Below are 67,760 nucleotides of genomic sequence, written 5' to 3'. Positions count from 1 at the left end.
AAAGTAATATGTATGCACGAAGGGCACTAACTCACCCACACAAACTAATCAGAATAATGCAAATAGCTTTAAAGGAAAAAACCTGTGGTTTCATAATTTCAGCCAATACTCGACCAGAATAAAGTTTTCTAGAAGAATTCAATGTTACTGAATAAACAGAAGATGGAAAGAGACCAATTCCATGAAATAGATGCATCAGAATATCAGTGTCTTTGTTTCATTTTGGAGTTTTGTTTCTATTACGGTGGTTATACACTGATTTCAGGCTCTTTTGCAGGCTTTCTCATTGCACAACATGCAATAGAAGCAGACTCAAGCTTGGAGATGCAGTCTGCATTCTGGACTGGTAAGAAAGTCTTGAAAACCCTGAAATGTCTGTCCATGCTGCACATTCCTTGGGGTTTAAAACAAGACTCAGCAATCTACAGATCTAAGATTAAAAAGCACTGAAAAGGATTTGTTGCTTTTCACTGTTTAAATCATTCTTTGCAGCCTTCAGTTTCCCAGATGCCTCCATAACCCAGAAGGATACTTCAAATCCATGTTAGCTCAAGTAGAATATATTCTCGCCTTTGCTTGCCTTCTCTGCTGTCTTTGATTTAAGGCTCACCCCCTCTTTGCAACCCTCTCCGCCCTACAGTGGAAAAACCCATGAAAGAGGAACTAAAGCAGTTAGGTATTTCCCTTCAGTGGGGATTCCCTTAGATATACCAGTCAGCTGGGCATGAGCTGACTGGAAAAGGGAGGTGGACTAGCTATGGCCTGACGATAGAGAGAGGTGGATTTGAGTGCTAAAGATCACTTGGCCCAATGTCTGAGGTTTCATATAACCTATGACTGGCAGAGAATGCGTCCTCTCTTCACAAGAAACTTGATGACAAAAGAATAAAAGCCCATTTAAAGAGGGATGAAATTAGCCACATCCAGTAAAGGGAGTTACTTAATCTTCTTCCCTTGGCTTCTGATACTTTGATAATATGAAGCATCTGGCTCACAGCTAATAAAGCTCCACATGCTAGAAATCATCTGCTTCGGCCCTGATTATCTCCTCATTCAAGCAGCTGAGAATCAAGTTGCAGAAGCAAGAAGTCCTGAATCTTGCTGAATCCTTCTCAGGTTAATGCCTGGATGGTTTTTAACTCCAGTATCTTAAGTCTGCTCTAGTTGGTGCTGACATCCATACTCACTCAGAGGATTGTGCAATGGCAAGAAATGGACTCACAGACAGCCTGAGCAGCTTGATGTTTCCTCTCTTTCCAAAACCACATTTGGCAAGGCTGCCCTCTGAATGGCTGCTGCAGAAACTTTTTGTCAGTAGGACTGTCCTTGGAGTAGCGATGAAAACGCTTTTGTTGGTAATGGCCCTACAGTACTTCAGTGTGACTTTTCTAGGCTATAAAAACACGGTGGAAAGGAGCAGCCACTGTGGTTAGAAGCCAAAGATTGTGTCTGGGATTGCAAGGTGATGTAGTTGTGCAGAGGAGCAGCAAATTCCAGAGCCATGTGTCATATCTACGGCTCAGGGATGAATTCCCACAGGATGAAGTTTCTTTCATCACTAGTGGATCTGTACTCAAGACATCTGCAAAGACTTCAGAGACAAATGTAACTCCTGGGCTAAAATCAAATAGTAAACAAACCTTTTCGGTAAATTTGCTTTCAACATTTGCCCTTCCTTGCCCTACACGTGTGTATCATGTGCACGCTGTATCCCGTGTCTGGATGTGCGTACTCGTGCTGTTATTTTCCTGCGGCCATGAGGCCTGCACAAGCCCTCAGCCCACACCCGAGGGTGAGGCGCTGGGGTCGCTCCTCCAGGTTCAAGCAGAGGCAGATGACAGAGCCGGCACCTTCCCTGGCGGGGCAGATGGGGGTCACCGCCAGCCCCCCGGCCCCAGCTGCCTCCTCCCCTGCTCCGAGGTGCCTCTCCGTCAGCAGAAAGGAGGCGAAGACAGTCCCGGACCCTCGCCTCGGGTTACCTGCCTCAGTCCCCGTGTACCAGCAGCAAGGGACAGGGCAGGCTCGCCCCCAGCCGCCCCGCTCCAGGAGCACCCGCGACGGCGCACCCGTCTCGCCCTGGGGCACAGGGCCACGGCGGGGAGGTGGAGGCACGGAGGCAGCCCTCGGCCCTGAGGAGAACGGGAGGGCGTGACAGGACGCGGCGAGCCGGAGACAGGCGGGCTCTGCGCGGCCCTTCCCCTCAGGCACCGCGGCCAGCGGCTGGCCCCGCCCGGCCCGCTCGCCTCACGCCCGCCCGGCCGCGCGCGGCTGCCCCGCACGGCGCCGTCTCTCCGGCACCATCGCGCCCCCTGGTGGCGCCGCACCGTGTGCGCAGCGCCGGCCGGGACCGGCTGGAACCGGCCGCAGGTGGCGGGGAGCGGGGGGCTTGCCGAGTGCAAATACGGCAGCCTCGTGTGCTGAAGCCTGGGAACAGTTCTGTGCGAAGCAAATAAGAAATGAAAAGTTTTTACCAGCTGCCAGTTGACGGGTTTAAATTCTGTTTGTTGTGTTGTTTTTTGTTTTTGTGTTTTCTTTCAGTTGTTTGTTTTAACTTTTGTTATTGTTAGGGCCCTCAGGGCTCGCATAACAACTTCCACTTTCAACCTGAAGTGCAGAAGCAGGGCTGGGCTGGGGCAGGAGGCAGCGCGGCTCTGCCAGGCCCGGCACGTCCCCCTGGGCTGCAGGGTCAGCGCCTTCAGCAGCTGCCACGTCTCCAACCCCGGAGGGTACGAGGGATCTAACCCCTAAATTTTATTACTTGTTAAGGCTGCCACATGTATATACAGCATTCAGTTACATAGGGGCCTAGGCAAGCAGTTGACTGACTCCTTTCTGCTGATCACCTGAGGAAGACACGCTGAGGAAACGCTGCAGCTTGGTCTCTTCCCCCTCCAGCTCTGTGTCCTGAGGGCATCTGCTTTCCTGTAATGCCTGTCTGTGAAAATGCCTGTTCTCTTCATAAAACTCCCCTGTTAGAGGAACAGAAGAAGTTACAAAGGTTCATGTCCTTTGGCCAGGCGGTTTCCTGTCCCGACCGGCAGCTTTTTGGGTTTACCACTGTTGCAAAGCAGTCACCAGCATTGTCCTGCTCTTTGTTCCAATTGCTTCGGCAGGGTTTTGCTTATCTGTGAACTGTGGCTCAGTGGCAGGAATCTATTGAGCTTTATCTCCTTCTCCTTAACATCATTAAAATACGCTTACGTGAAAAATAAAGTTAATAGTAGCTGGCTTAACAAAATGTTGGTTTTACTGGGTGAAAAGTGCCAAGAATATATTGTATGTGGAAGAATATATGTAAGTGGAACTGCTTTTGCTTCTAACATGGTAAAATAAAATATAATAATTTCATGAATTTAATAATAATGCCAACTATTTATGTTCGTTTATACCATGAGAAAACATTAAATGTGTTAGAGTTGAAATGGCCCAGATGAATAAATTGCCCTATTGGGTGAAGTGGAGCAGAGAACTGTTAGAAGTATGAAGAAAAGAGGAAAGGAGAATGTTTGAAGAAACAGAGCTGCAGATGTTATTACAGGAACTGCATTAAAGAGAAACTGCTTGGAGACAGTAAGTACTGTGCAGATCTCTTAACCTTTGGGGGATTTTTGTAAAATTCTCACGAGCAAGCTCTTTCATTAGATCATCATGTTGATAGCAAAAACTTTTTCATTTCTTTCATAAACCTGTGTCTATGTAAGTTTATTATATTAAATAAGCGTAATAATATGTGATATACATTTATAATAAATCATAATTATAAAATAACAATTGTGTAGCTGGATCAATATTATACATTGATACATTATTAAATGTAAATACAATTTATACATAGATAATAAATTACAATGTAGAATTACTAAGTAATAAGATATTTACTATTTAAATATTAGAAAATAGTGGAATTAAGGTTATCGGTGCAAGTTTTGTTTGAACCCCTTTACAAGTGCTTTTTGGTTTTACCTTTAGTGATTGTTTTTCTTGCAGGACCTTTGCTTCATTCGGAGGCCAGAGTGGTAGTAACACAAGTGTTCTAGGAGGAACCAGAGTTGTTAGGAAGTGGTATGGTTGTTTGTAGGGTGTAAGATATACGCAGATTCAGGTTTGGTAAAATAAGGGCTTGTGTAAGGGCATATCAGGTCTTTGTTGCTACAGGATGAGGAGAGCTGAGGAGCTTTGCAGAGAGAAGTTAGAAACTGTCCAGTGCTCCATGCTGTGAAAGAAAAAGATAGGATAACAGCTGGGATGGAAAGCAGGGAGTAGGTATTTATCCTGGACATACTTCTATCACCTCCAGCTGTGCTGGCTGTAGTTTATTTTGGAGCAGAATGCATAATAATATGATGGCAGATTTCCAATCCTCTTATAGAACAGACAACATTGTAGAAAAAGGACTTCAATCATTTTTGATATTAAAATGTTTTAAGAGGTGTGTTCCTGTGTGCAGCTGTATTTGCTTTGCTTTAACTATGCCATTGCAGAGAATGTTTCACCAGAAACTGTTGGTTTTTGTTTTATTTTTCACATTTTGTTGGCATAGATTTTTTTTAAAGTAATTAATTTCTAAATCTCAGCTGGGCAAAGGTGGTACAACCACTTGATTAATGAGTAGTGAAAACGTACAGAATTTCAAACTACCCTGAGGAAACAAACTGAGCAGCTGAATTAGAGTATGATTAATCAGTATGAAATGTTTTGAGATATGTGTAACCTAATTAATCGGTTTAAATGTGAGAGATGTACTAAAGAGACCTCGGTCAGTGGTGTCAATGACAAAGCTGAAATCAAAAGTGTTTTTAACTAATTGACAGTGCTTGTTGGGATTGTTATATGTTGTGACTGCTTGTCCCTATGTTTTGGTGAGGTTTTTTTTAGAATACAAATTGGAGGGAATGGTACCCTTATGAGGCCTGCAGGCCTAGGCCATTTATTGCACCTTTCTAAAAGTGTGAATATAAAGATACACGGATATGAGGAAGAAAGAATTTGCAGGATCGTATCTCCAAAGGTAGGACATGCAAGTTTCTGTCTGTATCTTCAGATGGCTTTGGTTATAATTTAGTTAGGATCTTATCAAATCTGTTCTAGTAGCCTACCTCTTATATTGTGTTTACGTCTATCAGTAAGTTTTAATTAAGAGAAGCAAACAATCATTTCAGAGAAAGTTTGCAATAAAAAGACAGTGTGATAGTGGTATTCAAATGTCAGTTGCAGGTCGATCGGTTTCCTCTCTAGAGCTCTACAAAAAACAGTTGCACAAGCAAAATTCCGTTTTCCAAATGTTTTCATTGAGACACACTAAGTGTAAATTATTGATATTTGTTCAGTTTGCAGGACTTTGTAAAGTCATTTTTATTAAAAAAAGATCATGAAGCTAGTTATTTGCACGATATATCCTTTTTAGAAAAGCCTTATAGTGATATATCCAAAAGCGAGTAACAGTGGCATATAAAAAATTAATTTAATGATAGAAGAAATGAAGTGTATTAGGGAAAAAAAATATTTTAATTAAAAAGTAAATCAGCTACCTCTCCAGTGCTTTCTAGTGAAAACATGGAGACTGACAGACACAGAGACCATGCATGGAACATTCTCAGCCTTTTTTAATTCTTTGTGAAATACAGAGATTAATGAGGAGAAGATACAACTGTGTCTGTCACATTTTGTGATAGCTAACCCATGTATGCAAAGCACTTAAAAATCCTGAAAACTTGGCAGTAACAAATCCCATCCTTTCAGGGAACTGGGGCTGTTTAGCCTGGAGAAAAGGAGGCTGTGGGGACACGTTACCACTGTCTGCAACTACCTGAAAGGAGGTTGTAGCAGGAGGGTGTTGGTCTCTTCTCCCAAGTAACAAGTGATAGAACAAGAGGAAATGGCCTCAAGTAGCACCAAGGGAGGTTTAGATTGGATATTAGGAAAAAATTCTTCACAGAAGGGGTTGTCAGGCATTGGAACAGGCTGCCCAGGGAAGTGGTAGAGTCACCATCCCTGGTGGTATTTAAAACACATGTAGATGTCGTGCTTAGGGACAGCGTTAAATGGCAAACTTGGCAGTGTTAAGTTTATGGTTGGACCTGATGATCTTAAAGGTTTCCAACCTAAATGATTCTATGAGTCTGTATAGACTTAACAGTCTGACTGTGTTAGCTTTCATTGTACATTTTTTGCTTTTATTAGCTTCAACCACGTTGTTCGTAATTTTTTACATTTAGTCAATTATATAAGGATTTTTTAAAAATAGCATTGGTAATACAAAATCTGGGTATTTAAAAATTTATTTAAGAACCTGCATGCTGCCATATTGTTAGAAAAAAGCTTTAGCATCACCAGAATTGGAATAGGTAAAATTACTAAGAGTGCCACCACTTGTCTTGTTGGACAGACACAGCTAATGTTGATTTTATCCCCCAGCTCAAGGCCTTATTTCTGTCTGGGAAATATGATTGCTTTCTTAATTGAATTCACTGAGTAGATTTATTTCATTCAAGCTTGTGTCATAAACTGGCTGAAGATCTAGTCCAATGTAAATTCTTATACATTGTCAGGGTATTCAGGAATTTGTGGTAAGAATTAATCTCTTCACTGTATATGTATTCTGTGTCTATCCACTCACTTGACTTTGGAGAGCATATTTCAAATGCAGTCTCTCCATTTATATTCCACATAAATATCCAAATTCCATCTAGTTACAGTAAGCAAATATAATGGCTATAAATGACCTTTCCCAGTTTCAGTCTAGGTATTCTTGGTTATGTAATTGGTAAGAATAATCAGAATCCAATATACATATCAGCCAGCTCTTGCAGTCACTACTACTCTGCAGGAGCAACCACTAAAACAATAATAAACTGTATTAACCTACCTCAATATAGCTAAAGATTTTCTATAACTACACAAAATAAAGATTTTTAGATTAATAATGTACAGGTGATCTTCAAAGAAAAAAAAAGTTAAAATATGCTGTATGTGCTTAATCACAGAGAGTCAGGGTTCACTTCCTCTAGATCAAATGAAAGAGATTTTTTGCAAGCTCTCATGCATGCAGACACGCTGTCTTCCTCATGAACATTCCTCAATTTGGTTTGAATTTTGCACATATCCAATGTCCAGAAGCCTTGGAGGAAAAATTATGATGATGATAATACCCAATTTAACTCTTCATTGCAAGCTTCCAAATAAGGTGGGTACTATAACTAAAGTGCTAATTAAGATAAGTCTGTTGGGGAAATAAATCTTTTTGTAGATGGTAACGTAATTCATTAATCTTGTTATTAACACTAAAATTAAGTGCTTTTCCTATGCATCAGCTTTATAGTCACCACCCCTGCTTCTAAGATATGTATGTGTGTAGTGGCTGGAGGCAGCTGGAGGCCACTTACAGAGAACATGACCTATTGGCATGTTTAGTAAAAACGTGTATTCCTCCAGATTTAACAGAACAGATCCAGCAGCAGCTCCAATCACCCGCTTTACTTCAGGTGCTTCATGGCAGGGGCCAGCGGAGGGCGCTGTTGATACTTTTCTGTACCAGGGCAGGTTGGGGCAGCCTGGGGTCCTGCGGTTCCCTTCCCAGCATGGCCTGTGCAAACCCAGCACAGCCTGGAAAAGTAGTTAATACGAATTAGTTAATACTGGTTGACAGTGAGCACCATGTCTTGTCTGAAGGACAGGGTGTGTTAGCTGCAGTGTGATGGGGAGAGGCGGGGGAGCAGGAAGGGAACAGCTTTCTTGGAGAAAGAGTCTGCAACAGAGTGCTGCAAAAAGCCATGTGGTAGGAGTCAGTTGTGTGTCTCACTTTCAATGTCTAATGCGGGGCAAGGGGTTCTTGTCAGTCACTGGGCCCAGTCTGTCATGCCAGGAGTTTGTCTGAGCTCTATTTTGAAACACCTCTGTGGAGCCCCACAACAGGGATTTACCTCCTTTAGCATAGGCTTTGGCTGCATAGGTCCATCCTTTGTGTTGAGCCTTTGCTTCCCTTGTGATATTTTAGCTTCTTGGCTGTTGTCAGGCAATCCTGATGCCAACTATGAATACACACACACACACACACACACACACACAAAACCTTTTAGAGGTTGTGAGGTATTGCAGTATTAGAAGTATCACATACTGTAGCCCATGTGTGTTGAGTAGCATACGCTTGGATCTTTACTGGTTGGCTTCACAGGTATGGGACCTCTGACAGGGAAAAAACTGCTGGAGCCCTCAGCTTCTGCTTCATTCTATCTGCAGTTTGCCAGATATCCTGAAGAGAAAGCCTGCAATGCCAAGAAGTCTTTAACACTCACTGAATAGAGTCGGAAGACCAAAATAAACTGTTAGACATAGGAAGCAGGAGTCAATCTCAACAAGAAATAACTTCTAAATACACAGTTTAATCCTCTTTGTGCCTCTCATGTGCTGCTCTATCTCTTTGATTGACACTAGCTTCACTCAGTTTTTGCTTTCTGGACCAGTAGCAGTGCCTTTCTTGTGCCTAGCGAGTCAGGCGTGCCTATTCCTTTCCTTTTCTTTTTCTAAGTGTCCTTTATTACTGAGTGGCAGCATTCCTCCTTTATTCAAACACAGCGGGCACTATTTAGAGAATTCACTCAGCTGAATATTACTGAAGATGAGAGAGGTCTTCTGTCAAATAAGAGATCCATTTTTTTTAATGCAATGTGCCCAGGCCAGCAGGATCAGGAGACCTTGAGTTTGATATGGCAAGGCTGGGAGTGTACACACGGTTAGGCAGTAGTCTACCTCTTGTTTCTTTCCTGCAGGATTGGATAGCCTAAGTTGTTCTCTTCTGGTTACCATTCCTGTGTGATCAGACCCCTTAAAGTGAATGGGACAATTCTGCACAAATCCTGGCAATGTCAGGGCTTCTATTTTTATCCTCTGACTTACAAGACTCAGGTTCTCTTTCCCACCATCATTCTCTCATCTGACTCCTTTTTGAAATCCAGTTTTTCCCCTCCCTGTTTTATTCCTTCTCAACTGAAAAAAAAAAAGACATCCTCAAAGCAAGTAGTGAGTTTACTGAGGCCATGGAAGTCCAGCAGTCTTCCTTCCTCAGTTCCAGATCTGGCTCTGCCACAGCCTGGAGCAGCTGAAAGCAGCTGCTTCAGATGCTGGGACAGTAACGAAGTTGTTACTCTGCTGAAGCAACACATGCAGCAAATGTTTATGTCTGGTATCAAGAAGGATAAAGCATGTTCGGTAAAGATGGGCTCTTTGGAGATGACAAAAATTTTGCCCTTAGGCAAGGCTGAGTAATTTGGGGGAGTTTCTGTTTATGTCAATCTGGAAAGCCTTAAAAAACTATAGAGCACTGTAGGGAATGTTCAGAAATCGTAGAAACTAGAAAAAGTTAGCAGAGTTAGTGGCAGTGAAATAATAAGGATAATGTACTTAGAAGTACTTCTGTACATATAATATGTATGTTCCTAAATAGGAAATTGAAGGTTGCAAATGCTTAGGCAGAAATATTCCCAAGATTTGGAGAACACTTATGTGCATGAAACATGCAGGACCTGCTGATGAATATGTGGAAATGAGCATTGGCAAACAAGAAAATTAAGTCTTGGTCATAGTTTGCCATGTAAAATGGATGTGGTGCTGTGGAAAATTTAAAGGTAAGGTGTTATTCAGGCAAGAATCATTCCAAGCACAGGTTCCTCTCTAATTCTCTTATCTTTGTGCTTTGCTGTCTTTGGATAGAGCGTTATTTGAAGAAATACTGCACAGTCAGGGGTGATTTGCTGCTGCCGTTGTGTTAAATCGGTCTGTTTATTTTACTTTACTCTGAAGCATACATCCTGTTTTCAAAGTGATGGCACAGTTTATGGAGATCAGAAACAGCTTGCAGATATTTAAGACCAACCTTTTAATTCTTCCAGAGTGGAAATTGTTGCAAGAGTTTTGTATCTTTCTCTGCTTACTGAATTATAATTTGTCAGTCATATGCCTCTCCCCCCAGTAAGGATCAATTTGGCAGCCTGTAACAGAATTCTTTGTTACATATTCACCTCAAAAAACCTGACTCTTAATTTTTCCCTGTGCTTTCTTTTTTTTGTTGTTAATTTGTTTCTGCTGTGTGGTAGCCCCCTGCATATTTGAAGTTTGTGAGCTTTCATGAGGCTTGTGAGCATTAAGGATAACTACACAGCTTCACAGTCTGGATCCCAAGAGAGACGGTTTTTACTTGAAAATGGCATTTGTCTTGGAAAGAAACATGATCTGCTCCATTTCACAAAGCTGCTTCTGGTTGTCAGGAAATCTCCACTGAGTTTCCTGTGTGTCTTCTGATATGCCAGGTAGACAAGCTGCATTTCTTTGGTGCCTTAATTTTTCTATTTGTGAAGCAGAATAATAGTAGATGTTTCTTAAATAACTAGGAAAGGTTTTGAGATTTGACAGACTAGTAATGAAAAGTGCTGTTGAGACTGTTATATTGTGATTTCTGTATGAAAATCTGCTTTATGCTTTAGCACTGTTGAAGGGAATAAGCTGCAGAAAATAATTACATTGCGGATGAGGCAAAGTCCTCTGCTGAGTACTTAAATAACTGAATTGTATTTACTAATATGGAAGAAGCAGAGGGCAGTATATTTCCCTCAAGAAGAACACAGTGCTCTCTTTTGTTCAATTGCTGTGTCTCATTCTTCAGAAGTTACATCCCTTCATCAGATGATAAAAATGTAAATATCAGTACATCCACAAAAATAAATCATTTTGTTAAAACTTAGTTCCAATGTAATACAAATTTTCCCCCATTGTTTGTTTTCAATGGTTGCATCTCCAAATATTTTTAGGCGATATAAGCTGTGTACACATGGTGAATAGGGCTCTTAAATGGCAATTGGATATTGTATTTAATGGCTCTAAAGATGAGTGGGATTGCTGGATTGAATAATTGTTTTAAGGGACAAACGCATTAAGTACATAACATGCATAAATTAGAATTATTATATTTCAAGAAAAAAATAGACAAAGAACAGATTTATATGGTCTTATTTTGGATAATACTTTTTCTTTCTTAAGTAATTTCCTCAAGTTTGGTGGCCTTACTTGTAAATAAGAATAACCCATGCTGGCAGAACCGTGCTTTGAAAGATCTGTGCAGCTGGAAAACATTCAAATGTTTTTCATCCAGGAAGTTCGACCAATCATAAAAGATTTGCAATTAAAGGAAAACAGACAGGAATTTCTCTGAGAAAGAACTCAAGGAATGGGAACTAGTCAATGAGCCATAAAGTGGGTCAGCCCTAAGATCTCAAAAGGTTAATAAAAAGCCTCTTCTGGAAAAGGACAAGGAAGGAAACTGGGAAGAACGTAACTGGCACAGAGGTAAAGGCCCTTGCAGGGAAAGATAAAGGAGGATGATGTTAATGGTGGGTTCAGTTGTCTCTCTCCCTTGAAAAACTTATAAATATGCCTCTGACTGCAGATACACAGATACATCTGTATAATTAAATGAGAGAAGGCCGGGGATCTCTTGCATGCACTGGAACCCGGGATATCCAAACCACTTCAGTGTTTGCTGATTTCCTGCCTGCTCTGAATGGCTCTTTCCAAGACAAAAAACAGGAGTGGTTTGGGGACAGTTTGCTCCAAAGACCAGCTCAAAAGGCCGCCACAAGCCAGGCCCAGACTTTACTCTTGGCCCTGTCTAATCATCCAAAGCCAGCACAAAGGCTTTGCAACTTCACATACCCGCACATACCCTCGTGTCACAGGCTGTGGCATGTAACATGTACCCTTAGTCTTGTGCTGTAACTAAACCACTGCTGCACTGCACAGCTGATCACTTTATTTCAGACACTGTGAACTGGGGGAGGTGGGGGAAGAAAAATAAGTTCATGTCCTAGTAGTAACCCACCCAATATGGATCGTGGGCTAAATGCTATGTAGTGTGGACACAGCCAGAGGGATCTAGGGGTCAGCGGTTTTAGGGGTTAGCAGTTTGGACACAATCCAGTCCTTGCTGCTTGGCCTTAGGGATCACACCCTGTCCCACCTTAATTGGGAGTGTAGACTACATAGAGAGTTTTTTCTCAGCCGCTTCTTGTAGAAAAAAAAAAAGAGTTCCTGCCTTTTTTGCTCCTACCCTGTTACTTCTCCAATGGATAAGTTATTGCATCAATCCTAGTGTTTGCAAATAATGCCTTTTTTTCCCAAGGGCAACATCATTGTTTCTGTGCAGAGTTGCTTTAGTGCAGCTCCTCATGTTTTATTGTTGCTCTGTGACAAAAACTGCAGTGTTGCATCCTAGGCTACAACACTGAACTGTGTTTGGGAAGAAATGAGTGGGCCACTGTTTATACTAGTCTGGAAATTCCAAGTGAAGTGAACAGCAGTATAAGTCCTTGGGTCAGGAAGAATAAATAGCTGTAATTCATGGAATTACTCCTGTTTTTTTGGATCTGGACTGTTTCAGGCCAGGGGAAAGTTCACAGTCTTTACAGTTTTTAAAAAGAGGACAGAAAAATCTTTCAGCATTATAGATGCATGATGTGTTACAGCCAACTATATGCATTATGTCCAAGTAATTTTAAACATAACTTATCTCCAAGTTTACAGTTTCAGATTAAAAATGTAGAGTAGATTCTTGAACTTATGCATGCCTAATCTAAGAATAAGTTATTCTATTTTTAGCACATCATAGCTATAATTTCAACTCAAGGTTTTTACTAGTGTTTTGTGTGGAATGGTCAGCAGAATTGTCACTCCAAATTTTGCCTTTTGAAAATGTTCTTAGAGTCTAAAGTAATGATTCAACCATCCTCAGGCAAAGTTTTAAGAAGAAACATTTTAGCCTTTGAGCATACACGTACACCTACCCCACTCAGCAAATAAGCTCACAAATAAATTTCAGTAACTTGTAGGAGACTTTGGTGTGTGCTGAGTGGATTCCTGAAAGCAGAAAGCTTTCGGTGGAGCTAACTTTGAACAGTTGACCAGGAGAGGTCAGGAAACACATGCTCTTTTCTGGATGAAGGAATTTTACTTCTTAATAGACCTTGTCCAACAAAGAAAGCGTTTACAAGCAACCTCATTAAAGAGAATATTAATACATAGTGTTCAGTCTGGCAAAGCGTGGAAGGCTTTCACCACTATGTCTACATGTAAAGATAAACCACAATCTAACTCCAAGACCATACAGTTAGTAAGAATAGATGTTATCTTTATTAAGTATTTATTCCATTATCCAGTCCTGTTGTAAAAAGCAGTAATTAAAATTGTTGGCCTTTGCTGCACCCCAGCATCATCTACCCTGAATGAAAATCAGTTTCTCTGACTTAATCACAGCTGCTCATGGTAACGATATATTCTCCTGGGTGAATTTCACTGGTTTAGGCAATGGATTCCACATCAGAAACTGTTTCAGAAATAAGTCTTTTTCCTTGTAAAAGATACCATCCAATCATGATGGTAGGAAAATGAGTTAAGTGTCTTTTCTAAATTGCCATGATTTTTTTTAGACTCACCTAAGAAACCATGTTCTCCTTTTCTAAATGGTTATTGTTGCAAGTTGTATTATTCCAGCAGGTAGACAATCTAGGCAGGGCCAGGCTCCATGAGGCTGGGAGCTCTGTGGGCACAAGGAGCAGAAATGAGATAGTAGCTTGACTGTCACAGGAAAGACTGTGCCAATGTTTCAGATTTTGTTAGCCCTTTTGATTGTTTGTAGAAGAGCTGAAGCTGAGCTTCTTTTGTGATCATTTGTTATTGAATTTCTAGCCACCACTAGCATCAGACCAGCGCTTGGCTTCTCTGTTCTTATTGATTGTAATCTAGAATCTTTCCTGCTGCAACTCAATGCAAAATGGTTTTTGTGTGTTCTATGTACAACTGAAATTCAGAGTCATTGCAGTCGAAGTCTAGATCCCAAGTAAAACAGAATACAAAATTTAGCAATGCTTTTGATCTGAGTGCACATTCAATCTGAAGTGATGATTTAACTTGAGATGCACTAAATACCATCTCATTACCAGACTGCAAGGAGATGTATTTTCACTGCATATATTATCTTTGTTCTGAAATCTGACACGGTAAGATATCAGTGGCTCAGAGTAGTTATTTCTTTAATCTTGGAGTAGATAAGAGGTAGAGGATACCTTTCCCATATCTTACTTCCTGTCCCATTTGAATTGCTTTTCCACATGGCATTCCCATTGTTTAAAAAACAATGTTCCTTCTTATTCTAATTGTTTTTTGCATATGTGAGAAACTGGTCATACGTTTTATCTTCCTGTCTCCTGTGTGTTTTTAAAAGTCTGAAGTCGCTTATTATAGTCTGTTCGGAGTCTGTTGTTGCACAAAGCTAAAACTTTTAGATAATAGCAAAACAGACCTGGAGTCTAGTAGGTGTAGTAGTTGTGCTGAATATTTAAATAGAAGACTAATTGTAGATTTTCTAGCCCTATTACAACTCTCTCTTACTATAGAGAAGTCCTAGTATTCTTACTGAATTAGAGACTTAATTCTTGAAAGACAACAAGCATTAGGATATAAAAAGGGTTTTTTGATAAAACATAAAAAAAGATAAAAAGCGTCATATTTTTTTCATGTGGCTACAGGATGGGAGGATTGTAAGGCTGCTTTTTTATCTAGCCAGTTTCCATTATGCTGATATTTTTCTGTTCCATTTTCCTTCTAATTTTTCCTGTATTATGAACTGGGATGAAGACAAGTGTTTGTGCTTCTGTACAAGCACAAATTCACCGCATATCTTCCTCTGTGATATTTTTTTCTGTACCTTCTTAATATATTTGTCATTTCTAATAATGAGACATAGAAATAGATGAAGGTAACCCTAGAAATGTAAAGAGTCCCTCCCAGCACCAGACCTAGGAAGAGTCTGAGAGATACTGCTTCTCCTGTGCTTCTTGCCCTGCTCCAGGCAGTTACCAATGTGTTACTGCTCTGTGCCATTTCATCGCAGCAGTACATCTCTTCTGTACTGACCAGGTCATTGGCCAAGTGTTGCCCAGCTGTTCTCCAGAACAGGATATGAGTTCCCAAGGAGCTTGTCCTTTTCTTGCCCTGTAAGATCTCTGCATGAGAGAAAAAGAAGGGATTCTGCAATCTTCTGTACCCTGCAGTAATGCAAAGGGTGAGATGAAGTATTGCACTTCATTTGCATGTCTCCTCAAGAACATCTAACAGCGCTTCAAAATTAGCCTCCTTCTACAGAAAGTTCTGCTGTAAAATATGCATTTTTTGAAGTTGTTCCTGGGTCTTGTGACCTCAAAAGTGATACAGGCTCATGTAGAGTTACAGAGGGAATCTTTTGATGTTCCGCTCTAATGAGCAATGAACATTAAGTTCCAAGACAAAGTAATTTAAATTTATGATGCGCACTCCATGATCTTCCTGCAAGCCTTGCCTCTGCTTGTGACCCTCTCATTCCCATGACCTTGTCTCTCTAAAAAATGCTTCTTCTCAGCAGACCTTAGTTCTGTTCTTTCCTGTCATTATCCCAAACACTCAGTTCTCTCCAGTTTATTACCACGTGGTTACTCTGTCCTACAATGATCCATCCACTAGAATGCTTTGTCATCTTTGGACAGCAGAAGATCATCATTAGGGGCCCTGGGCATTACTGTCTTTCCTCCAGTCATTCCAGCAAAGGGGATGCTAACTCCCTTCTCTCTGTTAGTGGAACCCAGGGAGAGCTTAAGAAGATCAGGAGAGTTACAGTGTCTGCAATCCCCTTTTCCAAATCTCCTCACATGTAGGCACTGGAAGTTTTCAAATATATGTGCCTGTATACCTGTGAGCTATTTTAGTGCCTTATGAACATAGAAACTCAGGTCAAAATCTGTTGGGCTGTCTCGTCCCATCATCAAATACAAAATTATTCCTTAATGTCTATTGTTTAGTATTTTGGACTACTCAAAGCTTGCTGTCATTCCGCTTTCACTATGCCTAATCTAGGATTTTTCTGAAAATAGACTCCATGGTAAGGAAGCCTTTCCTGATACTTGCTTTCATGGCTTTGTTTAGTTGTTTTGATCTCCTGGTTATCTGTATTCTTCGATCTCCCCCATATAATTCCTCTGTCTGTTTGGTAGCTCTCTTCAGATATTTGAAGACACTCCATATCTTTGACGGAATATGTTAATCAAATTTCCTCCCCATTATCATTTAGCCAAGTACACGTGTTAAGTTCTTTAACAGTTCCTTCTATGTCACTCCTAGTCTTCAGATCTTTTTTTATTGTTTCACTCTGAATTCTCTTCAGTGATTAATTTGCTTGTGAGATCAGAGATCTCACAGAAATCTCTGGAAAGGCAGTGTCATTATATCCCTTCAGACAATGTCACCTCCTTGTAACACAATAAAACCTGCTCATTGTACAGGATCTCAGTGGCTGCTCTAGGGATGCTGTTGCTTTGTAAACTGCTGTCATATCTGATTTATGATCCATTGAAAATATGATGTTCTTCTTGGCATTTACTAGCTGTGTTCTGGAAGATTTTTCCCAATGGTGTTTTAGCCTTTGATATTCCAGTTTGCATCTGAATACCTTTCTTCCTTTCTCATTAAAGTCTTTTGTGTTCTCTGTTCTGCTTGGTGTTAGCATTAATATCCCCCAATTAATTACATCATAGCTAAGCATGCTTTTCTATCCCCTTTTCAGATCATTATTGAAGATGCTAGGGATGACAACTGAAAATACTTTTTTTAGTCTTAGAACTAACAATTTTTCTCACAGTGGGAACTGCATACAAGGTAATCTTATCTTACTCAAGGTAAAAACAGACTAAATAATCACAATATACTGACTAATGGACAAAGAATTTACCATTACATGACTATTTAAACATGCACATGTAGGTAACTCCTTAGCCTTCAAATCAATTTCAGATTTAATGCTTCCCAGTTTCTGGCTTCCCAGTGGTCCTCATTCTCCAAATTCTGGATGTAATACTAGGAAATAATGCAGATCTGATAGGTAAAAGATACCCTCTCAGAGTTTTTTTCTTGTTATGCTTATGTGTTCCTCTCTTTGGGGTTGGCTTTCATACTGAAGGAAGCTGTGGCTGTGGAAAACTTCAAGCCTAGCAGAAATGACATTTTTATGTACTGAATGTGCATATGGGGTTGTAGAGGTGTTATGGGGTCTAATTTAGGCTTTCTCTTTGCTATGGAGCTGCATTGCACAAGCACATCTTGCCTTTAGGTTCTGCAGGTTTGGAAACCGGCTTATGCTGGACAGGGGATCTTGTAATGGGAGAATGATTTTGTGGTGAAAGCACTTGGTAGTATTGCAGTGTACACATTTAATGTGGGTAAGAAGTTACAATTTTCTTAACTGCTTGTAGTTTAAGTATCTGTTTGTCAAATGAAGATTCCTCAGCTGGGTATCTTGAGGTATCTTTGTGAAATTGATTGTGCTCACATATGGTGGTGATCCAGCCAAGAGACTGCTTTTGTAGCAATGGCTAGCCAGATATCCCAGAATCCACTCGTTACTGTCTTACAGGTGCTGAAAATACAGAGGGAAGTTGCAGGTGAAAATATAGCGAAAACTGACTTGTGTGGACAGAAGACTTGTCTTCCTCCCAGACACAGCACTGCTTGTCTCAGTGGCTGTGTTCACAGAAATACGCAAGTCAGTTGTAAATAGGTGCTAGTGATAATAATGGTGATTAGATATACAAATGTGTTTCTCTCTTTTAGGTAGTCATAGCTATAGCTCTGCCCTGGAGTGTCTTGTGCTCTTGCAATTCGCCAAATGCAAAATTACATTTTGTTACCAGAAAAATGATCATGTGTTTAAAGAAAAGTAAAAAAACGTGTAAAAAACATGTGGGTAGCGTTTCAGTTGCCTTTCCTCAGGTGATTTCCTGCTATAAACATGCTGTGTAAATACCACGGCATATACTTTACTAGACAAGATTTAATTCTTAGACACTGCTGTCTTCATTTGGAAGCTTTAGGAAAAATATATGGAATATACTATTCTTCAGTTGCCTCCGAGTGTTTCTTTGGAGCAGGACTAAGTTATAAAACAAGACATACAATGTATTTAGATATCTCATATTTATTTTCTGTGTATCTCCTATCATCAGTGAGTTTTCATTTACAGATTTCTTTTTTTTTTTAAACTTTTATTTTACAATCAAATGCAGCTCTGACATTGTTGTGAATTTATTGGACGCATTCCAGTGTATTTCATAATTTTCCCATGATAATAAGCTGGTGCCAATATATTTCAGAAGATGGCATAGGGATTCATAGTTTTGTCTCACGTTCATTTTGGTACTTCACCGATGGAAGACCCTGCAGCTGCTGGGAGAAGTGTGAATCCAGATTTCCTAAACTAACGCAGAATCCCCACTAGTCCTGGGAGATCCGTAGCTTTGAAAGCATCTGCCGGATGCCTGCAACCCCGCACCGATTTAGCTTCCCGAGTTCCTCACCCCACCAGCGACACGCTCCGGTCCTGAAAGCGATTGAGTCACTCCAGCCCCGCGCCCCAAGAGCGCTGCCGGGGGACCGTGCCCGGAGCTGCCGCCGCTTTGCTCTCGGAACCCCCTTCGCTCTGTCTCCCGCTCCGGGCTGTGTGAGCGGGCCCCGGGGGGTCCCGGCGGCGGGCGGAGCCGTGCCGGGGGCGCCGCGGGGGCGCAGCGGGTCCCGCCCGTCCCCCGGCCCCCAGCGCAGCCATTGGCCGCGCCCCCGCCCGGCCACCCCCGCTGCCCGCGCTTATAGCGGCGGGACGGGGCCGCGGTGCCGGGAGCTGTAGGGATGCGGGTCGGGCCGAGCTGCCCGCGCTGGGCGCTGCTGGCCCTGGCGCTGCCGCTGGCGCTGCCCGCCGAGCGGCTGGCGCTGCTGCCGCACGGCCAGGAGCGAGGGGATATCACGCTGGAGCCCGGGGACGATGCGCGCTCGGCGGCGCTGGAGCTGAGCACGGCGCTGCGCTTCTACGGCGCCGCCGTTCGCTCCCTCTACGTAAGTGTGGGGCCGGGAGGGCGCGGGGCCCCGCTCCGGCTGCCGGAGGATCCGAAAGGCTGTTGGAGATTCTACGCCGGGTTTGTCGCCTCTTGTTGTGGTGCTGCCTGGCTTTGGATTGTCGCGTGGTGATGCTTAGTTGGTTTCACGTTGGTTGTGTGAGCGCCGTGGTCAGAGGTCGGTCCAAAGAGCTTAATTGTTCCAGTTGTGTTCAGTCAGGTATCAAGCTGATTCTTTGCGATGCCCAGAGTCTGGAGAGGCAATGCAACAGGCAGCAGGAGGGTAAAGAGGATGTAATCGGTTATCCAGTGTGAACGCTATCTCCAGGCATTTTCTGTGCTCGCACATAGGGTGTATGTCCAGCGAAGAATCATCCTTGTTGTGCTCTATGTTTTGTGTGCTTTAGCATGCCCAAGTCACAAAACTGAAACTATGAGTATCTGACCAGCAGCCTGGGATGTCCAAGACGTGCATCTCTTAGCACTGAGAGTGCTGTTCTGCCCCTTAATGGCTCAGGCATTCTCAAGTGTTCATTGCTCAGGGTTCTCCTTGGGGAGGGGAAATATATATCCAGAGCGATTGCAGACTCCAAGCTGCAGGCAGACCTCTGCCGTGTGTGCATGCCTCGTAGCAGAATCTGCATCCCAGAGTTGTGTGTGCCTGTTTATGGCTAGTGAAGGACGTTTGGTATATGAAGGTGGGATTAAAACCAGATTGTCTGGAGCAGAGCTGTTCAAAAGTAGCCAGAAAAGAATGTCAAAAATGGCAGCATGCCTTCAGAACGCTGCAAGAGTACTGGCTGGTTTATCATTGCCTCTTTTCCCCTGAAACCTCATCTAGGCTGGCAGTTGAAGATGGCAACTAGTGTATTTAGAAAGGTCTTAGTATGGAAGGCTCAGTGTGTTTCATGCATTAATCTGTTAAAGTTAAACCCCACCTCCCTGTCCAGATAAACCAATGTGCTTTGGCAGCTTGGGTTTAAGATGCAACTTTGGGGACTATTCTGCATGGAGACACTTGGGAAACTAGATCTCCATGTGGCCACAGTCAAAATTTTATGTAGTTCCCATGTACTTGAGTCCATTTTGTGGGTATTCACTAAAGATTTAACATACTTGCTTTACACTGAATTATATTAGTGCTGCCACTTAAGTTGTGCTCTTTTTCATTGTCCACATTGCCCCTACCTAGATAAATCCTGAAATTACATCTGAAATCCAAAATTTTGAGGAATTCAAGTTACACCTGTGTAGAAAATTAATGTTGGTAACTGAGACTGTCAGTAAAGACAAATTAATTCACAAGTATTAAGTGGAGATCAGATTTCAGTTTGACCCTTAGTTCATCGTCTTGTCTTCCATACTCTAAGTTTGGTCAATGGTTAGCCAACCCAAGTAAAAAATACACTTTTTGAAGTACAGACGTATTCTTGAAAGACAGCAAGCTGTATCAATCAGTCACTGAGAAGCAAAGATAACAAGTAACTTGTCAGATAAGTGACAGAAAGGGGGCAGAGTCTTCAAAGAGCAGTAAATTGGTTAACAACACTAAGTTTCTTTAGTTTAATGATCTCGTTACTTGCCTGTATCATAAAACAGAATGGTTGTAGTTAGTTTTTGTCTGGAAGAACACCTGTATAGAGGCTATTCCAGAATAATTTTTAGATCTCTTGCATTGTGATTACTCAGTACTAAGGATAAATTATTTTAATATAGGAAAAATCTGATAATGAATGGTATTTCAGTATCCATTTGCTTAATATGCACAGGATTGTAATTTGCATTTAATCTGTCACAAGTATTGCAAAACAAAAGCATAGCACAACCTGTATGGGAGTAGGGAAAGGAGATGTATACTTATTAAGGAGAGGTATTGAGCAGCCTTAAATGCACCTTCACAATACATAGTTTTATTGTATATTGGTAGTGAGTACTTACTAAGCTCTGTGATGTTATTCAGTGAGCCGAATTTGCCAAAGTATTGCTAGTTGTTAGTAAATACTACCAAGCTGATACAAGTAATACGTGGTATTGGTAGAAATACATTATAATACTCAAAGGAATTCCTGGATCTGATTTTGAGTCATTGTGATGAAATACTTCTTTCTGTATGGTACATCAAAATAATGTAACAACCTTATCTTAATTTTTGAATGCTTGGTTTTTGCAAATTTTGCCTTCAATTACTTGAGAATTTACATGAGTTCTCTCTTTTTCCACCAGCTAAGAAGCTGAGTTGTTTTAGTTAGGTCTACACATGAATAAAAAAAGGCAAGGAGTTCTGAGGAGCGATTGTTTAGTATCACTTGTCATAAAATCCCTGGCAACAAAACTTACTTTCTTTTCATAGACAGAAGAGAGAACTTTTATTTACTATAAGTGGAAACAGACTTTCACGTACTGTAATCTTCAATATGGTGTTTTCCTGTGCAAGGTTTTTAACATTTAATCCCATCACTACCCCATACTGATCTATTTGTTTTAATAGCACACTTTTATTAAGGCTTTTTCAGTTTACACTAGGGCTCACTGATGTGGAAAAGCTAAATGATTAGGGATTATTTCCTTTTAGGGAAGAATCAGAGTCCTTTAAGGCAAACTTGGGTAAATTTGTTAATAGTTACTTTTATTAACTTCCTAAATTAATAGTTGGTCATGTTTATAGTAGAAAATTTTGCCGCTTTAAGTCAGCTGGCACTTCATTATACAAATAAATCAATTTTTTCTAAACTGTCTTACTCAGAAACACTCAAGTTTTCAAAATGCATAGTAACTAAACAAGGAAAAATACCTCATTTGTTTTAAGATTTATTTTTTGTTATACACACAGACACGCTTTTTCTTTCAACAGAAGTATTTTGTTACTTTATACTTCCTTCTCCCTTGTTTTTTTGGGTGGACCTATAATGGAGTGTATGTGATTCGTTATGTTACAAACCACGAATTATGTCAACTATGTGTGTAATCCAGAAGTTTAACATGCTAAAAATACATCTGTGTTGGTTCCTGTCAAGTTAAATAGTATTATACCCTAAAAGGAAAGATATACGATACAGCTGGTCTTTCTTTAGACAACGCCTACCTGAAGCCTTTCTTTCCTCCCCTTTCCCTTTTGACAGGAATGAGATTTTAATGAAACCTAGTACTTACCCTGAATTACTTCTCTTTATTTTGGGGTTCACACGTTAACCTATCCATGTGACCTTGAAAGGAACAAAATAAAGTTAATACATACTATGCCCCATCTTTGTCAGTAGAAATGTATTGTAAAATCTGAAAACTAACAACATTTTTTCAGTAATGATGAATGTTCTTTCTGTACACTAAAAATCTCTTCACTAAGTGAGTAGTTTGTGTATTTATTTTCATTTAATGGCTTGCAAATGTTTTCTGGATGGTAGAGTACTTGCAACCAAGCATTCCCTTAACATTTGAAACTGAACCATCTAATTTATAAACTACAAACAAATTAAAATGGAGTTGGGATTTTTGCATCTCCTTAATAACTTTACTTGTTGCGTTTTAATTTTTAGCAAAATAGGAAACAAATAGTCAGAAGCATGCCCTTAATTTGTGAAAAGGGGAAGGCCGAATTTTAGGTCATTTCTTCTGGTCTCTGCTTTGTTCTGTAGTATTAACTAGTCCTGATTGTGTTTTCTCTTAATGTTATTTTAATCTCTTCCATAAATGGGGGACCATGCAGCCACAAAGACTGCACACACCAAATCTGATGAAGAGCATGGAACTTGTTTAAAATACTTCAAACAGCAGTCATCTCTCACAAGAGGATTTAAAGTGGGAGTCGAGGTGCTTGTGTACAAAAAGTGTAAGCAAGGAGAAGGACGGGAAAAACTTTTAATTTACTCTAAATTTATCACTTTAAAGGTGAAACACATCTCCTTGCTAAAATGTCTTAATGTCCACCATTTTCTCTTCTTTCTTCCAGTGGTATAGTGTAACTGGTGACTTTTACTTTTTAGGGTAAGTTTTAGCTTTGCTTTACAGAGATATGAGGGATTTTCCAGTGTATAGATGTAATAGATGTTCTGGGAACCTTTCTGGACTAGAGCTCTGTTGCATGGCTGCCTGCCATTGCGGGGTCTAGGCTGCAGTAACCCATGCTATCTTTTCAGTTCTGTATTCCTAAAATTCGTAGCTCATCTTAGGATCTGTGGCCACTCTTAAGTCTCAACTTATTAGAGGAAAAAAGATGATCACAATATTCAGCTTCCTCTTCGCCTTTCTAATGTGACCTGCATTCCCATCATGCTTGTACCAGATTATATACTGCTTTATATCTTAGAGACATAGTTCATGCATGAAAAAAGCTTCCCATTTTTTACATGATGTTAACTTTTTAATTAGTTTTCAATGTAGCAACTAATGAAATGATACATCTGCAGACAGCACAGCATACTTAAAGCCATTTTAAAAGTAAATTCTGATATACCTCATGAACTATTTGCTAAGTTTAGCTAATGATTTGTGCTTACCATTATATACCAAGCCGATTGACCACTAACATGTGACAGGGGACATGTTCAGATTCCCTGGATAGCCAAAGGAAGGTTCAAGGTATAGGTGTGTGCTGTATATGAAGGGGTGATTTGTAGTAGGAGTTCCTGTAGTACACTTTTTCTGATTCGCCATATCTAGTGGTAATAATGGTGGTCCAGATTTTAAAGGGTGTTGCCAAGATGTATATAGCAAACATCCCTGACAGGCTTGCCCAGCCCACAGTTTCTCTGTGTCTTGAAGAATATATGTAGCATTGGCCTCCTTGTTTCCAAATATATGGGTAGAAAAGGGAAAGAAAAATTTGGAGATTATGAGAATGAATAGGCTGGGGGGCTTCATTCTGTAGGAAGTTACATAGAGTGAAAGACTGGGTAGGGTTTGGCTGTATGCCCCAATGCAAAAACTAGGGGCCATCAAATGATGCTGAGAGCCAGACTAAAAACAAACAAAAGTAGGAGAGACCTCAGGGTATGAGTCACAGATCTGTGGAATTCCTTTTTAAGGGATTTTGTGGACGCATAAAGTTTGTATGTGTTGAAGGGAAGACTTAACAAATACATGAAGGAGGTCCACTGAGGATGAAGAAACAGTCAAACCACGGGGAATCACTTGAGCTGAATGTGGTCAGTGAGGCTGGTCGGAGGAGTACGAGCATGTCCTTCTCTTGTTCTGGTTGAATCTGTAAGCTAGCAGGTATGGCCGGGGACCGGCCACAGGGCTGGATGGCCTTGCAGGGTCACAGTGGCCATTCTGACCCTATTCCAAGAATTCATAAAGATTGTGTAACATTGTGAACATCTTGACCGTGTGAAAAGATCCAGCAGGAATTAGTTGTTCTTGGACTCACAGGAATCCCCGTGGGCGAGATAAATATGTGGGAGACTGCAGTTTTAGTTTCATAGCTTGTGGAGCCAGTTTTGGGACCTCTGTCCCTTTCTGAGTCATCCACATGTATGGCAGCAGCTCCAGAGTGGGTGAGTGCCTGACTGCCTGTAGCCAGATGTGTCCTGTTATCACATAGTCAAACTCTTGGAAACACACTTGTGTGTGTCTGATTCCGTACAGTGCCATACACATCTGGAAGAAGATCTGGGACAAAAAGCTGTGTGTGAGTAGTTCATACACTGCCTCAAGGCCTGACACCTCTGGTCTTGCTTGCTGCTTCTGTGTGTGACAGCTCTGGTTTGCTAAGGGAGTTTGGCTGTCACTTTTGGATACACTGTAGCATCTACCTGTATGTATGTATTTATTTGTTTTATTTTCAGTCAGAGGTAGTTGGCTGTGAGTTGTCATCTTACAGACCAGTTAAATCTTGCTGAGCCGGTATGTATACATTTTCAGACTGAGTTTCACTTATATATGTTAATGCTTTATTTTTATTTTATTTTATTTTATTTTATTTTATTTTATTTTATTTATTTCCCAACAGAGCCAGTTTTCCATAGGACTGTGTCAGGGCACTCAACTGTAAGGGAATTTACAGGATGGCCTGTATCTGCTATAGAAATTCTGCCTCCTAGCCTCTATAGCCTATGGTATAGGAGCTGTGCCCACAGCTTCCTAGGAGGATGGGTGAAGTGAAGTGAAAATTAGAGCAGTCTTGGCCAAGCAAAGGGAAATCTGTACATCTTCCTAGAAGACTTTCACCCAAGCTATTACGACATTTAATCATGGAACAGTTTTTTGAGCATCTATGTGTAGATCAGTTCTTTGCTCAGAAGTTCTATCAGCTTCTAGGCAGTGCTGCAGTAGCAAGGAAAGCTCAACTGACCCACTTGCATCCTTGACCCCGTTAACGCATTTTCATGGGAGTGACATAGCCTGTTGTGTCATGACTTATGTGTGTGTGTGGAATGAGACAAAGCTGTTCAGTTTCTCCTTTCCTCTCTTTTTTTTTCCTTTTTCTTTTTTTTTTCAACATCAGACTTTTTTGGGAACAGGCAGCTTTCTAAACTGTCCAGATTAAGCATCCCCCTCTGCCTTCATGATTGAAGTCTACATTTACAGGTGGTATACTATGACTTTAATAAAGGTTATTTGTAGTCCACTCTGCTTTACAGCAGGTAAGAATCAGCTCAGTGGTTAACTGGAAAAGGAACTGTTGCAAATACTTGCTTCATCCTTACTCTCCCCAGCCATGTTGTTGTAAAACTGCTCTTCAGGGGAGTGACAACTAAAAAGAGAAGAGCTTTTGATCATCTCGACGGGTCTGTACACAATTCTTGATGGAGGGATTGCCCTGGGTCTTTGTCTGAGAAAGACTTGGAAACTTGTCAAAAATGGTGGTTATGTGCATCTTTGTTAGAAGAGGCAATAAGTGCCTGAAATTTAAATAGCTAAAATCTTTATTGAGGGGAAAAAAGTCTTTCTATCTGTAAAGTACACCTCTGGTTTTGAGCAACTGAAATCCCAGGACTCATGACATACGATACCAAAAAGAAACAACTTGAAAAAAATCAGTTACTTTACAAATACAATACTGACTCTTGACTCAATTTCTTTTTGAAATGCAATGAAAATATTGTGATCTAGAGCACAAAGGTGTGGGAGACAGCCATATTAACAGTATCTATCTGATAATTTCCACCTTTTTATTAGGTTGCCACTAATGGGATTATTGCAGTGAATGAGCCTTCAAGTGAAGAAAAATATCTCGGTCAATTTCCAGTCAGTTTTGGGGCTATTGCTCCTTTTATGGCTGACCTGGACACAACAGATGGAGGTGGAAATGTGTATTACAGAGAAGATTCATCCTCAGATGTCTTGCAACTTGCATCAGACTATATCAAAAGCGGTTTCCCTGAGACTACTTTTGATCCCAGCAGTGTTGTTATTGTTACCTGGAAGCTCGTGGCTCCTTACCAGGCACCGGGAGAAGATCATGGCTTGGAAGAAAAGGTGAATGTTAATCAGAGCTTGTAAGACATGCTGGACACACGTTTAGCTGGAGTGTATCACTGTAACCTGTTGCTTTGAAGGCTTGAGTTCCTTTGTGTTTAAATGAATCCTGTACAGTTAAGAATGTATTTTGTTGCTGAAAAGGCTGAAGCAAAATAGGAGTTTCCAGAATTTTTTCTTGATTTTAATTTTACAGTATTTTATTAATTCAAAAGAATATGCTTGAATCTACATAGCTGATGCTTTTGTATTCCCTGACAACTCTCTGAATGTTAAGTGTGATGTGGTAATAACTGAAATAGCAGCATATCCTGCCCTTCATCTGTGCAATATAATCCAGTTGGCTTGCATTTTTCAGCCGGCTCTTAAGTCATTTTGATATCAAACTATCTAAAATCTGATAGGTATATGGACTAATAGGAGCTTCAAACTGTGAACATTGCGTTCTCGAAAAGATCATGCTTTGTAGCTACTATTGAATGAAGAAGAATGAAGAAGTTAGAGGTTATTTTTTTTATTACTTTCAAACCATTTTCCCTTTTAAACCATGTTAGTTACTATCCTGCAAAGATATGTAACTTTATGCACCATAATTAACCCAGCTGATGAGCCTGCTCACAATGTGTGAAGTTGAGAACATTACCACAACTTAGCAAATGTTATTTTGTCAAAGATTAATTTCTTGTGCATCACTTGACACAACTATTGGGTTCACAGTAATGTTTCTTCACCTGGTAGTAATAATGAATAGCTGATGTCTGAGGTACTATCTTGACGGTTCCTACAGTATATAGGAGTGTTCCTACAGGAAAAGACACTTGCAGCAACATGAAACTTTAACTCTCCTTTAAATATTCTGCTTCCGGAATTTTTCTATGTAGTTTAGCACGTCACTGTATTTTGAAGTGAGGATACAGCATCATGTACATGTCACAGAACTTAGAATTGTTATACTTTAGACAGCCTCTCTGGATATTTCTGAATAGATTTAACTTACCTTTGATAATGCTTTTTAATGTTTATGTATGCTAAAGCTAAAACTCCATTAGCAAAATATAAACTTGCATAATATTGATTTCTTCTAGGAAGTACATGATGTGTTTTGTGTGATGGAAATTCTGATTTTGAGTTTGTGTTTAAGAAAGCGTTTTACTGTTGTTTATTTTGACTATTTTTCCTTGAGTAAATGGAAGTTATTTTTTTTTTCCACAGAGAAACACATTCCAGGCTGTTTTAGCCTCTTCTGATGCCAGTTCCTATGCAATTTTCCTTTATCCAGAAGACAGTTTGCAGTTCTATAGTACATACTCCAAGAACAATGATGAAAAGATTCCTGCTATGGTTGGCTTTAGTCAAGCCTCTACAAACTACTATTTTTGGGAAAAGCCAGGATCCTACAATGTCATTGCTAATGATGAAGACAGCATCAGAAACCTGCACAAGTATGCTTTTTTATTTGTTTAAACTCCTCAAGAAAACATCAAGGGGTTCCATGTTTTTCTTAATTGTAGCATGAGTCAATGAGAAATAATAAGATCCCATTAGGCATTGCATGAGAAATCACAAAGTCTGCCACTGATGAATATCCACCCTCTTGAGGAATAGGACGACTTTGGTCTAGTTTGTCAAAAGCCCTTCTAAAAGTAGGACCACTTTAGACTTTAACTCCTTGTAGTCTATCCTTGGCAGTCTTTTTTTGAAAGAAAAAGTGAACAAGATTGAAAGGGACTGAGTTACAAACTACTAGTAAGTGTTAGAAAGGTCTTTGTGGCCCAAATATCTGCCTTTTTTCTTATCACTTTGGAGACAAGCAGGCTAGAAATTCTCAAGAAAAAAGCTCTGGGTGTGGAGAAAAAATGCTCTGCAAACTCTCAGGGATTTTATAGCTGAATAAACTACCTGTAGATAAGCATACAGATAAGATAATTTGACAGTTTTGTCCTGATATTTCTCAGTGAAGGATGACATTTTGTGTAGGCTAGAGATACCACACAACTTGTGCTTGATCATTTTCATTTGGTATATGCTTCTCTTTGATAGAAGCAGCAATGCTGGGAAGCAAGGTGTCTGGGTGTTTGAGATTGGCAGCTCATCTGACAGTATTGTGCCTGCCAAGATCAGCAACGTTTTGGAGAGCCTAGAGTTCAATGAACAAGACCAGGAGATGACTTCAAAACCATTTATGTCAGACTATGGCTCCACTGAAATAAGACAACAGTATGTCACCAGTAGTACCGACAGCGCAGAAGACGATCAGCACCACATTACATATAGTGTTCCTCAGCTATCTGCAGAAGACTTTCAGACTTCGTACCAAGATGTGACAGAAACACCTTCAACTGAATCTTTTTACAGTCATCAAGATTTCCCGACAGCAAAAGCTCCACCTCGCCCATTCCAGGTCCAGCAGTTTCCCCCACAGCAACCCCAAGTCATAGATGTGGAAGAATTTGATGAAACTGGTATAGGTAAGGTCTTTTGTACAGCTTGGGTGCTTCTAAGATTCATGGGCTGCAAAAAAACAGAGATGTGCAAGAGATTGTACTAAAGAAATAGTATGTTACCTTCTCACTACACAGAATCACAGAATGTTAGGGATTGAAAGGGACCTCAAAAGATCATCTAGTCCACTCCACCTGCCGAAGCAGGAACACCTAGATGAGGTTACACAGGAATGTGTCTAGGCAGGTTTTGAATGTCTCCAGAGTAGGAAACTCCACAACTCCCCTGGGCAGCCTGTTCCAGTGCTCTGTCACCCTCACTGAGAAGAAGTTTCTTCTCATATTTAAGTGGAACCTCTTGTGTTCCAGTTTGAACCCATTACCCCTTGTCCTATCATTGGTTGTCACCAAGAAGAGCCTGGCTTCATCCTTGTGACACTCACTCTTTATATATTTATAAACATTAATAAGGTCACCCCTCAGTCTCCTCCAAGCTAAAGAGCCCCAGCTCCCTCAGCCTTTCCTCATAAGGGAGGTGCTCCACTCCCTTAATCATCTTTGTTGCCCTACGCTGGACTCTCTCCAGCAGTTCCCTGTCCTTCTTGAACTGAGGGGCCCAGAACTGGACACAATATTCCAGATGTGGTCTCACCAGGGCAGAGTAGAGGGGAAGGAGAACCTCTCTCGACCTACTGAACACCCCCCTTCTAATACACCCCAGGATGCCATCTGAACACATTTAATAAGTTAATCTTATTAATCAAAGTAATTAACTTAGATGTCACCTCAGATTCAGATCTTGCCAGTCTAGTAAACTAGTTCTCTTATCAAGGTCACAGGGGAGCACGTTTATGGTGTGTCTGTGGAACCTGGATCCATCCAAAGGAAAGCTTCCTGCAGAGAGAATTGTATTCCTAAAGCTGACACATTCCGTAGGAACTGATTTCCCCATCTCTTTTGCCCAGGGCTGTTTATAACCGTGTAATCTTAACTAAGGTTGGAAAGATTCCTTTTTGCTTTTGTTTGGAAACAAGGCCATGTTAAAATTATTGTGGGTTTAGTTTCAGTAAGACAGTTTAACTGATCTGGATTAATATAGATCTGCTGAAGTCAGTAGAATTAAACAGTCTTCTAATATCTGAAGCCCCAATAATTTCTGCAAAATAGTAGACTACTACTTGCATTTGCTAAGTTAGCAAAAATCAGTTGTAGTTGTTTGTTTTCCTTAAGAGAAAATGAAAAAGCTAATCAAGTGAGTCTAGAGATACTTCTAAACTAAACCAGGGATATGTGAATACTGTAGTAATTACACGAAGTATAAGTGTCTGGTCTTGTTTTCTACAGTGTTTCGCTACCACACAGATGTCCAACAGACCTGTGCTAACAACCGGCACCAGTGCTCTGTTCATGCTATTTGCACAGATTATCCCAGTGGATTTTGCTGCAGTTGTATTGCTGGTTACAAAGGAAATGGCAGACAATGTGTAGCAGAAGGTAAGTTTTTTGAAAATTAGATACATAAGCAGCAAGTATACATGGTGTTTTTGAACAAGGCGACCTGTTTTCAGTAGTAAAAAAAGACATTGTTAACTACTTTTCGAAAGACTTATCACTGCAGTGTGTTGAAAGGTATTTTAAGAAGTGAGCTATACTTTCTAAAATGGTGTGGGTTTTTTGAATGAAGCAAATTATTTTAGGCGGTCAGTTATATACATTATGTATTTTAACGTGACTTTTTAGAAAAAATAAACTTCTGTAACTGGCATAATTTAATAGATAGATTAACATCCAGTGTTTTTTGTTAGAATTAGTCGTGAAGTTCTAGTGTGTTATAATCTGATACGGTCATCTCTCTAGAAATGGACAGTTCAAAGGGGATGAACAAATTAACTTGGATCATCAAACTAAAAAGCATGGCTCATTTTGTCTGACTTTTAAGCTTCTTTACTAAAGGGCTAATCTGCCAGATTTTTGTTCCTGTGTAAAATCCATAAAGGAATTTCTTACGTATACACTTGTAATCCTCATAGTGACTTGACTCAGAGTGTAGATGCATTTCAACAAGTAAAACAGCTGACTGCAGACTTTGTGTTTTATAAGGCAAGAAATCAAAATCTGCTACTTAGCTTTTGGTTCATAAAACTGAATCTTCCTGAGAAAGAAAAGAAGGATCTATTGATAATAGAATCTGAATTTGCATGTGGGGAAATGATATACAAAAGAAAGCTAGCAATCCAAAGTAGCTGCTTCTGTAAAATACAGTCTTAATATGGTCAATAGTTCTGAGTCAAGAAATAGAATAGGTTAGAATAGTAGGTCAATTATTCTAACATGTAATGGTGTTAGCCTTCTAATAGGGAATGAACAAATTTACATTCAGTAGGTATTGGTATGAAGTATGATCTTCAAAAGAAGTTTCTGTATGCCACTTCTGATACTGTAACAGTGTCATCTGTTTGTGGAGTTATCCTTGCAGACAAAACTGTTAGTGAGGATAAAGGGCATCTCTTCAGGCAATTTTGGCCACTTAGTCATCTGTATAATGACAACACATGCACATATGCACGTACTGGTGTATGTAAGCAAATTAACACACTGTTTCTAGGCAGTTTCCTCTTTGTTGAATTCTGTGAGCATTTGCTATTTATTTCAACACTAATGTCTCTGAACATAGTGAACACTCTGAACCCATACCTTGGCGAGTATGTGAGAACTGTCATCTTGTTCTGATGTATTGTATTGGTTTGCCAGGTTCTCCTCAGAGAGTCAATGGAAAGGTCAAAGGAAGAATCTTTGTAGGAAATAACCCTGTTCCAGTTACATTTGAGAACACTGATCTCCACTCCTATGTCGTGATGAACCAAGGACGTGCCTACACTGCGATCAGCACAATCCCAGAGACTTTGGGGTATTCTTTGCTGCCTCTTGCCTCTATTGGAGGTATCATAGGATGGATGTTTGCTGTGGAACAGCAAGGATATAAGAATGGATTCAGTGTTACTGGTAACTTCTACATTAAAATGATGTTTAAAAGCTGTGCTATGCTTTCCTCTGTCTTGAGAGAAATGTGTATTTAGTAGCAATACAGAATGAAAACATATTTATTCTGAGCTGCGAATGGATTGCTTTGTAATCAAACTTCTCACCATTTTCCTTGTTTACAGTGTATAGATATTGGGCTTCTTAATTTACTATAGGTGCACAAGCACATAGGCCTGTTAGAGAGAAGAATGGCTTGGCCAATTCCTGTGCAAGAAAGAGATATTTTAAAAGGATCTGGGTTTTGGCTCTAGAGTTTACAGAGCTACTGAAAAACGTTGCCCCTACGTCTACAAGACGTCTAACATGTTAATTGCCTGATTGTACCAATGGAGCAAAAGAGAAATGAAAATCTGACCTCATAAAGGTCTGAAATTCTTAACAGAAGCAATTCCTGCATGAGATGCAAATTATTCTGTTAACTTATTTGAGGGAAACCCCAGTTCACAATTACAGCTTTTTGAGGCCAGATCTGGCTGTTTGTGGACATGAATTCAAGCTGTAGGTCAAATCTGTTCCAGGAGAACATGTGTTTCTTTTTAAAATTTTATCCTTTACAGCCCTGTACTATGAATTTAATGGAACGTAACTTTTTGTTTTGGGGTTTTCTTGGATTATGTGTGTTTGAAGTTTGTTCTGGAATTTATAACATACGTTTCACTTGGTTTTGAGTTGGAAACAGATGTACTAGATTTTTTTTTTAACTCACTGTGTTCCTAATGGAGGTTTTCTCTGAAATGTACAACTGCTTTGCCACTTTAACTGTAGGATAAGACCTACTATTATCAGCTTTGTTGGAACATTTTTTTTGTTTACAAATACCCGCTTCTGCAGGCTTACTTGCGATTTAGCATGTGTAGTGCTTAAGACAATGAAGTTTTCTTGCATTATTCAAGGATACTATCAGTATACCTTTGACAGTTATTACTGTAGAAACCCAGAACTTTAGATATTATGCTGCATCAAAGATTGCGGAAAATAGTAATTTATATTTTATCTACTAGAAGCAATATTTTGGATAGAAGGATTCAGGAACCACTATTAGGTGGTTTAACTAATGCTGTTTCTTTAGGTGGCGAGTTTACACGGCAAACTGAAGTAACTTTTCTTGGCAACAACGAGAAGCTTGTTATAAAGCAGAGATTCAGTGGAATTGATGAGCATGGTCACCTTACCATCAGCACAGAAATGGAGGGCAGAATACCTGAGATCCCATCTGGTGCATCGGTCCATATAGAACCATACACGGAACTCTATCACACTTCTAGTTCTGGTAAGGTTGCCTAAGAATGAAATTATAAGAAAGTGCACATTTCTCAGATCAGAGAGTAAGACAATCCAAAAAATGTTATTTTATTCCCTTCTTAGCAAATGTACTTAGGACACCTTGATTTATAGAAAGTTGCTTTTTGCCTCTTAGGAGCAGGTCCCAAAAGGAGGTGGATTATGAGTGGGACAGTGCAAATATTTGTAGTCTTTTTATTGAAAAAATGTGAATTTAACTTTCTCTGAACTGATGTTTGCAAACACTCTTGATTTCCCTTTCCTTGGTCTTATTTTCACAGTGCTGATGGTAGTCATACAAGTTGCAAAGCTTTTTGTAGGATCTGCAGCTCTTCAGCAGGAGCTGTACTGGTGTGTAACTTTTTGTGGTGATGTCATCTAGACGGCTTTGGTCTTGTTCGATGAGACTCTGCAAACCAATTATTTACCAGTATGTGTTGTGTAAACTGCATTGCAATGACCATGCCTTGTGTTAGTAACAAGCATTTGTCAGTATTATTTGAACTGAATTTGAACAACTGCCTAGAAAATTAGGAGCCTCTTAATTCCCTTATCAGTTTCCTCCATTGTTTCTTCAATACATCTCTCCTTCTGTCTCTCTCTCTTCCTTATCTCAGGCTCTGAGATTTGGTGAGGGAGCCATTCTTCATTTCACTATTTACAGGGCAATCTCCCCTCTTTTGCTTTCCTTTCTTTGGATAAAATTATGGGTGTTTCAACACAGCAAAACCACAATGAGGTTGGAGCATTGCTGGCGGTTACCCAGCCCAGCTGTCAAAGAGCAATAAGGAAGCAGCCTGTGCTGCACCCAGGTGCACGTGAATACTGGAGAGAGTACTGGAGAGGGTGCACTTTGATTGCTAGAGATAGCTGAAAATGATGTAGTTGCATCACCACTGCCATGTATCTACTAATGAATGGCTTTGGTAGCCAGTGATGAAGCCCTCTGGCTGCCTTGCCTGTCGTTATGGACTGTGAGGAGGAGGAGCAGGGAGCTTCAACTTTGTGCTGAACAACTTCAGATGAGTTGTGTGGGCAGCGTGTGCTCTGTAGTGTTTGCAAACAACTGCCTTCTTGGCAGAAATGCAGTCCCCATGGAGGAAAAGTCAGGGGCTGGAAGGAGGCATCATTCAGGCTGGCTTTGATTTACCAGTTCTCAAATAGTTATTCTTCTGCTGTCCTATGACACATCTGATACACCTTTACTTAGTAGAAATCCAGCTTTTGCTAACTGATGTAAGTGGATAGATACAGGTGTGTTCTGATGTCCATAGGAAGAGTAGTGGCATTCTGAGGAGCTTTCTGTAGGTGAGAGGATCTGCAAGCCCAGATCTGCTTTGAAGAGTTTTGGTCACAATTTTTCACAATATAGAAAACTGTTGTGAAGCACACAAGAGCTCTCAGACTTGCATCTTCTCAGGAGTCTGTCAAAATCCAAGGCCAACAGATCACAATGATCTGAAAGGGGGTGTAGTTTGGTGCTGGTGAGGTGACTCCTGTCCTTCTTAGCTTATAGATTCATTATATAAATTAATCTAAAGAAACCTCTGAGTTTTCCGAGTTGAATTTTCCTTTCATTACCTGGTAACCCACAAACTAAAGTTCAGTTTTTAAAATATATTAAGATAAATTACAAGACTTATTCCTCAAGGCTGTAATATTTGAGAGCAGAGCAAGCCTGGTCAAGTGCCTATTCCTTTGCATGGAAATACATCCACTTTCATCCCTTCTTGCCTTTGAAAATTCTGTTTACACTACTCAGCCTGTACCCCAGCTCTACAGATAGCATTGGACAGAGTAATTTTGGTCTCTGTTCTGATCAGCATGTTTGTTGCTGTGTTGCAGTCATCACTTCATCCTCCACCAGAGAGTACACGGTGACAGAGCCAGAGAGGGACGGGGTTGCTTCCACGTACACAGGCGCCTATCAGTGGCGACAGACCATCTCATTTGATGAATGCATTCATGATGACTCTCACCATGCTGCTTCTGCTACTCAGCAGCTCTCAGTGGACAGTGTATTTGTCCTCTATAACCGAGATGAGCAGATTCTGCGATATGCTATGAGTAATTCCATCGGCCCAATCAGTGGTATGTATGAATTTGAAATCTTTCTTTATCTCTTTTGTGAGTAATTAAGACCAGGCTTCTATAGTTTTTAGCCTACCTAATTAATTAATTAAAATTAATAAGTTATATTAATTTGTTGCATTAGTCAACAGAAGTCCAGGTCCAGAAATTACGAAGATAAATGGGGCTGCTGAAAGTTTGTATTTTCACTTGGGGAAGAGTGTTTAAGTGATTTCCTCTTGAAATTCAGTGGAATTTAAGTATCTAATTCCTTGAAATACTCTAACATACCACCTTGAATCTATTGCTGCTAAGATACGTAAAATGTGTAATTTACCTTTACCTAATTTATAGTTCCTCTATTAATGAATATTCTGTCTTTTCAGAGCAAAGGGCAAAAGAGGGGAATAAGATTTGCCATTGTAACAACTAGTTTCTGTAGTTTGTCTGGAAACATGGCATTTTATCTTTGGAAAGCAGGCAGCCAATGAAGAGTATTTTTTTGGATTAGCTGTGCAAGTTTGTCTGTTTGCACTAAAATCAGAAAAAAAACAACCAAACAAACAAAGGAGCAATTTGGGAATGCATGCCAGAGGAGTACAAGAAAGGACTGTGCTTCTTTTTGTTTGTTACAAAGATGAAGTTTTACTAATTAAAATGAACAAACCACGATGTTAAGAATCACATTTTGGGTGTAGTGTCAGTGACTGGAAGATGCATTATCTTTGTCAGTCTTTCTCTTTAGAGAGACTTTTGTGACTTCTCTTTTTTTTGTTTTTTAACTCATCAGTTCTTTGCAGAAGTAACAAGGGATGCAGGTGCTCTTGCCATGTCTGAGGTTCATGTCCTGCGTATCACCTGCAAGTCCCCTTCTTCCTGGTGCAAAAAGTGTTTTCTCTCCTTGTTTCCTGTGCACTGCAAGCAATCTCCTGCTGGACCTTATCTGAGTGCTATTACTTGGATAGAGTCGTCATGGCTAAATGTGATCTCTCTTGGCAGATGGTTCTGCTGATATTAACCGGAATCCATGCTACACCGGCACACATAACTGTGACACCAACGCGATATGTCGTCCAGGAACTGGAAATCGTTTCTTATGCGAATGTTCAGTTGGCTTCCGTGGAGATGGAAACGTTTGTTATGGTATCAGAAAACTTTCATTACCAAATGATAGCTAATGTAGCATTTGGTTTGCTTGGAATGTATTGACCCTCAGGACCAGCCATTCCGGCAAAATGAACTGCCCTGAGAGGCTGGTCTTGGGAACGATAGGTTAGAGGGGTGCTGGAGTAGCTGATGTATCTCAATAATTAAAGTAATTAAAGTTGGACTGTCTGGAAGAGTTGAGCTTGGATATGTTTTGCTAACTTACAAAGCATCTTTCCTACCTAGTTCATCTTCTCATAAAAATTGTGGGAACTTACCTGTGAGAAATTCACTGTTCTGCAATTTCTGCTTAAAATGAGTCCACTAGGCTAAAAGTTCTTGAGGGAGATGACGAATGGTGTATGCACATGAGTACAGAGCATAGATATGTGAAACTCATTGAAATAATATTTTTCAAGATTTGCTTTGAAAATCCCTTCTGTTCAAGAAGACTATTTCCCAGCTCTGTGCAGTTCTGTGCTCTTAATGTATTTTTTTAATAATCAAATCACAGCACAAATACTTGTTTTCAAGAGGTGAAAATGTGTTAACGAAATATGGATTTTCCCTGTTAGTTAGCTGAGTTGTTTCTTAAATAATAATAAAAAAACCCCCACAACCCTCCCTCCAATTCCAACCCTTAAATCAACTTGCAGATGAAAACAGCAGCATCACACTGTTCCTTCCCAGTCCTTTGGTGCCGTGAGTTGAGCAGCAGTGGATTAGAGATCATAAACTTGTAGCATATCAGGTTGGAAGGGACTTCAAGAATCATCTCATCCAATCTTTCTTGGCAAAAGCACACTCTAGAAAAATGGCCCAGCACCCTGTCTACTGTGTGTATATGTGTAATGAAAGGGGAAGTCTTTTCAAAAGTTTATGCTCTCCCAATCATCATTGCTTCTGAGCACCTTGTAGGCTGCATTTTCTTTCTCAGTGGCTTCTCCTTCCTCTCTGATTTAGTCTCCCCTTATTACTCCACTATAGAACTTCTTTTGTTGTGGGTTTTTTTGTTTGGTTGTTTGGGTTTTTTTTGGGGGTGGTGGTGGTGGTGGTGGTGGTGGTGGTGGTGGTGGTGGTGGGGTGTGTGTGTGTGCAAATTAGCTGAGGACACAGTTACCTGAAAACTTATTTTCAGGATATTAGTATCTCGTAAGAGGTGTGGTCTATCCAAGATGTAGTTAAAATACTCAAGCTTGCTATTATTCATCAGTTGCGTGGTTTCTGTTTTTCTGGCATCATTATTAAATGCATCTTTGTAATAACTGGAATCCTTATAATATTCTAGACATTGATGAATGTTCAGAGCAGCCAGCTCTATGTGGCAGCAATGCAGTCTGCAATAACCAGCCAGGAACCTACCGCTGTGAGTGTGTTGAAGGATACCAGTTTGCAGCCGATGGGCGGACTTGTGTTGGTGAGTTTCACATTTGTTAAAAGTGCTGTCCGTCAGCTTTCAGTCTGTGATTCACCTCACAGAGACAGAAAACAGCTTCTAAGATCTGCACTGACTTCTAATGTGAATTGAATGCAGTTCATGCTGCAATTAGTGACTACAATCCATCGGGTGACTGAAGAAGGTGCCTAAACTACTTTATTTTCATCTCATAAAAATTCCCCATTCAGAATGTTTACAAATAGAAAGTGGAAATTATTATTGAACTCTTCTGTCCTTTCTGTACCAGTATTTAGCTGTAAATTTCACATGGAAGGTAAAATTCGAGTCTGTGAAAGAAAAATTAAAGTGAGCAGTTGTTATTTCACAGCATCTCACTTTCAAGATGAGGTAGGGCTTTTCCTGCATTTTCTCTAGTCCTGTGCTTTGGCTTTTTGGGGTTTTGTTTTTTTCTTATATCTAATTCAGAATTAGATTTTAGCTACAGATTCATCCTTTGGACAAGGCAGTGCTCAGGTCTAAACCAGTGTGGCTTGGCAATTGCAGGCTTACTCTGAAGCGAAAGTTAATCATGCTGAAAAGTAATCATAACTACAGATCACGTCACTGGTAAAATATTTGAGATTTGGAGGAAATCTGCCTGATTTGTTAATGAGCCATTAGAACATCAAATTCAGTAGTTGTCACTGAATTAGTTATTTAATGATTTAATGTAAAAACTTCTTTTTTTTCTGGAGGAAGCCTGAGTTAATCTGTATTTGCTGGACTAAGGTGGTCCTAATGAGGTATATTTTTTTTTTTCTGTTTGCTTTGTGTTTCACTGAAGTTGTAGAACTACTTTCTCATTAAGCTGATGTGTCACACTTCTAGCAAGTGCCAAGTAATCCCTTGCCCAGCTTGAAGGGCTTCAGTTTGATCTCTTCCTTCAATCAAAACCAAAGTTTGCCTCTTTAAGACTGAAGAGAGGGAAGATGAACTCTAGTTTTCCCAACAGACTGAAAATAAATGTCATGTTAATCTTGCTCGCCTTTCTGCAGTGGCGCGTTTTATAACTCACAGAGAAAGTGAACCCCAGAAAGGGCAACAGTTACCCTCTTTGTGCTTTTGCATCTTGCTCTGGGATACCAGTTCTGACTCAGCTTTTCAGGAGCTGCAGCTTTTTTGTACCAGCTGTGTGACTCGCGATATAGCTTTAGAAGAGTGTTGTAAATAAATACCATTCTCCTATTTGTAGACTGAGGAATAGGAGCACTTGGGGAGACTCCCTTTGAGATCCAATTCCAGATCTTATGCATTTATAATGCAGTTCTGCGTAGATTATTTTGTAATCTAAGACTGACTTCGTCAAACAGAACACATGAAAACAATGATATCATCTCCTTCGGACAAGCAGAGAAAAGGACTGTTTTGAGATCTGGCTCCAATGCCAGATTTTTGTTATTTCCCTGCCAATACTGTGGTAGTTTCCATCTGTGTATGTGATGAAAGGAGCATTGTAGAATCTTGACTTGGTCTCCTGTCACCTCCTCATAAGAACCGTGTAAAGAAAAGCTCAGTGGACTCTCTGTAACAGCAGCTGGAAGCCTGTTCCTAGACTTATACACTGGAAACTCATCTATTGCTGGGTCCAAAATGTTTGTAGTATTTTGTCTCTTCCTATTTTAAATACCTTGGTTTCTGTTCCTCCTCTCTGACATACCAGGTAAGCATAGGCAGGGTACCATCAACTGCCTGAAATAATTGGTGTGAAAGCGGTGCAATACTTTCAGAGTAACTGCTGTCAACAATGAGAAGGTCATGAAAAGCTGCAGGACTGGTCCCAGCTTTCACAGGTGGTCAAAAATCTCTCTAATAGTTGACAAATTTGTTTATCTTCTATTGAGTGAGTCACAACTCCTATCTGTTGCCAAGTGATGACAGCCCTGGGTCAGTGCTAGGTTAGTGTAGCAGGATATCTAATAATTCCCAGTGCAGTGAACTGGCCACTTAGCTAACATGTGAGGTACCTCTGTGAGATGCTTGACCTTTCTTCATTCAGGACTCCTTTTTATGAACAAAACTGTCAGGGATAGTACTCAACGTTAGGATCTGTCGCTGTGATAGCCTTTGTGCCATGTTCTATACTAACAAACATTTATGACATGCTGGGGACAATCAGTTCCTTGTAAAACATCAATAAGTAAATTTAACACCAGTGAAAGGGGAGGTCTTAGCAAAAAAAATTTCCAACCCCCAGAACCAAAAATTCCAGTTTCCTTGTTTCCTTTCTCTTCTGCATGCTTTCACAGCTGTTATTGTCTCCCTATAAACTTACTGTGAGCTTCAGACTTTGCAGAGGAAAATTCAGATTTTCATCTCCTCTCTTGCACATCTCACCTGCAGCTGTTGACTACGCCGTAAACCATTGCCAGACGGGCACACACAGTTGTGACATTCCTCAGCGCGCTCAGTGTGTGTACACCGGAGGGTCGGCCTACGTCTGCACATGCCTCCCTGGCTTCTCCGGAGATGGACGTGCCTGTGAGGGTGGGTAGCACCATTTATTATGGGGGTTTTTATGCTCTTTATTGCACAACTTAGCTGGTCATTGCAATGTCCTATAGTTACGATTTCAAGTAGGAAATCTCATAGTTTAAGTCCGTTGGGCAGGCATTGCATTAAGCTTTTGTCGTTTCCTCCTCTCACTTTTGAATTCACTCTTCAATATTTGAGCTGCAGAAGATGCAAGACGAGGTAAATGCAGAAATTGCATTAGTTGCAGTTAGCAGACCAGATCTTCATCTAGTGGAACTGTATTGCACTGTATTGGTTTATATTACTAACGTGGTGACAGGCGACGCTCAGGCTATGTAAAAAAAAAGTTGCATTCTGTTTCATGTCAATTGGAGTGCAATGAATGAGCAGGTTTACCTAACTACATGTTGGAAACCTTGCTGGTCAAATCCTCCTTCTCTTGCTGTGTTAAATCTTCTCCTTGAGAAACATGGGCATATATTTGTGAAATACTGTGCAAGCTAACAATGCTAGTTACCCATTGGAGTAGCAGAGCGCTGAGACACAGAACCTAAAAAGACATGCTTTTTTTTTTCCTCTCCTCTCTTCTCCTTTGCATTTCTGTATAGATGTTCTTCTAAAGGTCTAGAATTCTAATCAGATATCCCAAAATAGGAGCCTGAAAGTGTTAGGGAAGGTTCACACTTAAATTCATCACTCTGATTTGTCCAAGAGGAGGAACAGTTACCTGAGATTGGTCTTCTCTTTTACAGACGTAGATGAGTGTCAACAGGGCCACTGTCATCCAGACGCCTTCTGCTACAACACTCCTGGGTCCTTCAGCTGCCAGTGTAAGGCAGGTTATCGTGGGGATGGTTTCCGGTGTGTGTTAGGAGGTAAAATTTTACAGTTCTTGAAAGTGGGACCAGAAATATAATTTGGGAATTGGAGGATATATGTTAATTTGGTTCCTTTGTTTTGAACTTCACCAGGCTTGTGTCAAAATCTGTATCTTGACTATTATCACCTTTCCATGTTATGCTGTTCAAGGTCCAGTTTTATGTTTTGTTTGTTCTGTTCCCAGCAGTTCTCAAGCTGATGCTAACTTCTGAAGTTGCCTTATGTGAAGGCTTGACCACAGGCTGATTTGGTTTGCACGCACCATAGTCATTTATCATAAAATATCTGGAACTGTTTGCAATGTAATGTAATGTGACAATTACAGGAGAAAAGTCAAGGATGAGACCAAAGTACTTGGACGGTTGTCTTCAGTGGGATCTAGATGCCTGTGTGCCATGTGTAGCCAGCAAGAGTCCAGAGAGACTAACTCCAGTTTCTAACTAGCACTTGGTCCCTTGGTTGTTCGTGTATTTACTGAGCTTGTTCTCTATTTAGTAGAAAATTCCTTATGCTCCTACACTTCTGTTCTTGCATTGTAGTTTGGGCCTTGAAGTATAAAACTCTTGATCTTGAAGGCATGCTTAAACAACAACAACAACAAAGTGAGGAACATTGAAGCACATGTGGCATTGTTCCGGTTACTTTAATTCAAAAATGTGGCAAACCCATGGGACAGCACTCAGGCTTTGCAGAATGCTGAGTAGATTAAAACAATTCTTCTGATTCTAAGATTCCTGCTGTTGGGCAAAAGACCCTGCACCTCTCAACAGAGTGAAACTCAAATTGTGCAGCCAAGAGTAAGCGAAGGCATAGGGCAAAAGGGGAAAAAGCAAGAAGCAGTATGACTGAGGAGGGAAGCTGTCTTTATAATTCAGCTTCTGCACTGTGGTCTTAATGATGTCCAAAGTATTTGATGATCTTGATGATTCAAAATTGAATGTGTTATGTCAAATTACCCAGTGCTTGTAGATTTTTCTATCAGAGGTAAATTGTAGAAGGTTTTGCAATGTTTAATTCTGAAGCTTTAGCCGGTATCACTTTGTCAGTCCTTCAATATTATTTTTAACTAAATTTTCATGCGTGAAACCTCATGTCCATTTTCATTTTAATACTAGATGAAATGAAGAACTATCTAGTGTTTCTAACCTGTGTCAAAATACTTCACTAACCAACCAGCTGATAAAACCAGGCTTATTCCTCCTAGAATAGAAACTTGATGTTAGTAACCTGAAGCAAAAACAAATCTTAAAACTTCTGGTTCTTTGGGAAGAATTGCAGAGGAAGAAATAATATTTTCATGTCCGGCACATCCCCTTTGTAGATGTAACAAGTTATTTGGTACACTGATACTTGAATTCAACCAATCACCTGAACACAATTAATTTCTTCTGAGTACATGTGATAGCTTATTTAAGTGGGTTATTTCTGTTGAGAACGCCCCCTTTTTCACATGCAGTGGTTAGTGTGTCTACGAATCTGCTATGCACAGTGTACTATGTTGTGGTAGCTTTATGTTGTTTTTTACTGCTTATCCTGTGCACTTCTTGACTTCCCATACTCAATCCAATTGTATCTTGAATGGGCATCTTTCCATGTCAGAGCTTTAATGTTAGTAATTAAATGTTTTGGAGAGTTTTCTTGTATCTGCTGTTTTCATGGGTGGGGACCTGCCAGGTTTTGTTAGTCTTCATATATGCCTTCCTGATTTTTTTTATGCTGTTTTATACTACCAGTAGAAGATATGCTTTAGAAGCACTTCTAACAATTGGCTCTGCTTATGAAATGATCCGAGCAGGGAAAAAAATGTAGCTAAGAACTCGCTTTTGCTGAATCCTGACTGAAGTAGAGATGATCTGTAATGCTCTGCTGGTCTGCAGCAAGGGCAGTGTTTACAACAAACTTAGCTACTCCTCCCTTCTTAGAGACTTAATAGAACAATAGCTGCCCTTGGGTTCTCATCAGTTGCTAAAGCTTCAGTACTTTTTCAATGGATATATCCAACAGTTAATCATTGTCCAGAGATAGAATTAAAATATACTTTCTGGAACCTAACAAAAAGCAGCTTAGTTTACTTTAGCACCCAATTTGTAAAGTGAGTTGCTTCAGAATGGAGATTGCAGATGAGGCTGTATTGTATTCAGCTGTAATTAGAGACTCTTTCTTTCCCTTTTAGCCCACTTAGGTTTTGATCTAATTAGCCTCAGTTAAGTCACTGAAGTCTTTCCTGGATGGTGACAGCATGGAAAGTTTCATTCATCTGAATACTCCGTTCTTTTTGCTGTAGCCTATTTTGATCCATGTGTACGATTACTTGCTTGTTTCGTGTCTTCATTATTACATGAAATCTACTGTTGAATCTTACCACTGCTGAACAGCAACTCTTGAAACAAGTAGACTAACAAGTAAAAAAGATCTGAGTCACACACAAGGGAATGTCTGTCACAGTGAACCAGCAGGTCAATGAAAGAGTTAATGATGCTGGAATGTCCCACTGCTCACAGCTATTAAGGAAGTCTGTACTTCATTATTTCCTCACGCTTCATTTTTCCATTTCAAACAACCAGATGTCTGAGTGTTTCTACCCTACAGACCCCAGACACTGTTTACTAAACAGAAACAAATCTAGATTCTTGGAACTAGTGGTCTGACTGTTAAGAGCCCTTCTCTGGTCCTCTGTACGCAATCTGTTTCACATGAGAAATGCACTGTAAGCGAAGGATTATAAAGGAAGGGACAAAAGGAAGTGTGTTATTTTGTTTGGGGTTTTTCCCTCTCTCTTTTTTTATTTGGTCTGAGAACACCAATTAAAAATGTCAGTATAACTTCTTGTGATATGTGGGCAATAAATTTAAAAGGAAATTTAAAAGTAGTCTGATTACATATTGATTCTGGACACAGTTTTAAATCACTGCTCTCTGTAGCTTGTGAATGAAAACCTGTTTGAGTAGTTATATCAGATCTTTACATTTTTTGAATGCTGTTGCAGAACTAATTGAATTTGGTTTCGTGTATCAGACTGTAATCTCCCCTGCAAAATGGATGTCCTGTTCATCTGTTTCTCATCCTCTTTTTCTCAGCCTTCTTTTTTTTAGAAAAGTCCATAAATAATTTTCTGCAGTGCTGCTGCAAGAGCTTTTCTTTCTGACCAAAGCAGACTATGAATGTTTAATGTTTCTATATGGCTTCAGGATTTTGGTTGTGGGTTGTTTGGTTTTTTCCTGTTTTTTTTTTTTTTCCCTTTTTTTTCCCCATTTCATTTTTTTCTTCGCTTATGTGGGAAGTGTGTGCATTTATGTTTTTCACCTGCCCCACTTTCCATATCCATGTTATTTCCATTTCATTTTTTTCAAGTTCCGTTATATATTTCAGTAACTTAAATTCCAGATCTCTACTGGTAGTTTATGAAACAACTGGAAAAATAGATTTAAAACATTCAATACAAATTTGTTTTTCTGAGGAAGGGTATATATTTAGCTTGAATTCATGATGCACCATTCTGTGTATCTGGTCTGACTTGCATGTACTGTGGTCCATGGAACATGACTTCTTCATCAGGCCTTTGATCTCTGTTTTGCGCTACAGCTTCTCTCTTAGGAGCTCTTTTCTGTAAACTAGTTCCATTTTTCACTATCCTTTGGAACTGTGGTTACCAGAACTGGGCCCAGTATTCCTTGAATCATCTCCCCAGTCCCACATTGCTTCTCTATACCTGTGCAGTGTTCCCTGTGTATATGCTGAATTTTTATTTATACCCCCTCACAATCATTGCAGGACTGAGCTGGGTACTGGCAGCTTATCTGCTCGCAGTTATCTGCTGAAAGCTGTGACCTGCTGAGAGCTTTTTTTTGATTGTGGTTTCCAAGATTAGTCTATCTCTAGAGGCTGGTCTACACAGAGTGTTCCAAGAAGTGTAACTTTCCATTTGACTGTCTAAATCTACTTGTTTGTTTTAATGAGCTCAGTTTACCTAGTGGTGAGATCCTGTCCTTCTCATGTTTTATGGCCTATTTCTCTTTCACAAATGGTGTGACCTATGGTTGTGTTTTCCTCTGGAATCCTAACAAAGGAATTAAATTTCTTAATAAGGAAATTTAAAAGTCTAAGGAACTCACTAGAAATACCACTCCTTCATGACATTCATCCACTGACTCAGGTGATTTTTAAGTTTTTAGTCATTTATCAAATTGATGTAGCCACAGTATGGTGCTTTGTTTCAAAAGAAATACTAACCTGTGAGCATTAAGTAGAGTGCCATAGGAAAATACAAAGCTATTATGTCAGTGTGTTACCTTCATCAGCCAAGCATCAACTGTATCAAAAAGCAGTGAGAATGGATTTTTATTCCATTTTATAACAAATACTAAGCAGTAATGTTTAAATATTGAAACTTGGTCCTGCTCTTAATAAAAGGTTGTTGGCACCTCCACTTTCCTGCATCACTGAAGATTACCCAGGTCTTGCTCTTACTGTTTGTTTAATCTCTGGCAGTGTGAACTAACCCTGGCATATACTGTTTTTCTCATAATTGACATGATTGTTTGGCTTGGCTTTCAAATGTGGCTTTCAAGAGTGGTAAGAACTTCTAAAAATCAGGGCTGGTAACCTCTGGATATGGAGCCTTGAAATAGGCAGGACTTCTTTTCCATTTGCTATGCCCAGGTGTAGTAGTAGGTGTTAACAGCACCATTACAACAGGTAAGCATTACATATTCTTGCCTCTACCTGTTGTAGTTAATGGAAGTTTTCTTCACAGCAGTCAAGAAATCAGAGAACTCCCCTGATGTCAATTGTTCTGTATCTTTGACAAGTCTTGATTGGATGAAATAGTACTGTATTTATATTAAAGGAAGAGCACTAAGAAGCCTCATTTAGGCTACTCTACTGATGGCAAGGAAAATTATTAGCCAAGAAGGTTTGTGTCTGGAAGCTGGCTTACGAAGAACATGGCAGATGAGGCAAAACTTCATAGCCTAATTTGTTCAACTTTTTAAGTGTTGGTTGTGCAATGTGTGGTCAGGCATTGTGGTGGAGAAGAATTGGGCCCTTTCTGTTCACTGATGCCAGCTGCAGGTGTTGCAGTTTTGGGTGCATCTCATCAATTTGCTGAGTATACTTCTCAGATGCAATGTTTTCACTGGGATTCAGAAAGCTGTGGTGGGTCAGGGTGGCAGCAGACTACCACGCAGTGACCATGACCTTTTTTTCGTGCAAATTTGGCTTTGGGAAGTGCTTTGGAGGTTCTTCTCAGCCCAACAGCTGAGCTGGTCGTTGCTGGTTGTCATATAAAATTGTGGCATGTCACAATCCGATCAAGAAATGGTTCATTGTTGTTGTGTAGCATAAGAGAAGACAACATTTCAAAAGGACAATGTTTTTTTATTTTCGGTTGGCTCATGAGGCACCCACTTATCGAGGTTTTTCACCTTTCCAATTTTCCTCAAATGCCAAATGGCCATTGGGTGGTTGACGTTGAGTTCTTTGGCAACTTCTGGTGTAGTTGTAAGAGAATCAGCTTTGATGATTGCTCTTCATTGGTCATTGTCAACTCCCGCTGGCTGACCACTGCGCTCCTTATCTTCAGGGCTCTCATTTCCTTTATGAAACTTTTTGACCCACCACTGCACTGTATGTTCGTTAGCAATTCGTGGGCCAAATGCGTTGTTGATGTTGCAAGTTGCTCCGCTGCCTTATCACACATTTTGAACTCAAGTAAGAAAATTGCGCCAATTAGCTTTTTGTGTAACATCATTTCCATAGTCTAAAATACATATAAGATAAACAGCAAGTAATAAGTTAGTAGTAAAATAAGTAAAGCTAGAAAAGCACATTAAAATGGTGTATAACATAACCACATTTATTTAAGAATGTATCCAGTATCAAATGGCAAATTTCAACAATGCAAAAACCGCAATGACTTCTGCATCGACCTAATGTATATTTTGTCTAACTTGTGCTGTTAGCTCATCAGGGCAATCCCATCTTTCAGGCTGTCATAGCTAGCCTCATTTCAGACAATTAATGAAATTTTAAGCTTGCAAAATCAGAGCATCTTCTCTTAAGCACATTGAGTAAGATGTATGACTGTATTAGTAGACTATTTATCCCAACCAGCTGTCAGCTGGATCTAATATTATTGTGACTTCATTGCTGCATAGGCTACAATACTGGACTGGGACTCATCTCAGTTTTCTGTAGGTGTCTTGAAACTGAAAGCATAGTAATCCTCCTCATGATTCAGAGATAAGGAGAGAAAAAATACAATATGGATTCCAAATGCCTGGTTTGACCTGTCATAACTAGTTTAGGGGCTTGTTTTGGTTTATGTATTTTCATATTGGCTAAATTCATGTTAGTGAGTTGAAATGAATTTAACATTGAAAGACAGGTTAAAATGATTGAATCAGCACAGATGAACATGGTAACACTGGCTTTATTTCTTTTCAGAATGTCTATTTAACATAGATTACTTATCACACTTGATACTGTTAAAAAAGTTTGTCACAAATATAAGAGACATTCAGGAGCACAGAAGCAGTAAAATACGTAGTTACTCCTAAAAGTTACTGGCAGTAGGATATTTGACATCCTTTTATGCAACTGAAAATTCAATGATGATGGGATTTTTTAGAAAGTACAGATCATATTTCCTGCCTTTAGAAAGTAAGAGCTGACTTTGAAAATAATTTGTTTGACTAGTCTCTTGACTTTAGGGGGACTAGTTGCAGAATTAGGCCATTAGTGAGATTGGTCTTGATCATTGCAATATAAATATTCTTCAAAAATTCCTTTAGTATTCCTGTATAAAATCTGCAGATATAATGTGAATATTGTCTTGAAATAAGTAAATACATTGGTATTTCAAGTTACCATGAATACTAATGGATTTTGTGTATAACAGCTGTGTCTTGTCTGGAAGTATATATGCATTCTTTTCTACAGTTCATATTTGCTAACTCTTTTTCCTAAAGTTGATCTGGTCTATTCATTTATAAAATTGTAAGCTGTTGGGTATTCTCTAATTCTTGGAGTTTCAGATGGGAAGGAAAACCAACCAGTTTCTACATTTGTTTTTCTGTCCTACTGAGGAGGAGTTAATAGTGTCTCTCAAAGATGTATGAGCCAGCAGTGTGCCCAGGTGGCCAAAAAGGCCAGGAGCATCCTGGCTTGTATCAGAAACAGTGTGGCCAGCAGAACTAAAGAAGTGATTGTGCCACTGTACTCGGCACTGGCGAGGCCATACCTTGAATCCTGTGTTCGGTTTTGGGCCCCTCATCATAGGAGGGACATTGAAATACTAGAGAGAGTGCAGAGGAGGTTGATGGAGCTGGTGAGGGGTCTGGAGCACAAGTCTGATGAGGAGCAGCTGAGGAAACTGAGGCTGTTTAGCCTGGAGAAAAGGAGGCTGAGGGGAGACCTTATCACTGTCTGCAACTACCTGAAAGGAGGTTGCAGCATGGAGGGTGTTGGTCTCTTCTCCCAAGTAGCAAGTGATAGGACAAGAGGAAATGGCCTCAAGTTGCACCAGGAGAGGTTTAGATTGGATATTTGGAAAAAAAATTCTTCATGAAAAGGTTTGTCAGGCATCGGAACAGACTGCCCAGGGAAGCGGTGGAGTCACCATCCCTGGCGGTGTTTAAAAGGCATTTAGGTGAGGTTCTTAGGGACATGGTTTGGTGCTAGAGTTAGGTTAGGTTATGGTTGGACTTGATGATCGTGAAGGTCTCTTCCAACTGAAATGATTCCGTGATTCTATGAAAGATGTCATGAATGCAATGAAGAAAAAGATTGTGGCAAAATGGCCCAGTCACTGGAATCAACATTGCTTTTATCTGCATACTGCGTAGTGTATTGAATACGTGAAAACAAAATTTGAGATAGATAATGGAGGCTTTCCTTCAGGGTCTGGTTTTGTAGGTTGATTCAAGGCTCTCCACCACCCACATTAAAGCTGATGCCAAATATTTCAGTTGTTTAGAGTGAGCTGTTCTCCAGACATTTGTATTTCTGTAATTGTGTCCAGGTGCATGAAACTTGTCCAAAGCTTTTGCTTGCATAACCAGTTTAAATAATAATAAAAAAGTACCCTTTTCCTTTTGTATTTGTGTGATTTACACCACAGTAGTCTGTGACTGCATGGGATTAGCTTTTTGCTCAGCTGGGCTGGGTCTAGTCTGAGCCACGCATAGCTAATGCTGTCCACCAGGAAATGTAAAAACAAGGAAGGAATAAATGAGTGTGTAATGTTAAAGCCTCTTCAGCAGGCAGTTTGTGGTAAGTTTTTCTAACTGTCTGTAGAAATCATTGACAGGAAAAATATATTCCCCCATATTAGAGCTCTTTCTCTCCCAATGCACAGAACCCTTCAGGGGTCTTAAGTGTGAGGTAAAGCCAGATTTCTTTGTCTAGAGAAGAAAAATAATGTTGTATTCTTTTAATTTCATTATGTTGTTTGACATCTAGAAGGATATATTGATCCAGATGACATTCCCTATTGCATGACAGATAATACCATAAGAAGTGTATTTTAGTCCAGACCGTTTTGTAAAATTGAAACCAAAAGAACCAAATCCCTGAACCTCCTGATAGTCTGGAAGGTCAGTCATTCCTCTGTAATCACTACAGGAATACATATCCATGTGGTGTAGCCACTGTGCATCATACATTTCTCTGTGTACATGGTAGTATTCCTGTTTTCTGTATAGCCTTACTTATGTGCTTTACTAGGGACTGGACAATCTGTCCCTGCAATTCCTTTCTTAGAACCAAAAGTATCAAATGAGTGCTCAGACTTGATAACTGACCGTGAAAGATCTAATATACATCAAAGCAATGAATGATTGGTTTCACTTCCTGGGTTCTATGTAGAGCTCAGCATCTGCCTCCTGTTGTGGTTTTCTTTTGTGGCTCTGAAGGGAAACTCGACTTTTAGCATCACAAAAAACCCTTTATCCACTCTATGGCCTGGCTAATTAGTCGCATTTTAAGGCCCATGGATAACTTCCAAATGAGTAGACATGGTGTTTGCAAGTTGGACAGAATGTTCTTGCAAATGTGCCTCAAGGCGAAAGGCAGTGTTTTCCAGCTTCTGTTTATGACATTTCAATGTCAGAAGCTACAGGGGGGCTGTTTGTTCTGTTTTAAACTAGGCAGTGAAAGATAAAATGACGTAAGTTTAAGGCAAATGTATCACATTTACATAGGGTAGACTGCTCCTGAGGGTGCACTGAAGGCGTATGCCTTTGGGTGCTGTAACAATGTCATGTTCCTCCAGCGGTAAGAATGCTTGTGTTATCAGTGGTCGGCATACATTAACTGTTAATGGAACACAGTTATTAGTTAAAACAGAAATATTCACTCATCTATATTTTTTTTCGCAGAAGTGGAAAAGACCAAATGCCAGCGTGAACGAGAAGTAGCTCTTGGAAGTGTAGGCACTTTCTTCCCAAGGGAGATAAGAGTTGGTCATTTCATTCCCCAGTGCGATGAGCATGGGAATTACCTACCTACTCAGTGCCATTCTAGCAGTGGATATTGTTGGTGTGTGGACAGGGATGGAAATGAGATTGATGGCACCAGAAGCGGCCCAGGAGTTCGACCACCATGTAAGTGGCTGAAGCACTTGTTTCTTCTGGGTGTCTCTCCACCGAAGTGCACTGTGTCCCAAATGTGGGGCTTAGTCATGCTCCTGGGATACAGCAGTGTTTTGGAGCACTGCAGATCTCTGCTGGCCCAGTGACAACATGCCTTGTGCTGCAGCCCTTCAGTAACTCCAGCACAGACTTTTCCTTCAGCTGGGGCATCTGGATAACTGTGGTGACCCTGTGAATAAGAAAATGTTTTTCTAACTTCTTCCCTGCCTTGAAACTATGAGGGACCCCTATTGTTTCTGCTCTCTGAGAGCTGTGACAAATCTGACTGTGTGGCAACTGAATTGCCTTGGGAAATGAAGGATGTTCCTTCTTATAACTTCCTCGCTTCAGCTGCAAAATAGGTAGGTTTTTCTAAACATTTTGAAGGAAAGAGCAATTTACAAAGCTGAACATGAAAAGACCTATTATGTCAGTCGCTCCTTCTCTGTCAGCCAAGGGGAAAAAATCAGAAGCTTTCTGCATCTGATTATAGTTATTAGAGTCTGCTTGTAGGACTGTTTCCTTCTAAGATATCTGACTGTAATTGTGTCTCTGCAAATAACAAGAACCTTTGTTATGCTGTACAAGCTAATTTTTTCCCCATCTGTTTCCTTCTCTCTTAAAAAGGTCTGAGCACAGCTGCTCCTCCTGTTGTTATTGGGCCCTCTGTTCGACCAGATACAGTACCTCTGCCGCCAGGAACGCACTTGCTTTTTGCCCAAAGTGGTAAAATTGAACATGTTCCACTAGAGGGAAACAATATGAAGAAAAATGGTGCAAAAGCACTCTTGCATATTCCAGTAAGTAACCTGCTATACTAGGTTCATGTGTTTTAGAAGGCTTGTGACAAAGGTGAAAGAGTCTTCACCTATGGAATTTGATAATTTAAGTTCCAAACTCAATTTTTACTGTTGATTAAAATTTCGGTATCCCATCACTTTGTCACTGAATATTCCTAATCTGACTAGTCAAAAAGCCTAAAACTGAGCTATAGAAAAAGAATTATTTGCCTTTAAAGAATATCTTATGACAAAAATCTAGTATTTGTGATTTCACATGCCTCCAACAGCTCATCATATAAACCATCCTGCACTCACACTTCCATTGGCTTTCTGACTCTGATATAAAAGTCTGGGAGACCTATAAGAGCATTATATGGAGAGACACTTTTTTTCTCTTTTATTCCCTCAAAGTCTTTTCCTAAGTCCTAAGCTCTTCCTGTTTTTCAGTAAATTCTCTGCAATTCTTGGCTCCAGCCAAGATATATAGAGATTTTAATTTTTTTTCTTCTGCCTTTTTTTGCTTCCTTCTCCTTTTTCAGGACCAGTGGGTGGTAAATCTTTTTCCCACACTTCTTACTACTGTCTAGAGAATCTTTTCCGTCACCTGTGACACATGCCAACTCTTCTCACTTCCAGTTTCTTCACATTGGTTTTACTTGAAGCCTGGGATTTGTGTTTTCATTCCAGTATTACTGTATTTATAATAGATAGCAATACCATGTAGCATGCTGGCCTCTTTTTTACATTACTGTGAATATTTAGTAGACCAAATACTTATTAAATTACACAGATTCTCTTCAGTAAATAGTACCACAATATGCTGTGATGTAAGGGCAAGATCCAGCTTTTGTCTCTTGTCTAAAGTGCTGCTGCAATAATGTAAAAATCAAGTAAAACACTGTGTGCAAAATGCAGTAGTTAGGCTGATATAGACACATGATTCTGAATCTTTGTCACTTAGTCTCAGTATTTACTTGGTCTAACTTAAATGAATTGATTAGAAGTATCTTCAGGAAAGAGCTTCCAAGAGGTAAGATGCAACTCTTCATTACATTTTTCAATTAAAATGAAACTTTCCGTCTCTGCTGACAGTGTCGTCTCTGCTTGTGTTGCCTCAGGGTTAAGTGTTTGCGAAGTGACAGTGTTCAGCAGCATAAGTGTTCAGATTGTTTTGTGCATACAGCATTAATGTATGCTGATGAATAAGTCCATATGTTTTAATGTATGGTTTGGGACCATCTTTCTAAGAAGTCACGAGTTACAAAAGCAGTACAGGCAATAGATCTGGGAATCCATATGAAATTATTGTTTTACCCTGGTAGTCTCTCATTTGTCTGAAGGAAAGTTTCAACTAAACACAAACTCTAGTCCTATCTTCTTCTACCTGGAAAATTGTGTATATATATATGTTCCTTGTACCTGAACAAATTCTTTCCAGCAGAACGATTTTTGTAGTATTTGTTTAAGCTTTTTTTTTTTATTTTAACAATTTACTTTGCTAGAACTTTTTTGAGTAAAATGATGCCGTGTAGGTAGCACTGCTGGAATGCAGCTATCATGCATGAGTTGATAAATATGCAGAGTACAAGTCTGATTTTATAGAATTAATTATTCCTCCTGGAATAGAAAGCATGAGGAAAAAAAGCACATGAGGAATAACACAGTAAAATAGAAACATGAACTTTCTTTAAATGGATATGCAGATGAAGTTATAGAAGTGACATAAACTATTCAGTAGTAATATCTACAATGCTGCTTTGAAATAACATAATTGTAAATGGTGTCTGCTATTTAAAAGGGATTTATAATTGAAAGTATTTTGCTAAGCTATTCTACAGTGACTGCCACCAAGTTGTTTTCATTGTCTATCCTTCCCATCTCTCACCTTTCCTCAAGAATTTTGGTTTTTTTCAGTCTTGAGACTTTGATCCATAAGCTAGTGCTGCTGACAAATAATTTTTGTTTAGCATAAGCTGATGTAATTTGCTTGTTGACCAACAGGACAAAGTTGTTATTGGAGTTGCTTATGACTGCACAGACAAGATGGTTTATTGGACAGACATCAGTGGCCCTTCGATCAGCAGAGCAAGCCTGCATGGTGGGGAACCAACAACCATCATCAAAACAGGTAACAGCAAAAAATCCTTCCTCTTGCTACTCTCTAATGGCATGAGAGACTTGAGTTTAGTCATATATATTTCCCAGGTGTTGCCTGAGGTCTAGCATTACAAGTTGGTGTTATCTGCGTAAACAATAATGCAAAAGTCTGGATAACATAAAATGAAAAAAGATCCATTCCTTATGCAATAGACTTTCGCTGCCTTTCCACTGCTAAGATAGGCAAGTCGGTTCTCTTTGAATAAACTAAGTTTAAGGCCAGAAGTGAGAACAGAATGTCAGTGAGATGTTTCTGTCCTTATTTGCAGTTGCAGGATACCGTATCTGTCTAATCAGTGAATGTCTTGTGAACATCACTGGCACATTTTAATTGAAGGCCAAGGGGTTTGAAAGATGAATCAAGGTGCTGTGGTGGTTTTAAAGCATACCTCAGGGCACTAATCACTGTGGGGTTCAGAGCCTCACAGGCTGGACTTTGGATAGTGTTTCCTCTCCTCAATGTTTAGAGGATTTCTGTACCCAGTTGCAGTCCTAGGCTGTGCCTGTATTCTAACTATGTTTACCAAAGCAAAAACCAAAACCAAAATGCAAAATAAAACTTAAAACCAAAACCAAACAAACAAAACCAACAAAAACCAAACAAACTAAAAAACAAACCAAACCTTCTTTGGATGCTTTGTCACTTCTAGGGAGGGATCTTGAGGCAGGCTTTACTGCTATCTACTTGTGCTGTCATCCTTAGGGCTGCCCCTATAGTGGGGCAGCACATCTTGTACTCTCAGGACAAGTCCCCAGCTCATGACATCCCAGATTTGTAAAACACACTCAAGACCTCAATTTCCTGTGTGAGGCTTGGCTGTGCTATGTTGTGTCCAGCCTGGCAGCCTTTGTGTAGCCCACCTCTGTTATAGTCGTATCTTGTCAACAGTCCTGATCAGAAAGGGTGGTTCAGCATCTTTCCTGAAAAGGTCCATGTCCCTGGCCTTAAGAAATGGAACACATAGGTAGACTAAGCTCAAGCTACTGTAGACAGAAGCTATTTCTGGTTGCAATGATGCAATGACTACAAGATGTAAGTATGTGAAGAAGGAAGGTTTTCATTAAAACTTAGGTCATGCACGGGGCTAGACCCATCATTGTTCAATGTATTTATGATCTGAAAAGGCGAGGATGAATTTTCAGTTTGCTGTTGAATGGATATCAAACACAATCAAAACTAAAGCTGACTAAAGAGATGCATTTATATGTTCACATGGAATATCCTCTGTGGGTTGTCACTCTTTGATTTTTTGTTCTGGTAAGCAAGGAAGGTAATGCACTGGCTAGCTGAGATTGGATTATGTGCAGTCGTTTTCTTTCGTGTTCTCTGCTCATCATCTGCCTGCTGTGCTGAGAAAGAACAGGTGAGCAGGGAGGTTGAAGAGGAGAACCCCTGTTCTCTGTTCCTGAGCTTGGGGATCAAACAACTGAAAGGTTTCAGCCGTGACTTTCCATGCTTTCCACTCAAGCTGTAAAATAAAAGTGAGTAAAGTGACCTTGTTTGGATGTTGCCATTGGAGTTATTCTATGATTCAAGAATTGGACTGCAGTATATTGTGGGGTTAGTGCTTTTATGTTTATGTCCTGTTCTTATACCCTTTCCTCCAAGACTGTGCTTCTCACTGCAGTCCATTTCATTAGAAGGGTAAATGTAAGCCCATGCATCTTGAATATGGAAACCTTTTTTAAATGGAAAGGGTTAAGGGGGAGGACAGGTTTGGAGAACAAAGTGAATGTGAGGGCATTAAAAAAAAAAGCTGGAGGCACTTTTTGAAAACTAGTGTCCTCAGGATCCTAGAACACCTGTGAAGCCAAGATACTGGAGGATGTTGCCCTTGCTTTGGATCCTTTGCAGCTATTGTCACAAAAATTTAGGAAATTATTTTAGCACAGTGATCAACCAGTTTTAAAACTCTGCAATAAATTTGCTTTAGTTTTCTTTGGACATGTGGAGGAAATCTACCTGGAGCTTGTGCTTCAGAATAGCCAGTTTGCTGGGACTTCATCCAGGCTTTTGGGAACAGATGGAGGTGGCTTGGATCCTACCATTGTCCTAGGAAGGGAAAAGGGAGAGCTTAAGGCCACCCCTAACCATTATGGCAATTACCGAGCTTCATATTTCTGTACAACTTGATGGCTGAGATATTTCGAAGGCTTCTTTTTCATCCCAACACATTTAATCTGAAAGGGACTCTAACCTGTAGTGCGACCATGTGCCTGTGCAACTACAATTTCTGTGGGGAAAGGATTTCCAATTTCCACTCAAAGTAATTTTTCAGATTCTGCACTTTAAAAGGTGAATGAAATTACTATTGCTAAAAAATTATATGGATATGAATTACTCTAATGAAAATATGTGTGCACACATTTAAAATTTTGAAGTGTATAAAATATGAAGGCTTTCAACTAATTTTGGTTATTTTATGTAATTCAGGATGCTTCAATGCTACATGGAAACTTCATGAGTTTTTATCTGCTACAGAAAACATTGTATCTGTAAAGGCACCTCATGATTTCTGTTGTCCTGTTGCTTGCATAGGAAGGGAATGCCATTCCTGAAGAGATGTTGTGTGATGTTGCAGTTTACTTTCTGTACATTAACTGGCTCTTCAGGAAAGTACTCAGAACAAAATAAGGTTGAATATTCAGTATTTGAATGGACGTCTCCTATGCTGGCCCAAACTGAAACTTTAAAATTTCAGGAAATAGGAAAATACTTCCCTCTCAGAAGACTCATGAGAATTCTTTGTTTTGTTTCAATCTCTGCCTTTCTCCTCCTGTGAGCTGCAGCTGCTTTCTTCAGTTCACATGTATTTTTGTGGAATGCACTACTTTTTTTGTTTGTTAAAGCTCTTGTGATCCAAGTTGCGTTGCTTTGCAGAAACATGTTTTACTGTGGAGTCCTATCCAGTTCCCATCTATCCCTACAGCTGTATCGCCTGTGGAGGCTTTTGGAGCTCTGCAGCTGTGGAGGGAGGCTGGGAAGAAGAGCTTCCTCCTGGTTGTAGTGGCTTAAATGACTTAAGCCACTACAACCAGCTGTACATGTCTATACAAGTCCGTCCCCAGGGCCAGAGCCTGTGACTGTGTCAGGCCTGATGACAATATAGCAGGAACACATTTGTGCCTCTGGTGAGACATGAAGCCTATATATTCCCTTAATCCTCCATGGGGAATAGTTTTTTCTGGCTTATTGTCAACCAGGCAGGAAAGACACTTTAGACTTCTTTAAATCTGGTCAGGGAACAGGGGCTCCTGGGAGTCAGTGGCAGCAGATTTTTTTGCTTGCTGCCTTCTTCTGTTTCCTAAAAGAGGCTGGAAGCTGCTCCACTGCCATTTAGTCGGTGATCTTCTGATCCCAGAGACTGGGGATTGTCACCACCATCCCCTCAGAATGAGGCCGCTCTCAGCAGCCTCTGCCACTAGCAAGAAAAGAAGTAGGAACATTTGAGCGTCTGAGGTAAATGTGAGCTGGTTTCTTGCAGATGACAGGTTTAGCCTCACAGGTGCACTTGGAGAAACAGAAGTAGTAATGTGAATTCAGTGTAACTAGTTAAAGTATGCCCAAGTGCCCTTGGGAGTGGTAAAGAGAAAATTGATTCACATTTCATTTATTGGCTCCCCTTTATATGAGCTGTGAGTCAGAAGCAGTGAGATACATCTTATTTGTTCTTTTCCATCTCTTCAGCAATGAATATACATCCATAATGTCATGTGTCCCGTTTAAGTGTGGTAAGTATAAACCACCTATGTGAGAGAGCAGAGGCTGTTTAGGCTATTGTGCAATTATTATTCATAGCAAAGTCACAATAGCGAATTTCAGACTGCTCTACCCGGTGTTCTGGACCAAATGCTTTTTCTCCAGAAAGGTTGTTTATGTCACATACTGTTTGTTTAATGGCTATCAATAAATAAACTTGAGAATTAGTAGAAGGCTAGTGGGTGACACTGCATCATTCCTGGATATTTACGTGATGTGTGGACCTGCATTTGAAAGGTTGTGGGGTTTTTTTTAATAGCTGGCTGATATGAAAGGTCACTTCACCTCTCTTTGGAAATGATGTCGTACAATTCTTTCTTTTTCCTTTGGAACTGGAATTGGACTAAAATTGATTTGTACCCGTGTTTGGCTTCATTGCATCCCACACAGCCTGCCTGCTCTTTTCAGTGGTTGTACAAACTTTGGAAAGTATAGAGCACTGAATTAAACCGTGGAGTGCTATATTTTTATTCTGCATCGTTCATCTGAGTTAGAAACTACTAATGCTAAAGCAGTAAGGTCATTATCTGCTATTTCCTGTTGCTTTTGGAACAACTAACTGTCCAACAAAAACTGCACATACAGTACTAAAACATGTTCCAAAAAGGATTGCTCTGCAAAAGTGAAGAACTGGATTTAAATTCCATCAGTTAGCTAATATCATTATCTCTAGTGCTTTGGAGCTTGATTATCTTTAATTATTGCTTTGTCTAAACTTAGCTTAAATCCAATTTTCAGAGGGATGCCATATATGCCAGTACCAAAGAAAAGGAAATATCAAGGATTATAAAATCTGTTCTAGTTCTTCACCTGCTGACAGGAGTAGAATAAGATTCTGATAATCTCTACTGTTTATTTCTCTGCTATCTGGTCTTTTTCTGTGTCCACCCGCCAGGGGAAGCTTACATGTATGATGAGTTGGTTCCTCGTAGAATATGTCATTCTATGTATTTATGAAAGTTCTGTGTATTTAAACTTCATATGGCAAAATGCATATTCCTCTTCTAACCAAGATGAAGTAGCTTTTGTTGGACCACAGCCAGAAAACTGAAGAAAACTTATCTCGTTTAAGAGTTATGCTTATAAGGCTGACACTGTGTATTTGGAATAAATATAACGCCTAGGCACATTTTTCTCTGTTCTCCTGCAGACTTGGGAAGCCCTGAGGGGATAGCTGTGGATCATCTAGGTCGCAACATCTTCTGGACTGACTCTCAACTGGATAGAATAGAAGTGGCTCGGCTGGATGGGCGTCAGCGTCGCATCCTTTTTGACACTGGCCTGGTGAACCCCAGAGCGATTGTTGTGGATCCTATGAGAGGGTACGGATATGTTGTCAAGAGATACATGCAAAGCTTGATTTTTATTTGTTTGTTTGTTTATTTATTTCTTTAACATAAGCATACACTCTGAGTCTGTGTTTTTAGGCTATCTGTAGACAATAATAGGACTATATTTTCCTGAAACAACTAAAACTAAAAATAGAATAATCTGCTTATGTCCTGTGTCTGTGTGGTACACAGGAAATAAAACGTCTAAAATGCCTACTAGGTAATACTGTGATATTTTATTGAGAGGTTTGCCAAATGCTTATTTGTACCTTGTTTTCAGTGCACAGTTTGCAGGATGACAAGTGTTGCCCTTAACTAAAAAAAATGGTTTTTTGCAAGATTACTGGTCTAAAATACTAGATTAAGCAATCTTGTGTTTTCATTTCCATCATGACAGCCCTTCTTCCTGTACAGCATTCTTTCTTTGAAAACTCTCATTATATCTTTACTGTCATTCAGTTGCCGGAGAAGGTTCTATTAGGCTTCTATTAGAAGGTGCAGATAACTACGAAGTTTAAAAATTTAGCCTGTAAGCAGTCACAGAAATAGCCAAGCAGCATGTCAGTAGGAATGTATAACTGTTTTAAAGTTATGGTTCCAGGCTGCAAAAATCAAAGTATGTACATAGTTGAACTGTTGAGATTTTTCTCTCTGAATATTGGAAGAAATACAGGTAAAATTAAAACTACTACAGAGTCCATGGTAGTACTGCATGTCTGTTCATAAATGTTTGGACTTGTGTGGTGTTGTCCTGGTGCAACTTTCTGTATCATGGCCACTGCTGAGAAGAGACATTTCAGTCAAAATACTGGAAAGTACAGAATCACAGAATGTGAGGGATTGGAAGGGACTTCAAAAGATCATCTAGTCCAATCCCCCTGCTGGAGCAGAAACACTTAGATGAGGCTACACAGGAAGCAAATAGTCTTTCTTTTCCTTCTTGAATTGCTGGGAAGCTCTACTAAATGATTGCTTAATTGAAATAACAGGCATTTGGAATGGTCATAGGTGAGAATTGATTAATGAATGAAAGTACTATATTGCTCAGGGAGAGTTCTTTGGAAGATGCATCCTCCTTCCAGATGTTTGCAAACAAGGTTTGTAGTGATGAAAGAATGCATGTGATTAATGAAATTTGAATGATGCAAAATTAAATGAAAAAGTAAGGGTATTGACTTCTCTAATGTCTTTAACGTAATAGCAGGATGAAAGCAGCTGTGGATGTACATCTCTAGTGTGAGATAAGGGGAGAGGCACAGCCATAATCACACTGAGGAGAGACCTCTGTTCTGGGCAGAATCCCACGGGCAGAATCGGGGGGGAGCCCAGGGCTCTGGATTCAGGTCAAGCAGCACAGACTTCTGTCTCCTAGTAGATTTTGTGTGTGTGTACATGTGCATTAAGGAGCAAACGACAAAGGTGCTTGCCTTGAAGGGCCATGTAAATTCTCAGCCACAGAAAGTGCATCCAAGGAAAAACACACTACTGACAAGTGACCGTTAATAATAAAGCATCAGTAAATTAATGGTCCTCTCTGGGGTTCTCCCTTGACCATAAGCTACTCTGATTCCATTGTATGTTTCGTATTTTGTGCACTGAAAAGCAAAATGTCGCTTTGAATGAATCCCACAAATGGATGTCAAAGGCTCTTGCTGCTTAGCTTGAGCAGGCATGATGGGTGGTGAGGAGAGTTGTAGACAAACAATTTGAATGGTCCTCAGAACTGTTGAAACAGAGGTCTTTTTGCCTGGTATCTTGCACAGAAACTAAACAACGTAGAGAAAGCATTTTCTCGCACATGTGTGCTTGCTCTTTTTGTTTTTAATGGAAATATAACATTTACTACATCTTTACTGTATTTTTGTTACTTCTGTGTCAAAGCGCAACGTGATCTTTATTTATTTAAAGGATTTAGAATCATAGAATTGTTTAGGTTGGAAAATATTTTTAAGATCACCAAGTCCAAACATTAAGATTTAGGAGGTGTGTGTGTTACTCTTGTGTCCTTAGCGTTTTCCTTAATTACAGCAATCTTTTGAGATCAGTCACTGCCTTAATTCTTGCCTTCTTCTTCCTCTTAAGAAACTTGTACTGGACTGACTGGAACAGAGAAGCTCCTAAAATTGAAACCTCATACATGGATGGCACAAACAGAAGAATTCTTGTTAAAGATGATCTTGGGTTACCAAATGGGCTGACATTTGATCCTTATTCCTCAATGCTGTGCTGGGTAGATGCAGGTAAAAAGATGCTACAATCTTTCTTCATGAGAGTAGCAGAATAAGTATGTCCAATCCTGAAATTATGCACAGGCAATTAATGTTTAGCTCTTTGGGCTGCATCTTAGACTTCATGTCTTTCTTTATTGCCTTTAGTAATCTCTCTGTTTATTTGTTGTTACTATGACTGTAGCATTCACGTGAGACTGTATGCAAGCTGAGATTTCAATTTTAATCACGAAACTTTCTGGGAATGCAACAGGTTTATATCTGTGTGTCTTGTATGTGGCTGTTTCTTTAGATAGTGCTTAGGCCTCTGTAGAAGAAGTTGAGAGTCTTAAGACCAGAAAAAAACATGGATTCCTCTAATCTGGCTCTAAAGAATGTTATCCTGGCACTATTGTTCTAAGGCCTGTAATCTTAGGCGAAGTTTGGCTTATATTTGACGGAAGCAAGTCTTGAAAAAGCCGTTTGTGCTACATTTAAAAATCAAGACATGAATCATGAAGGTTCTGCCACTGACCCATTGTTAGTTTGGTGCTAGTGTCTTACCAGTAAAGAAAAAACAGTGTGCTTTTAATTCTCATTTTAATGTTTGTTTTTTTTTTTCATTTTGCTATCCTTCTCCCTGTAGACTCTGTCAGAGATCTCCTCCTGTGGAGGTGCTTTTACACTTCAATTCACCTTTCAAGTTTTTAATGAACTAAAAAGATCGAGCACTCTTTTTTTTACTGTAAGACTTTCTCCAACCTTTAAATATATCTCCTTGTGCTCTCTCTTCTCTCTTCTCTCTTCTCTCTTCTCTCTTCTCTCTTCTCTCTTCTCTCTTCTCTTCCTCTCTTGTTCTTGCATTTTTCTCTTTTCCTTTTTCCTTAATTTTGGAACCCAGTACTTAAGAGAAACCTGGAGGTGTTTACACTCACTGGCAGTGTTCCCAATGTGTGTAGTAGTTTTACAGTGAGACCTTTTTGCACCCTTATCTACATCTACACGTCAGATGTTCTTCCTGCAGTCTTGCCTTCAGGGCCAAAACCCAGCAAGGATTTTGGGAATGTGCTTACCAAACTAACCACCGCAAAAATGCCTTCCAGAGGAGGTGGAACTGGTTAGTGGTTTAGAATCCCTCCAGAATGGAGGAGACCTTCTGTCACCTTCCACACCAGCCTGAGGATGCTGGTCTCTGTAGCATGAATATCGGCTTGTGAGCAATGGCCATGGCTGCACTAGACACGTGTGTTTCTGTAAGTTAGATGCTGACTAGCATTAGCACCAAAGTACTTCTCCATCCCATCTTTGACACACGCAGAGATGTGGATGGAGGTTGGCTTTGGCTAAGCAGCATACTGCAAGACTTCCAGGAAGTTTTACTGTTCATGCTTGCATGCTTACACTTGGCCTTCATCCCTCATGAGAGCTCTCTTGCCCTGGTTCAAAGGCTTAATTGTTTTGCTACACCCAGGTACCAAGAGGCTGGAGTGCATGAACCCTAATCAGCTTGGTCGACGAAAGATTGTTGAAGGAATTCAGTATCCTTTTAGTGTTACAAGCTATGGGAAGAATTTATACTACACAGACTGGAGAAGGTATGTTATCTGCTAAAGAAATAACGGAGTGCTTTAATCTGTTCTTCTCCCTGGTAGAAACTGAAGTAATACACTGCATTTCTCATGTCTGACCTCTCACACAGTCCTGTTTGTTTGGTCTCCTGGCAGTAGCTGATGCAGGGTGGAGTGGATCTGTAAATTTGACCTATTGATGTTGCCAGTTAACTGAGTTTTCACTTTCATCATAGTGATTTGTCCTCTAAGAAAATGCTTTTAGGACTGAACATTTTTGGGAAAGGAGTGGGAGCTGACATGTTTCCCTTGTGGTTGTTCTTGCTGCATTGTAGCAAGCAGAAATTAATCACTTGTGGCTTTCTATGCCTTTTATTATCTAAACATTTAACCAGAAATAAGAAAAACAACAATTTTACTGTCTTGTTTACACTTTGTGTTGCAAATTATCTAAAATATTGACATACGATCAAGACTTTAGAGTTTAAACTATATTTTTCAGAAAAAAAAAATCTAGTCCACGCATTTTTAAACATTTATTTTTCCTTGATGTACATGGTTGTGTGGGCTCTGTCTTCAAACTCTTGCACAAATGACTGCATCAGCTGCAGCAGGAAGAGCTATTTATGTATGTAAGGACTTCCAAGCTAGAACCTAACAGCTGGGAAATGCTATTCTAGAACAGGCTTGCATAAATGGGAAACACTGTGTTACAGGTCTAGCAGTTGACTGCCTTCCTGTAGAGCGACATTGTCCTGTCTTGGAAGTACTTTCAAAATTAGTAAGAAGGCTCCCTGCTAAATTTCTTAGCTACTTAGAATGCGTGCTATGACATATTGGAGTTGCCCAGGAAAGATGAAATCTTGGAGTATTTTGCTTCTGGCATTGTTTCCTAATTGTAAAAAAGAAGCAGCTTCAGATTTATTCCCCTTTGTTTATTCATTTTGATTCATTTTCCCTTGTACTTCCACCTTCCTCTCACTTCTGTGTGTTCTCTTCTGCATATGGCAGGGATGCTGTTGTAGCAGTGGATCGCACGATTTCAATAGAAAACGATAACTTCCAGCCTCACAAGCGCTCCCGTCTCTATGGAATCACGACAGCCTTTGCTCAGTGCCCAGGAGGTAATCCAGATGTGATTTTCAAGTTTTTACAACTGTGCAGCACCTTAGCGTATAAATGAACTTAGTAGCAGCTCCAATTGACAGGCTGCCAACCAATGTAGGTAGTTAGTGAAGAACTGGTTAGTGCTTAGATTTCCATTCACAAAGAAACTGAAAGCCACCTATTGTTTTTTTTTAAAGCAGTTGTTGCGGTTGCCATATGAAACCAGAATAGGGAGGGAAGAAGGCGCCTGTTCTGTCTGTTATGAAAGGACAAATGTATGATCAAGATGAGGATCTGACATGGCAAAAACTGCTCTGTTGTCATCATCTAAATTGAGTACTATATTCAGGGTTACAACTTTATTTACTTATTTTTTAAACTACAGGAATATCATGGTCTTCCAGATGTCCTTAATGAGATCTAGTGTTTTTTTAAAAAAGGGAATGTTCAGAAAACAGCAGGTGATAGGAGTGGCTGGGCTGGTCTTTCTACTCAGTTGAATATTTTTGGATATGTTATTGAGAAGCCCCTTGTAAAGCTTAGAAGAAAGGAAGCTGATAGACTGAAATAATGATTTCTTCTTTGTGAAGCAATGTCACTGTTCAGTTATGTTGTTCTTAGCAAATCACAGTTGAAAGAAGAGTTCACTTTTTATTATTGCAACATGGCAGAAATTATAGGAGATGTGGGGGTTTTACTTAGGCTTAAAAAAAACCTAAGATAGTTTCTATTCAGATTATTCAATATATATATAGTAAAAAACATAATTTATTTTCATTGAAAGCTTGATTTGGAGCTTAAAAATGCATATAAATGTCATAATTAAGAAAATAGTTATGTGGTTATTACTGGTTAATTCATGGTTCTGTTTTGGTAGACAGAGTAAAACAAAACAACATTGTGTGCTCTGAGTAAATGCTTGTGTTTATAATATTCAGAACCTGGCTACCATTTCTTTCTCATCCTATGTCTGTTTCAAGTGTTTTTCTGAGACAGATGCCTTTCCCCTCAGATCTGCTGTTTCTGGCACTGTCTTCTCTTTCTTTTCCCCCTTCAACATTAACACGCTCCTCCTCACTCACCCTTTTTTTTTTTTTTGTTTCCATGGGTCATTCCTACATGTTTTTACAGTGTATGGTATTCAGGGATGATGTCCTGTAGCATTTTGGACTTTGTCCTCCCATTGCACTTTCTGTATTTCTGCACTCACTGTCTCTTCGATTCTAAGGTCTGTGACCACTTGGACAGTTTATGAGGGAACAGCCCAGTTTTCTCATGTTGCCTCTCCTGCTCTGTCCCAGTATCTCGATCTTCGAGGTGAATATCAGAAGCTGGCATAAGGATATGTTGACTCTTATCTCCCCAAAGCATAATTTTCTTCAACTCTCAATCTCATTATGGCTTGTTTCTTTAATGTAGTCATGAAGTCTGCACTTCTTTTGTATGTATGTGTTTTGGATTTTATTGTGGTTTTGCTTTTGTTTTTCTCTAATATTTTCCATCTCTGTTCTTTTTCAGGACATAACTACTGTACAGTGAATAATGGCGGTTGTACTCACCTCTGCTTGGCTACCCCTGGAGGCCGTTCTTGCCGCTGCCCTGACAACACAGTTGGAGTGGATTGTATAGAAGGAAACTGAACATTAAAATAAGCTTTAGAGCAGCAGACAGCTTTTGGAAATGTACTGTCAACAATTCACTCCTATCAATACAATCAGGCCCTAAAGATAAGTGCTCCGTGTTGGTGACAGCAAGCCACAATGCGCACATGCAGGCACACACAGTGGCGGTGACTGTTTTATAGCAGTTAGGCAAGACAGAGCTGCCCAGGTTGGGTTCAACTGCATCTTGTTTCTTGTAATGTTACCTCCTTGCTTTTAAAGGTAAATGTGGAGGCCTTAGTTGCACCTGTGCTGGGCTAGCAGGACATGTACTTGGTAAAGTAACAAATATCAAACAAAGAGAATGGCACAACTCAGATCCTGAGTTTGGGTTGTACCTTAGAGTATGCAGCAGTTATCTGCACACTTAGGCAATCATTTATGTGCCTGGGCCATAACTCTAGCTGAGAAGAAACCAGGGGTCCCAAAGATAAATAGATGTGGGTGGGAACACCCAGTAATATCACAGATTTCATGCCTAACTGCATTCCTTCCCACTACCAGTCTTTCCACTTCCAGAACTTGAATCTCAACTTTTGACTCTTGTATTATGGAAATACTTTATCCATGTGCTGTGAGGGTAGTTCTCACCCAGCTCATGTGATCCTTTCCCACAACACATGATTCTGTACAGATAATCAGCACTGCTTAGTGGATGGATTTGAAGGTTTTGGTGGATTTTAAGAGATGTGTTTTCTTGTGTCTGAGGTGGATTCCCGAGTTGTTTACTAAAATCCACTGAACAAAACTTTAGATATAGATCTCAGTTGATGATAGTCCATCAAATAATGGATGGTTGATTCATTTGGTGGCATCTGGTTTTATGGATACATGTGGTAATATTTGTCTCCTGAGACCTTTTAAAATAATATTTCTGTGTTTGATTCTGTAAGCCTGAAAATGGTCTTTAAATTCTGTCTTAGCAATCTCTCTTCTTTAGCAAACCATGCCATTCCTTTTTATAGATTATGAGAAACAATGACAGTTAAAAATCTGATGTCCAGAAAGGTCACCCGTGTCTTGGTGCTTAAAAGAAATCGTGATGTCTCATTTGTGTGCCAGTGTTCAGTAACAGCAAAAAAAAGTATGCTGAAAATCAAAGCAAAGTTGATATTTTCATCATCACCAGTAAGTTTGGGGCTGGGAGGGAAAATAAAAATGCATGTTCTCATGTTAAATTAGCTGTACAAATGTGGGAGTGAAGCTTGGCTTCCACATGGTGTGTTAGGAAGGAAGCGTACCCGCAAGTCAGCCTGCAGCAGCAGAGCAAAACGGGGCTCGTGAGGCTTCTGCCAGAGCACATTTCACAAAGTTACGATCAGAGCAGTAAGCTATTATAACATCCCCATTTCTTCACTCCCTCTTCAGACACATAACAGTTTTAAACAGAGCCAATTCTGAGTCTTAGCTGTGTGACATGTTCCTCTTTAATTCTATATTTATCATAAAATAACAAAGCATATAAACATTTTAAATATTTTTTGTATAACTTTTTATAACTTTTAATTCATTTTATTCATACACTTAATCAGGTATGTCTTACTGTAAATATCAAAAATGTGTTCAAATGAAGGTGCTTGATAACTCTTTCTCCAGAATTATTCACTTATCTGGTGAAATATTAAAGTTTACACTCTGTACAGGTATCTACAGTACAGTAAATAAAATTTTTTGTTTTTATTTTCTATAAAAAAGAAAGCCATGCCTACAGAAGAAAGTGATATATGGTGTCTCAAATCTCTTCCTGTTGATTTCTGGGTTTTAGCTAACTCTCATATCTGGTGATGATACTTCTAAGATGCAACGCTATTGGGGAAAAACTGCTGTTGGGGCTTTTGTATTTTGAAATGAGTAGGATACTTTTATTCAAAACAAATATGTGAGAGCACTTAACATACAGCTTCCTCTGTTTTGACACGGAATTTTTACTGGTTGTCAACTCTTGTTTAGCTGTGTCAAGTACGCATAATTGAGCTATACCGTACTTCAGACTTCTCTGTTAGTGGAAATATAGGGCAAGGACAGGATTAAATGGGGGACAGAATTTATCCCTCTGCTCAGAGATGCCCTGGTGCCAAGTTTGTAGGTGACAGGGTGCTCTGCTGTCTGATGCCACAGCTCTGTGTGTGGCCGCACGTGTGCTGTGGCTGCAGGGCAAGTTGCAAACTGAGTGAAGCTGCTGGAGGTGGGAATGCTGAGATTTAAACTCCTCAACTTTTACAGCTGCAGCATGTCAGTGCCTCGGGGGGTGGCAAAAGGTCTCTGACATTGTGTAGATGGACAGCTGGAGAAGAGCATGCCTGTCAAGTGAGCCATTGGAAAAGTGGGCAGTGAGGCAGCAAGGAGAGCTACTGGAATCTAAGGGGTGGTGTGTGGAGTTACAGGAGGAGATTGGTGTTGATCCATGCTGGGAACTACATGTGGAA

General features: G+C 39.9%; 1 protein-coding gene across 1 annotated transcript; it reads left to right on the top strand.

Annotated features, from left to right (window-relative positions):
* Positions 1-18,744: 18,744 nt before the first annotated feature.
* Positions 18,745-65,313, top strand: NID1 (nidogen 1; the record flags this gene model as incomplete). Its single annotated transcript, XM_080342297.1, has 20 exons — positions 18,745-18,948; positions 26,064-26,363; positions 27,576-27,805; positions 28,404-28,831; positions 30,149-30,298; positions 31,556-31,807; positions 32,916-33,116; positions 34,973-35,218; positions 36,197-36,340; positions 37,632-37,760; positions 40,122-40,265; positions 41,006-41,128; positions 50,510-50,734; positions 51,389-51,561; positions 53,545-53,671; positions 58,611-58,782; positions 60,874-61,031; positions 62,470-62,593; positions 63,578-63,690; positions 65,192-65,313. The coding sequence occupies 20 exons, from the start codon at positions 18,745-18,747 to the stop codon at positions 65,311-65,313; spliced, it is 3,765 nt and encodes a 1,254-aa protein (XP_080198423.1).
* Positions 65,314-67,760: the final 2,447 nt, after the last annotated feature.

Source organism: Nesoenas mayeri, assembly GCF_963082525.1.
Source record: "Nesoenas mayeri genome assembly, chromosome: 3".
Classification (NCBI taxonomy): Eukaryota; Metazoa; Chordata; class Aves; order Columbiformes; family Columbidae; genus Nesoenas; species Nesoenas mayeri.
The sequence above is the reverse complement of the archived record's forward strand: the minus strand, read 5'-3'. Positions and strand labels throughout refer to the sequence as shown.